The following is a 63,384-nucleotide window of genomic DNA, read 5'->3' as shown; positions in this document are numbered from 1 at the left end:
CTGGCAGGTACTTCCGGTACTATGTTAAATAGGAGTGGTGAGAGTGGGCATCCTTGTCTTGTTCCTGTCCTTAAGAGGAAAGCTTTCAGCTTTTCCCCATTCAGGATGATATTGGTGGTAGTTTTGTCAAATGTGGTTTTCATCTTTTTGAGACACTTTCCTTCTATATTTAATTTGCTGAGTCTTTATCATGAAGGGATGTTGAATTTTGTCAAATGCTTTTCCTGCATCTATTGAGATAATCATATGGTTTTCGTCTCTGATTTTGATGTGATGTGATGTATGACATTAATTGACTTATGTGTGTTGAACCATCCTTGCATCCCTGGGACAAATCCCTCTTGACCAGGGTGTATAATTTTTTTGATGTGTTGCTGTAATCTGATTGCTAATATTTTATTGACGATTTTTGCATCTATGTTCATCAAAGATATTGGCTTATAATTTTCTTTTTTGTTGTATCTTTGTCTGGCTTTGGTATCAGGGTGATACTGGCCTCATAAAATGTGTTTGAGAGAATGGCCTCTGTTTCATTTTCTTGGAGTAGTTTGAAGAGAAGTGGTATTAATTCCTCTTTAAAGGTTTGGTAGAATTCAGCAGTAAAGCCATCTGGTCTTGGCCCTATCTAGGCTTTGCCCTTTTTAACCCCTCTCCCCTTCAGGGGTCTGTTAAAGGCAGGGGCTCTCCCAGATACTCAAGCCTGGCCCCCAGACTCACCTGAGCACCCACCTCCTGTACTGCTCAGGCTGTAATGAGGTGGCTCCTTTCCTACCCCTGTCCCTGTGTCACCCCTCCTCTGGGACCCCTCCCTCCTGCCTGGAACCCCTCCTTATTCCTGGGACTCCACCATCCCTCTGGATTCCCCTTCTCTCATGGGACCGCCACCTTCCCCTCAAGCAGCTTACTTGAGGCCATAGCACTCCTGAAACATGATGTGTTTCGTGAAGCTGCAGCTCGCTTCCAGGTTAATCTTCTTTACTTCTCATGAGGACATCTGTCCCTTCTCTGTAGGGCAGGGCCAAGAGGAGGAGCCAGCTCAGAACACAGAAAAGACTCATGGCCACACTCTGCCAGCATCAGAGGCCAGTGCTTCTGGCTGCAAAGGGAGTTATTCCTGCAGAAAGCTCCTCCTGTTTGTTTCCACAGCTAGGGGGGGTCACCAGAGCCCAGCTGGCCTGTGATACCCATGGCACCACCTGTGCCCTGCAGTCCTGGTGAGGACACCACCCAGGACCACCCACAGCTGCTGGTCAGACTGAGAGCTCCTCCAGGTCCCAGACTCCTCCGCCTCTCCCCTGCCCCCAATCCCTGTTAAATAGACGTGGAGCAGGCCACCCCCAGCTCAGGCCTCTGGCTCCTCTCCTGGGGGCTGTGCTGTCTCCTTAGCCACTCTGGCCCTTCTTCCACTCTTGTCCTGTCAGAACGCTGGATCAGCCTCCCTGGGTCATTCCCAATGCCTGCCACGTCTGGTTTCTAACCAGGCTGCTGAGCGCCACTGGGGAGATGCCACTGGGCAGTGAGCAGTGACTGAGAGTCCCACAGGCTCCATCATCACCCACAGCTGCATCCCCAGCTCCAGCTTCTCTCTGGACCATTAGCCCCAGCCTCCTCTCTCCCCCTGCAGCAGCCACAGCATGGGCACGTGGCTCCATCTCACACCATCCTGCCCTGACTCAGCCTTTCCCATCTGCCCTCCACCCACAGTGTTGACCAAGTGAGCAGTAAGCAGAGTTCCCAGAGGGCACTGCAGAGGCCCTGGGACAGACTGAGGCCCCCTGAGGCACAGGGGTCCCAAGGGAGCTGCTGCCCGATCACACAACAGCTGGCTGTGCTCCCCCAATCCCTTCACCCCCACCCCAGGCCTGCTCTGTCCAGATGCATCCCTGAGCCTCCCATGCCACCTGGTCACCTGCAGCCCACCTGTCCCAGTCTCCTCCCTCTGTCCATCCTGTGACCACTGTGAGGACAGACTCCAGGCTGGGCTTCTCCCCACCAGGCCCCAGATCCCCTTCCAGCACCAGGCAAGGGGTCAGGTGGCTTTCAGCTGCATCCTCTCCATGCCCCTATGGCCGAGGCTTCCCCTGAGGTCCCCAGGCTGGGTCCCTGCCCCTCTTCTCGTTTCATGACCACACCCCTTGCTGACCCTTGTACTCTTTGTGGTGCTGCTTGGCTGGGCCCCCCAAGCCCTGGGAGGCCTGCTGGACAGCTGCCCACAGGCTGGGCCACATGCTTCCTTGCACTGTGGCCCCCACTATGTGAGTGTCCAGAACAGACTTCTTCTGGGGACAGGCCTGAGCTTCAGGCTGCCCTGTACCCTGTGCATACTTTGAGACCACACTGCTGACTGCCCAAGGGCGTGACCTAGCCCCAGCTCCATCCCCACCTGCTGTCCAGAGGTCCATTGATAGGCCACACAGCCCTGAATTGTCAACATGTGGATGCAATGTATTTGTGCATGTGAGTGTGTGTGTGTGAGTGTGTGTGTGTGCGTGAGCACATGTGTGCCTGTGTGTGCTGCTTCCCCAGCCAGGCCTGGCTGCTTCACTGAGGGGTACACACAGGTCCTAGTTACTGTCACCCCCAGCACACATGGCTGGTATCAGAGTGGCTGTGGCTGCTCCCCAATCTTTACTGTCCCCAACCTGGCAGTGCAGAAGGAAGGAGGGCAGAGGGCAGAGGGCAGAGGGTGCATGGCAGAGCACTGCCCTCACTAGGTGTGACTCAGCAGTGTGCAAAGTGCTAGGTCTGATGGGCAGATCAGGAGTCCACACGCCTTCTCCTGTCCTCCTCCCAGGAGCCCTGCAGGGGGTGCCACAACCTCCTGAGATGGAGGGTGGCAGGCTCCAAAGACAAACACCCCTGCCTGAAGTCACATAGTGGCCAGGTGACCAGGCCCCCTTTGACCAGGCCACACTGACCAGACCCCCACTAACCAGGTTCCTCCTGACCAGGCCCCAACTGACTAGGCCCTGAATGACCAGACTGCTACTAACTGGTTTCCTCCTGACCAGGCCCTCTGCTGACCAGGTACTGTGCTGAGCAGGTGTGGGGCTGGGGGCAGCCCAGGTGGGAGTCAGGTAGGCTCACTTCTCGGACATCAGAGTCTGTCCCTCAAGTGTCAGGTGGGGCCCCTCCATCTGTCCTCACCTCTGCAATCTGCTGTGGCCACTGGAAATGAAACTGGAAGGAAAAGAGTTAACTTGTCCCTTCAGCCCCTCCATTGTGGAATATACTATAAAGCAAATGTACTTCACAGGGCCTGGTTTTCCAAAGTCTTGCAGTTTCAAATATTGACCTTGTGGAGGACTGGAAATTTTCCTCAGGCTATGAAGTCTCTGGTGTAAGATAAAGATTTGTGGCACAGCAAGGTTGCTGGCTCAAGGACAGACTAGTTACTGATTGTTATGTAAAGATACTGAGAAATTGCTGTAAGAAGGAATGTTTGCTAAGATTAAGCTTTTGTTGACAGCCTTACTGGAATGTTATCTGGCTTGTTTCACTGAAAGGTACCAGTCTATATTGTTAAACTATAACCCCACCTATGTCTCTTCCTATAACTTCCTGCTCTGGAAAATAAATGCAGGAAGAGAACCCCAATTCGGGGTTAATTTCCTGAGGAAGGGTTGCCTCTTGCTGGAGTGTTCCCAGGGAAGTTAACCACTTCAGGGCTTCTCACTGCTCAGAAGAGATGGGCTTTGAGTAATCCTTTGTGTCTCCATCACCCAGGGGAAGCTGGGTGACAAATCCGTGGGGGGGGGGTGAAGCAACACAAAGCAACACTCCATCCCCTCAGAAGCCTTCCTCCAGCCCCAAGGACACCTCTATCCTGCCCTCTTCTGTTTTCACCCTTTAACCTTTAATGTCACATGGGTACAGGGGCCTCAGTGGCCTGGAGACCCTGTTGGCCACATGTCCAGCGTGTCACTAACTGGGCTCCTCCTGACCAGGTCCCATGGAGCAGGCCCTGCTCACCATGTCCTCTGCTAACCAGCTGCAAGGACACGCCATCAGCTGCCCTATCCCAACAGGACCCTCTAAAGGCCGTGAACCCCCCATGGCTCCCACCTAGCCATGCAGAAACAACCTTAATGTCCATCCAGAGATGAACGGGTAAAGAAAATGTGGTCGAGCCATACAAGGGAGTATGATTCAGCCTTAAAGAGAAGGAAATCCTGCCATTTGCAACAACATGGGTGAACCTTGAGGACACTGTGAGAAGCAAGAAAAAGCAGTCACAAAGAGACAGATCCTGTGTGATTCCATTGATGTGAAGTACCCAAAATAGTCAAACTCATAAGAGCAGAAAGTAGAAGGTGGGTTGCCAGGGGCTGGGGAGGGGGTGGGCGTGGCTGTTCAGCAGGAATAAAGTGTCAGTCATGGACGATGAGTGGGTCCTGGAGGTCTGCTGCTCACCGTCATGTCTATGGTCAGCAGAGCTGGACTGTGCACTCACAGTCTGCTAACAAGTGCGCACGTCTGTGTACAGTGTGTGCCTGTTGTTGAGTGTGTTCTACCATCTGGATGCACCGCAGTTTTTCTCCACTTGCCTGTAGAAGCCTATCTAGGTTGCTGCTGGGTCTGGACGACTGGTGGGGGCTCCCACGCACGCATCTGTGCACGGGTGTCTGTGTGGACACCCCTTTTGCTTCTCTAGGGTGAGCTCCAGGAGGGCCACCAGGCAAGGTGAGCGCATCTAACATCCTGAGAACACTCGGTCCATTGCTGCTGCAGCCTCATTTCTCAGCTCCACTCATCTTTAAAGAAGGAGGTTGTTACGAATTAAAATGATGAGTAGAAATGTTGTGAAACTGGTACTGTCCTTTGTTCAGAGAAGCAAAACAGGTGATGATGGAAAATCACCAACAATTCCCCAGTGTGAAACATTCAATGTTTACATTTTACATCCTATTTACAAATAGGATGGCTTGTTCCACTTACGTTACTCCTAGCGGAATTCAGTTTTGTTATACACTTAAAAAAAAACTAGGCTTTCATAGACCCTCAGTTAGGATCTGATGGCTCTTAGAAGAGCCACAACTTGATGGCCACATTATAGAAGGTACATTTTTTCCCCTCTAAGTCCATCTTTCTTGTAAGTGAATAATGAAGCATAGTCAAGACTGTGATGAACGACCCCCTGATCTTAAACACTGGAAGCTATTTATGACCGTGATGGAGACTAAAGACAAAAGTGTGTGGAAGGATTTCTAAAGCGGTAGACCTTTGAGAATAAAAAGATGGGGAATCTGTTGGTTACACAGGGAGAGAAGAGATGAATCCTTTCGTCCTCTGCTCATCATACAGGATGCTTCGTGCTCTACCGGCTCCCAGATCCCAGGAGAAAAGTTCTGGTAGTGGATCGAACGAAACTGGTCATGTACCAGATGATTCTGTTAACTTCTTAAATAGCCTAGGAAACATCATCAGACCTTAAATTAAGAGCTGCCTACACCTGCAGTGAAAATTTTAGAACACAGCAAAAAGGTTGTTTATTCTACATCACATTTCAGAAGTGTATTTTCTCCAATTACAGTGTATTTCACTTCCTTTTTTCATGAGGTTTTCTTTTGAATACTTCCCCCTCTTTTGGTAGCAGTGATAGGCATGTCCTGGAACAGGCTGGTTTTCTGTTTTGTTTGCTTTTTATTGGTTAAAGAACTGAAGAGCTTGACTGTGGTTCTGGGTAGGCGACTCCACTGCCCAATGTCCCTTTCTTGTGTGTCCCACAGTTGGATATTCCACAATTACCAACTGCGTGTTCTGCGAACACTTCAGCATTCAGCATTAAGCTGTTCTCTGTTTGTCGATGACATGCACTGTCGGCACTGTCTGGTAAAATAGATCTTGAGCTGTTCCTACTGGATTAAAACAAAACTGTGTGCTGTAGGGAAAAGCCACTGATAAACCAGCTTACATTCTTCATATTCAGTATTCTTATTCCCTTCATTGAGAGCCTTTAGAATCACGTGATAAGCTTGATCTAAATAAAATTCAAATCTTATTCCAAGGTTTTTGGGATTTAAGAGCAATACTTACCAGTGTTCTAAGCCTGTGAAGAGAATGTACATTGTGTCGACAGTGTATTTGTTGTTACTGAGTAGTGCTCTGTTATCGGGAGGTACTGTGGTTTTTTCTCCGTTCACCTGTGGGAGCACATCTAGGTTGTCTCCAGTTTTGGCTATTACGGCTGGGGCTTCTGTATGCATTTGTGCATGGATGTCAGTGTGAACTTCAGGAGAAGCTGTCAATCTGCCCCCAGTGTGGCTGTGCCACGTTGCTTTTCTGGGGTGTGTCAGAGCTCCTGCTGCTCCACGTGCTCGTCAGCACTTGGAATTGTCGGTCATTTTTATTTTAGACGTTGTGATAGGTGTGTGGTGGGAGATCATCGTGTTTCAATTTGCAGCAGGAACATTTCCACATTGCTGATGGGGGTGCAAATTGGTCCAGCCCCTTGGGGAGGTTCTTTGGCACCATCTCTTAAAGCCAAGCAGTCATATGCTCTATGAGCCAGCAGTCCTACCCCTGGATGTATTCTTAGAGATAAACCATTCATGCTTAGCAGAAGACATGTACAAGAATGTTCACAGGGGCATTATCCATAAATAGCAAAAAAAAAACCCCAAAAGGTTACAACCCAGACGTCTGTCATCAGTAGAGTGAGTAACTGTGTGGCAGCTGCAGCACAAAGACTACACAGCAATGAAAAGAAACCAGCAGACTGACACAGCTCCCCACAGCCCCATGGGTGACCCTTGCACGCCTGTAGCATGAAGGAAGCCAGACTTGTGAGCACTCACTGCTTGAGCCTATCAATGTGAATTCCAGGGACAGCAAAGACTTATCACTGTAGGAGAAGACAGAGGAGTGGCTACCTGCCGGGACTTGGTGGTGATAGCGGGATACTGATGTGGACAGGATCAAGGGAACCAGCTGCAGGGGACTAAAAATGTTCCACATCTTGATTTGGTTACTCAGGTGCAGAAAAATGTAAAAAGTCATGCCGCTGTATACTTAAAATGTATGTAATTCACAATCCAGTTGGCTCTCTGTATCCACAGGTTTTGTATCTGCAGATTCAACCAACCACAGATCAAAAATATTTGGGGGAAAAAAAAGATTGAAAAATAACAATACAACAATAAAAAATAAAACAAATAAAGAATTTAGTATAACAACTATTTACACAGCATTTACATTGTATTAGATATTATAAGTAACCTAGAGATGATTTAAAGTGTACAGGAGAATGTGTGTAGGTTCTGTGCAAATATTATGCCATTTTTACACAAGGGACATGAGCATCTGTGAGTTTCGATATCCTTAGGGGTCCTGGAACCAATCTCCTTGGATACATATATATACACACACATATACGTATGTCATGTCTTTTTATGAAGAAAGGATAAAAGCCACACAGCTCATCCACATGCACCAGCAGAGGAAGGGACTGGTGGAGTCGAGAACCCAGAAGGGAGCTGCCGGCATGGACACGGCCAGCCACAGCAGATCCTGGGGTTAGGGACAGGTGTGCTGGGCAGGAGGGCCTGCGAGTGGTGACCTGCTGGCTGCAGAGGCTGATGGTGGGACAGAGTCCCTGAGCAGACAGACGAAAGGGGAGCCAGAGAGCCCAGGCCCGGGCAGTGACCCACACTGACGGCTCACTGGCCATGGCCAGACCTTCCTCTGCATCCTTCTCACACGGTGACTCGAAGATCCTCACGCCGGTCCAAGAATGGCTCTGAGGCTTGCCCCTATTCCCGCTTCACCCGGGGGGAGACGGCAGCACCAGGGCTCTGTCATTTTCTCCAGGTCACAGCAAGTGCAGGCCCAACACCCTTCCTGCCCGGCACCAGGGCCCTGGGCTTCCGTACGGAGCTGAGTTCTGCCTCCTGCAGACTCATGTCCCGCCTTCTGCATCTTGTTGTGGTAGAGTTCTAACCATCCTGGGTCTCTGTGCTCCAGGCCCTCAGCACTAAGGACAGCAAATTTGAAGGAAAGAGAGGATTTCTCCGGGCAGGTCCCCAGTGATGAGAGTGGGCGTCCAGCTGGATGGCCCTTACAAGAGGTTCACGGACATGGCATTAGGAACTGGGTCCCTGACATGCCGAAGCAAGGATGGGATAGTGAACTCCTGCACTGAGGCCCCCATGTGCATGTCCCTACTGCCAGGCAACGCCACGTGCCTCCGAGGAATCCTGGGCTCCAGAGATCTGGCCCCGGAGTCTGGAGTGGGTGTGAGGGCATCTGCACGCAGGCCACCCCTTGCACTATCCATGCCAGGCTGGCACTATGGTTTCAACCCAGGTGCTGAGACCTGCTGCCCACATGGTGGGCTGCAGCCTCCTCTGTCCTCACCTTGTCCTGGCAGAGGACCTGGGCCCTCCTTCCACCCTCTGCACATGCAGTCACCCTCCCGTTTCCCCCCATGTACCTCGTACCACCTCCCCTGTGTGGGGCTGCGGGCAGCGATGCCCAGTAGTTCCAGCTCTCTCCCACTCCCCGGCTCCTTTGCCATCCCAGGCCAAGTCCTCAAGGAGTCTGTTGTCTGGGGTCTCCTGTTGTCCTGAGGGGGACGGATCCCAGGAAGGTCACACGCTCCAAAACAACTGTGATGGCAGATGTAGAAGAAACAGAAATGTGAACATAAAAACTGAAGGAGAATTTTCTGGGGCTGATTCAGGCAGGGACTCATGTCCCTGCACAGGTGAGGCCTCTGAGGTCACAGCTGTGACAACACAGTGCGATTGTTGTGTGTGACTGTGGCCCCAGGCCACCAGGCAAAGATGACCTTACACCCAGCATCGTCGTTGAGGAAGGCAGAAAGGTCTGTCCTTTCCTTTAGAGATGTTAGTGTGTCTCAAGAAGTGTGTTCTACAAAGTCTTGGTTAACTGGGTGACTGTTATGCGGAACGATCTGTTTCCTAATGAAGGGGACGCAGGTTGTGAGTGGGTTGCATTAGAAGTGGTTTCATTCAGTTCTTTGTGTCAGTAGCTCTGGTTTGGCCTAGATGTTTTCACTGTTTAACTAAAGTCTTTCTGAATCTTTTTTTTTTTATAGGAAGTGAAAATGTCCCTGAGCAAGACCAACAATTGCTGAATAAGCACAGACCCCTTGAGGACCGATCCTGCAGGGGCCACATCTCTGCCCAGGAAGACGAGGTGGCTGGGAGGCAGGTGGTTTTATGTTTTCTCTTCCCGCTCCTGTTTACTTCTTCCTCCAGCTGTTACAAAAAAATTCTTCCTAGGTGAGAATTGAACCAAATTAGTTCCATGACCTCGTTCCATTCTGGAAGCATCTGGAATTCAGTAATTTCTGTGGGCGTGAGCTAATATGCCGGCTGCAGAGTCCCAGAGTCGGGGCTCCTGGGCACAACACTTAGGAGAGGCCTGGGTTTCTGTAACACATGTGGACACAGACCAGCGAGTCCACAGTTAAACACGCCTGTGTCTGTTAAGGACAAGGCTCGATGTGGCGCTGCCTATGGCCACTGGTAGATGGAAATATGTTGGAACTTTCTTCCAAATATATATTTGAAATTCACAAGCATTTGCATTTCTCCCCAGTGACACGAGCTGGGTACTCCTGGAAGGGAGGAATCCCTAATGGAGGCTTACAGCCTGGACTGGGCAGAGTCTGGACCCGAGAGCAGGACTGTGCGGAGACCCAGACTTTATCCACATGCTCCTTCCTCGCCCCTCCTCCCAGCACCGAGCAGGCAGGAGTTTATTGCTGATCACCTCTATAGCAGACAGGTGTGGCCTCCAGCGTTAGAAGGAGATAAGGTGACGGCAGAGAAGGGGCCGTGACCAACCTCAGTCTAGCGCAAAGGGGCATCTATGCCAAAATGACCAATATTCGGTCTGAATGGTAGGCTCCGTAGTAGAAGCCAAAAAAAGGTGACAGCTGTTTGGGGTAGAAAATGCCAGTAACTGGGATGACTTACTGTGCTAACAATACTGGAGCTCTACAAGTTTGAAAATCCCAAGTATCTTTTCTGGTTATTATCTTCAGAAATAATGTCTGGCTCATAGTAGGTTTGTGACAATATTTTGAATAAATGAATGAATGGATGGAAAATCAAACCCAAAACAGGAAGCTTTTTTCCAGGAGAACAATAGCTTGTGGTTCTAGGTGTCTCAGTTGACACACCCAACCAGGTGTGGGTACACTTTTTCTAAAAAGGGCCAGATTGTAAATATTTTAGGCTTTGTGGGCCATGATGTCTCTGTTGTAATCACTCAACCTTGCCATTGTAGTAAGAAAGCAACCATAGACAATATGTACACAAATGGGCGTGTTCCAATAAAACTTTATTCAGTAAAACAGACGGTGGGCCAGATTGGCCCTCGAGTGGCCACTTGCTGATGCCTGCACTGGACAGACTCACTGCTCCTACAGGACAGAGACTGTACGTCTACATATCCTCTTAGGACCCGGAACTGGACGTTTTAATTAAGTACATATGTATTAAAACCGCCTCTCCCTTTTACTATGATATTTTAAGAATATTTTTAATGTTGTAAAATTATTGTGTACTGTGTCAGGGTAAATTCAAAGGCTGAAAATACCAATGTTGCCGCAGACAGATATATGTGCAATACTTTTCTTTCTGGAACTTAGATTTGAGGCCAGGGTCCATGAGAACTGCTCTAGTGAACAGCCACCAGGGGACACCCAGTGCACACAGGAAAGTCAACTGCTTTGCAGAAAGAAACCAAGAGTGGAATCTAGAGTCTCAAGGGGCCCACCCTTCCTGGGTGTGTTGTGTGCACCCTTGGGGCCCAGGAACTGGGTTTTGGGGGGAAAAGACTGAGCGAGACTCAGACTCTGCCCTTCCGAAGGTTTTACTTTTTGACAAGTGCGTGAACTGCTCATGCAAATTAATACTTAATTTTAAATACGTAGGTGTGATGTGGCCAGGACTAGACCAAGATGCATGGCACCCCGGAGGGACAAGCTGATGTCCCTTCACCCCGGATTACTTAAATAATTGACCAACATTTGTTTAGGGGAGGGGCTGAGTGCTATGAGGGGGAAGACCCATGAGCACAGCCTCACCCGGATTCCCCCAGAGCTCAGCTCTGGCCCCCAGCTGCACACCCACCCCATCAAACCCTCCAGGTAGAGGTGGCATTGTCCTCCCAGGACAGCCTCCAGTCAACTGCTGTTGTTCCAACACCTGCCTCGGCTCAAATGGACACATATCCCTACAGCGGAGCGTGCAATGCTCGCAGTGAAGCAGCAGTGAAAACAAACCCCAGCTGCACGTGTCAGCAAGGGGGACCGTCACAGGATGAATGAGATAAGCAGGTCACAGGGGAACTCACAGGTGATCATTCCATCTGCACAGAGTCAAAATCAGGCAAATCCAAACCGTGTCTCCTTTAGGGATACGTCCAGGTGTGGTAGGACGTGAAAGAGAGCAAGAGAAAGATGAACGCAAGCCTTAGTGCCGGTCACCTCCGGCAGCGAGGGAGATGCAACGGGGGTAAAAAGAGACAGGGGACACTGGAGGCCTTATGTTGGGTGGTGGGTTATTAACTTATTTATTGAAACAATAGGTCATCCTTAAAATGTATGTACACCTTACATCTATCTTGTCATATGATACGTCTTATAAAATAGTATAAAGTAAAAACAATAACAATCCCTTCCCCGTCTGCATCTCGGGGTGAGCGCTCTGTGGGAAGGGAGAGAACTGAGATCTGGGGAACTTCTACATCTTGCCACTGGGGTTTGCCATGTGGTTGTCCAGAAGCTGTCGGGGGAATGACCTGCAAATGCTTGTCCCAGCCCAGAGAACTGCACCTTGTGTGTCCATGAGGCTTTGTGGTTGAATCTGTGGGGACAGAGATGTTGGGTCAGAGCACACTGGCTGCAGCGGAAGACCCTCCCAGGACACTGGATCCCCTGCGATGCCCGTGCACCACTGGTTCAGATGCCCCCAAGAGCCCCTGCATTTCCCAGAGCTGCTCCCTGTCGGGTGGGATCCCACCGGAGATGCCCCCATTGGGTGGCCACTGCCCCTGTCCTTCTCTGACCACTAACCAGCTCTCTGAGCCCGGAGCGCCTGCGGGAGTGTCAGTAGATGCTCCACGACAGCCTCGCCCACTGTCTTCCCTGACATGCCAGGCCCTTCTCAGGAAAGTCTGGCCTTTTACACTCCAGATATGGGATCTGTCCCAGTTCACCCAGCACTGAGGGGTGTTCCGGGACATGCTTCCTCCGATGTTAAAACTGGGGGAAACAGGTAAACCAAGACTGGTTGGTTATTTCACTCAGACTTTGGTACTCAAATAAGGGCTTGGTGTAGTTACGAGTGATTTTGTCCCATAAGAGCACTCCAAGCCGTACCTCATGTGCCTTTTGTAAATGCTTTGTTTATTTTGGAGCACAATAGGGAAGAAATCTGATTTCATTCTCCGCGGCCCCCAACGGTCCCTCCTGCACCTTCTGCACAATCAGGGCTCCGGGGGGCCTGCAAGTGTTTTACTGAGTGCCTCTCAGCTCCTCTCTACTCTTGCTGAGGGCAAATTAAAAGAGTAAACTAAGACTTGAGGGCCATTAATACTCCCCAAAAGGCCAGCAGTGAGAATGAAAGAAAATGCCTTTTAAACTGGGGGACCAACAATCACACTCGATCTCTGTGACCACAGATGGATGTTCTGTGTTGGTTTATCCCGAAGCAGTCATCAGAATCATCTGGAGGCTTCTTCAAATAGATTGCTGGACTCCACCCCCAGTGTTTCCGATGTGGCAGATCTGGGGTAAGGAGCAGGGCTGCATTTCTAACATGTGATGCTAATTCTGCTGGGCTGGGGACCACACTTTGAGAATTGTCATAGTTATCAGGGTCTTAAGTGTAGCAGAGGGGCTATCAAACTTCTTCTATAAGGGGTCACATAGTCAATATTTTAGGCTTTGGATGCCACATGCTCTCAACGACTCAGCACTGCCATGGCAGCACAACAGCAGCCATAGTCAGTAGGTAGGGGAGTGAGCCTGGGCTGTGTTCCAGGAAAACTTTATTGACAAAAACAGTCAGTGGGCCAGATTTAGCTTCTCGGCTGTAGTTTGCCAACCTCTTGCTTAGACCATTACTGTATGACTTTCTATAATCACCTCAGCTTCCCTGTGTTTTCCATCTCCGTATTGGTGGGCAGGTGACTTTGAGCCAGGTGACGACAAGTCATGGAGTCTGGGAAGGGCCATTTATTTAGATGACAGAGGCCACGCAGCAGTGTGTATCAGTCAGATTTTGCTACATAACAACTATCCCAAGGCTCAGTGTCTTATGATCACCATCTTATTATTACTGGCCAGTCCACTAGTCAGCTGAGGGTTTATTCTGGACTGAGCTGGCTTGGCTGGTCTCTGCTCTCTCCTGTGCCACCAGTAGTGCCTGGTGAAGGTGGCCTCACTCATGTCCAGCAGGTGGTTGACTGTTGGCTGGGCAGCTCAGTTCTCCTCCATGCAGCCTCTGCATCTCCAAGAAGCCAGCTCAGGCTCTCACACAGTGGTCTTAGTATAGCAAGAAAGGAGCAGCAGTTCCTCCTGTGACCACGCTCACAGTTCACAGTGTCACCTGCATCACATTTTCTTTTCTTTCTTTTTAGGAAATGTTTTTGTTTTTTATTTCTATTTACTTGTTTCTTCTTATTATTTTACATTCTAAGACGTTGTGGAGCAGTTGGGGGGAGAGGTAGAGGTGAAAGGTGAGGGAGATATGGTGGGAGGAAGAGAAGGGGGGCATGATAGAGGACCATGGCACCCCCTTATTTTGACAAGGGAGCCCAGGGGGCTTCCAGTGGCAGCTTGGTAGTTGTTGCTGGGCTGGATGTGAACGTCAGGTATGTGACTAAGGCCCTCAATCTCCCACTGCCCCATCTTGGGACACCACTTCCGGTGGTGGCTCAGTGGTCATTGCTGGGCTGGATGTGGATATCAGGGGTCATGGCTGAGGCTGTCGGCCCCCCCCCCACCCCAGCTCAGGAGCCTGGGGCACTTCCAGCAGCGGCTCAGTGGTTGTTGCTGGCCTGGATGCCAACTTGATGGGGACTTGGCTGAGGCTCTTTGTGCCCCCGACCCTGGCTTGGGAGCTTGGGGTGTTTCTGGTGGTGGCTTGGTTGTTGCTGGGCTGGATGCAGATGTCAGGGGGCATGGTGGAGGCCGTTGGTCCTCCCCCTCATCTCAGCTCAGGAGCCCAGGGGGCTTCTGGTCCTTCTAGGTTTTATAGGTGTTCTTTGGTGGTGTTAGACCTTTACTGGTTAATATCAAACTTTGGTCTGTGGGTATTTTGTTTCTTCCTTCAGTTCTGTGTTGGATTGTTTGCTGTTCCCACCACTTAAACTCTGCACTGGAACTGATTTGTTATCCTTTGCTTACTTCTAAAATGGGGAAACTTCCTGTGGGAATCAGCACTTGAGCCCTGGAGTTGAGCAAAATTGCTGCTTTGCTGCTGATTCCCTGGGGAAGGGTTTTTGTGCAGCTCAGGTTTTAATTGTTGACCTTGTATGTACTTCTAGGTCTTGTGAGGTTCAATGCACTTGGGTTGTGTGGAGATTCTGTCTGGACCTGAGTTTTTTCAGCAAACTGCACCCCACCTGCAGTTCTATATTCCTGATCAGTCTCCACTGAGTTGTCCTCTGCTGATTGGGGGGCAGATCAGCTGTCCCCGCTATGCCCCACTGTTCCCCTAGTGGCCTGTCTCCCCCCCCACCTGTACTCCAAACACTTCCCATGGGATGGGCTGTGCACTGGTCCCTTGTGATGACTCACTGGCCTCTGACTGGCTCCTTTCTTCAGTTGTCTGTAGCCCCTCACTTCTGTGTGGGTCTTCATACAAAGGGCACAGCTGTGGCTCTTGCCAGCTCTTGCTCCGTGTGCTCACCTGGGCCAGTATTGAAGTGGCCGGGGCTTGAAATGGTCGGAGCAATCCCTTCTCTGTCTCATCATGTCTTCTCCTGCCTTCATGAACTCCGTAGGTCTCTCCTCCTCTTCCCCTGAGGTCTAGCCACATCACATTTTCTTGGTCAAAGAAATCACAAGGCTAGCCCAGATTTAGGAGAGGAAAAAAAACTCCACCTTGTAATGGGAGATGTTCCAGAGAACTGATGGCTGTTTGCAGTTTACCACTTCGACTGAAAGGTAGGACAGGAAGTAGGCTGCTTGGCCTTGGAGCTCAGCCCCAGCTCTCACTAACTGGCGGCCTCACGTCATCTCCCTGTACCTGTTACCTCACTGACAAAATGAGGCTGATGGTCCCAACCTCGAAGCATTGCTGGAGCCCCGAATGTGTTAACTTAGAACAGCATCTGGCACAAGAAGGTCCTCTCCACGTCTCTGCTGTCACTGCTGTCTGAATGCACCCACACAGATGGAACAGCCTGGGGACACTCAAGACCCTTTGGAGTGTGCCTTTCATGTGCTTCTCCAAGGCCTGCGCCACCCAGCTCTATTCCAGGCTTTTGCTTACCTGCTCCCTGTCTGGAACCTGTTCAAGTCTTCCAAGGTCAACTCAAAATGTTGCCACCTTACACAGCCCTCATCACATGGAATTAAAGTGATTTTTTGTCTTTCTCTGGTGAGCTGGGAGCTCCTTGAGAGCAGAGACAGTGCCTTGCTCAGAGCCTGCAGTAGAGCCTTTGGGGACATCCAGGCACAGCCCCTTCAGATCAGTAGGACCACACTTCTCCCTGTTTCCTATCAGACATGATGAAAGCCAGCCAGCACAATTCCTCAATACAGGAAGGACTTTTAATAGGAAGTATGTAAACACTACATATGCCTCAGAGCTGTACGAGGTCTCTCTTCTGGGACATTGCCGCGTGGATCTTGGTATAATTTGCCTAAGAAAAACAAGCAGAAGACACATTCTGCCAGTCCTATCTGTTTCCCATGAGAAGAACAAATCCCATCCTGAGGGAGTCTGGGATGTTCAGATTCTGTTGAGAGAGAAAAGGGGGAAAGGGGCTCACCAAGGGTGTCTCTGTGCACTTGGAGAGACCCAGGAACTTGCTGAGCTAATATAATGAGTTAGTGTTCAATGCACATTTGTGGGAGTGAATTGTGTCCTGTTATAAAAGGATGCCAAGATTGTAGAAAGTTTGCGTAGGCAGCAGACAGATACATCATTTCTCCTCCTATAGGGACCATTTTGAGATAGATTTCTTCCTAACAAACGGATTAGGTGAAGACATGGTTGTCTGAACTCAGAGAGGTTTAAGAGATGCAGAGGTGCGGGGAGAGAAATGATTACACACGTATCCATCTGTTTGTCATCCTTCCACCCATCCAGCCACCCATCTATCCACCCATTCATCCATCCACCCTGGGGCTCACACAGCTCTACAAAAACTTCAGCTTGCTGACTCATTTTCAACTTCTAAGCCCCTCCAACCTTCCCCTCTCACACACACACACACACACACACACACACACACACACACACACACACTCTCCCTCTCTCTCTCTCTCTCTGTCTCACCCATCCCAACCCCTCCCCTTTGGGAAATTCAGATTACCCGGAATATCACAGAGATAGCTCCCTGATGGTCTAATTATGATCACCCCTTAGATATGTATGGCACGTTATACTTTACAAAACATGAGCCTTGACATGAATCCCCCTCTCTGCGGCCACCTGACTCAAGCAGGCACAGGACCCACTGGGCACACCAGTCACAGGTGGGCAGAGTGCCTCCTCTCGCAGCCATGGGGGGCGGGGAGAGGCCGGCCTCATGTGCCTGATGGTGCAGCAGAGTGAGATGGTGTGAGGGGATGACCTGGAGATGATAACAGTGTCAGATCTGCTGTGATGGTTTCCCCAGTGTGGACATTACTTCAAGGACCTGGAAAATCTGGTTCTACCTGTTTCAACCCTTGGAATTGTCCTCCCACCTGGCTTTGACAGCTCCTTTCCTCCTCACCAGTGGCCGTCAACCCCCTTCCCCCAGGAACTCACGGACAGAGTTTGGAGACATTTTGGTTGTCACAACTGGGAGGAGGATTCTATTGTCATCTAGAGGGTAGAAGCCAGGATGCTGATAAACATCCCACAATGCACAGGATGGATTCTTTCCCCACAGCAAAGAACCATCCATCCCCAAATGTCAGTAGTGCTGAGGGTGAGCGGTCTGCTCTCCACATTTGCTCAAACGAGCTGACAGCCTCACCTGACTCACTTTGGATGGGAAGTGTCTGGCACACTCTCCCCATCTGCGTGACGACGTTATTTTGCAATATTATGCTACAGTCATAGCTCGATGCCCCAGGCAAGACAAATGACATCACAAAGTGGTTGCAGATGACCCAGATAAGTCCTGCTCAGCCACGTTCGACTGCAGACCTACTGCGTGAGAGGCGCTGAAGGAATTACAGCACTGATTCCACCGGTGGACCTGGCTGCAAGGGACTCACCGTGGGGAGGGGGCACAGGTGGAGAATTTCAAGGGAGAAGATGTAAGAACCAAAGACAAGGATGAAGAACAGTGGGGACAGAGGTGAAGGTGACTTCAATGAGGAGGGGACCATGCCGACTAGGCCATATCATGCTGGTTCTGAGCAGACTCCACAGCTAAGCTGCAGCCTGGGCTGGTAAGGCCTTAGGCTTGGGACCGCGCGGGGTGAGAACTCAGCTTTTCATCTTTGGGGTCCAATTAGGAAACTCCCCAGCACCGACTTCCAAGGTGCTGCTATGACATGATCTGCCAGGGGCACTGTTGGCAGGGGCCTGCAGCTGTGCATGGTACTGGGAAATGCAGCTGTCGAAGTGATGCTCGCGCTGTGAGAGATTACACAACTTAGAATAAGTGACCCAGGGCACCTTGTCAGTCAGACACGCACGTAGCCATGTGCAGCGTTTTCATCCCACGCCGCATATCAAAGAAACCACACGCTGTCCAGCTGGGGCAGGAGGTGTGTGAGTGCGGTGTGCAGCCTGCCAAGCATCGACGACCCACTCTTGACTCCAACCATCAGGCTGATCCACCCAGTGTAGATGGTGATCATTAATACTGAGGGGAAGGAGAAGACTGTCCAACTCGGCACGCCACACGGAGGACAGAATGAGGAGGGAGCTGAGCGCTCCCTCAACGATGGCTGAGCGCCGCGCCGTGTTGTTTCCTCTCCAACCTCAGCAACTACAAGCCAGGCCTGGCCACCCTTCCCCGTTCTCTCATTGAATAACTGGTGTTGGTGCTAAAGAACAGAGGATCTCAAACTCGAATGTCTGGAGGGGCCGTGCAGACGACACAACCAAATAATGTGGCAGAAGCTGACTGGAGAACTCATGGCCTGTCTGGTGGAGGCTGCCATGCGACGGTGACGTCCTTTGCTGCCAGAGATCTCTTCCTTCCTCCTTTCTTTCCTTCCTCCCTCCCTTCCTTCCTAATGAGAAATCTTCACTCATTCAAGCCAAATAAAATACGTCTATAGGTCAGATTCTACCCAAAGGCAACCAAGTTTTCACCTCTATTCTTGAGGAATAGCTCTGGATTCTTCTTTGTCTCCTGAAGGCTTTTAATCAACTCGCATTACTTTGTTCCACATTGATCCAATCTGATCCAGGAAGTTCATTTCTTGATACAGCATCCATTTTGGTATGGGAATTTGTTATGGACTGAATGTTTGCATCCCCCCCAAACTCATAGGTTGGAGCCCTACCCCTCAATGTGATGGTATTTGAAGATGGATCTCTGGGAGGTGACTAGGTTTAGATGAGGTCATGAGGGTGGGGCTCTCATAATGGGATTAGTGTCCTTACAAGAAGAGAGAGGGAGACCAGAACTCTCTTTCTCTCCCCACCGAGTGAGGACGCAGCAAGAAGGCAGCTGTCTGCAAGCCAGGAAGAGAGCCCTCCCCAGAACCCAACCACACTGGCACTTGATCTTGGACTTCAAGCCTCCAGTACTGTGAGATGTAAATTCCTGTTGTTTAAGTCCCCCAGACCGTGGTATGTTGTGGCAGCCTCAGCTGACTAAGACAGAATTGTTTCTCAATTTTTTTAAATGGTGGATCAATCTCTGCTGGAAGAAAACACAAAGGCCTGGAAATAAGAGTAAGTTTGACGGGGTAAAGGTGGGCAGCAAATGAGAGGCTTCCAAGGAGCTGGTCGTGTTGTCATGTTGGTGGCAGTGGTCCATGAGTGTCATTTTATCAATATCTATAAACTAGATGTCTGCACTAATTATAAAAAAGTAGTTGGGGTGGATGATTATTTGTTCGTTCAGTGTTACTTTGTTTGCAGAACTGTCCCACTCAATGGGATGCCACGCTTCTCACCATAGGGAGGACCCCGTGACCCAAACTAGACTAATCAGAGCCTCCAAAATGGGAAGGTTGGGGGGAGACACAAAAGCACAGGAAAGGATTGGAACAGGGCCCTTTGATCATAAAGCCCTGAAGAGATGAACCCTGAAGTCCTCGAAGATGGCTGCTTCTGTCCTCACCAGTGTGGGGCCATGTGCTGCTTCCTCCAGTTCTGAGCTACCTGCATCCCTCCTTCACCCATGCAGCAACAGATGCTTTCCATGGCTTGCACCCAAAGAAGCCCAAGTGGCACCCCACTGGCACCCAAAGTAGAGTGCCCCCAGAGATCCTTACAGGGGTCTCAGTTTATTTTCAGGCTGCAGTGGGGTAAAAGGAAGAGAGACTTCCATTCATACTCAGGAGTGTTACCTATGGGCCAGCAGCTAGTCTTGTGCTGCCGTGTGATCCCTGAGGCTGTGAACTCACTGAAGGATTCCAGGGACAGCTGGCTGCTGCCTTGGACTACAGGGACAGGAGTGCTCAGACAACGGGGGGATGGTGGCATCTGTCAGCTTTGACACTTAGAGGAAAGGAGCATTAGGCTTACATCTTACAATGTTTGCCTGAATACATGGACTGAAACTCAGGGCCTTTCTGTAATTGCTACTCACTGAACCTGCACTAGGAGCCGAGGTGGGCAAGGCCAGGTGGAGGAGTTAGCCCTCCGATGCTGACCGTGGTCATGGCCATTGCAAGACGAGCTGGCAGACGTGGTCGTCACAGCTTCATGGTGGGTCTGCCACTCCGAGATCCTTGGCTGTGGTTGATCAAGAGTCACTCCTTTGAGGCTGGACCTCATTTGTACAATAAAGAATCATTCTTGTCTGGTAAAGAGAAACTGGCTCAGCCAATTTGAGACCAGAGTTTTTGGATGAATGGGAACCTGGGTCTAAGTGGGAAAAGGCCTTGGAGTGACACCGCATGTGTATTCTGTGGTTCTTCCTCTAGCTTTCCCCAAAAGGACTTGTGGCCATTCATCGGGGTAACTGGTGCTGGGGAAAGGGAAATGCCAAAATCTTTTCAGGAGGTATTTATTGGACTGCTGGTTCTTTAGGACCCAGCGAGCCCCTGGAGTCCATTTGTCAGAGCTGGGGGCTAATGAGAGAGAAGCGACAGCTATGTGAGTCTGACCTGCATCAAGAGGTTGATTCATGTCCCCGGTTGCTAAGTGTATTCCATGTAGACTAGAGTCTGACAGCTTTAAAAGGCTGCAGTGCTGGCAGCTGCTCTCTGTGCTTCTGAATGCTTCCTGAGGACAAGAAGAAGAAAGACACAAGGAAATCTGCCAAGGAAGACAAACGCCCGCTGAGCAATCTCAGAGCAAGGTCAAAAGGAAGACGTGGTCCAAAGGTAAAGTCCACAACTAGCTCAACAACCTAGTCTTGTCTGACAAGGCCACACGTGACAACCTCTGTAAGGCAGCTCCCAACTAGGAGCCCAGAACCCCGGCTGTGGTCTGGGAGAGACTGAAGATCTGTGGTTCCCTGGCCAGGAGCCTCCGAGCAAGGGACTCACCAAACTGGCTTCACAGCACAGAGCTCAAGTAATTTATAGCAGGAGCAGCAAGGGTGGAGATGGCCCAGCTGCTGGTAAGATGCATGGACAGAGCCAACCTGCTGTACATTTTGAAAAGTAAAACTTTCTTAAATCAAATGAAAAAACAGTAGTCTAATAAAATGAGCTCTTCTTCCAGGACGCAGTGTAAACCACACTTCCCTTACTTACCTGGACTAGGTGAGGTCCCCTCTAATAACCATTTATAACATACATTTCCTGGATAGCATTAATTACAACTGACAAGCCATTAAATGCTTTATAACTTTAAAAAAAATTCTGTTACAATATCTGGCTCCCCAGGTAGACCAGCAGACCCTTGAGGGAAGAAACTTGTCCAAGTGTTTCTCACTGTCTCCCTGACCTAGGGCGGTGCCTGATCCTAAGAGGCACTTGATATTATTTGCTGAACGAATACTAACTACTCTCAATAAAGAATTAAATGTCTCTGACCTAATCCACCTTGAGCTGACTCTACAAGACCATTTTCAGAGGAGAATCATACAGCTTCAGTTCCCAATGATTTTCTGGGCAGTAGAGCCCACCAAATTCTAACGGCCAGGAACAAGGGAGCCAAATTGCTATAAACTGGCCAGGACTGTCTTGGTTGCAAGTGACAGAAACCCAAATCAGACCCATTCGGGCATAAAATGATTTTGAAGGCTCACTGGACTGAATAGCTCAGGGCAGGCTGACATTTGTGCTCAAATGACATTGCAAAAAATCCATTCCTAATATCTTGTGTGTCCTGCCTGAAGCTGGTTTCCTCCCCCGGGAAGCTCAGGTCACGTGATGGCCAAGCAGCACAGTGGCCACTCCAGGCTCATCTCAAGTTCTTCCAACTCTTGAATCCAACAGAAGAAAGTATCCTTCCCACCAGCTCTTGCCAGGTGTATTAGTCCATTTCTGTTGCTTATAAGAGAAATACCTAAAACTGGATCATTTATAAGAAAACAAAATTTATTGCTTACAGTTTCAGAGGCTGGGAAGTCCAATGTCCAGGGTACACACCTGGTGAGAACCTTCTTTGGTGGTGACTTCAGTGATGCAGGGTGTCACATTGTGAGAAGGCAGATGAAGCGAGAGAGAGAGATTCTCACATGCTGTCCTTTTAAAACCAAAAGAACCACATCCATAACCACCATTCAACCATCAATACATTAATCCATTTCCCAGGGCCTGGTCCTCACAATCTAAACACCTCTTCAAGGCCCTACCTCTCAATTATTGTAATAGGATTTCCCACCCTCAGCAGTAACAATGGGTATTAAGCTTAAATGAGTTTGGGAGGACATCAGTCCACAGCACCAGTGTTCCCAAAAGGGATCTAAGCTGTGCCACATACCCACCTCTTGACCAATGGTCAGGAGTAGTGGTAACAAACTACCACAAACTTAGTGACTTAAAACAATGTAACTTTATTCTCTTACAGTTTTGGAGTTCAGAAGTCTGAAATGGATTTTGCTGGGCCAAAGTTAAAGTACTGGCAGGATTGCACTCCCTCTTGGGGTTTCAGGGGCGAATCCATTTCACTTTTTCCCCTGTTTCTAGAGGCCTCTTGCACTTCGTGGCTTGTGGCCCCTTCCTCCATTTACAAAGACAGCGCCGTAACATCTTCCAATCTCTCTTCCACTCTGAAGCTTCTGCCTTCCTCTTATGAGGACACATGTGATTACATTGGAGCCACCTGGATAGTTCAGAGGACTCTCCTCACCTCAGGATCCATTACTTAATCACATCTGCAAAGTCCCTTTTGCCATGTAGGGCCACATATTCACAGGTTCTGAGTATTAGAATATGACATAAGGACAGGGGCCATTATTCAGCATAGTAGCCAATGTGTGGAATAATCTCATTGGCTGACATGGGTCATGTGACCATCTCTGAAGCCAGAGACCTTAGAGACGATCTCATCCAAAACCCAACAACGGAGCAGGATTACGATGGAAAGAGAGAAACAAAGGCTCTAGGAGGCTGGTGGGTCAACTTACAAAATCCCCAAGTAGGTTAAATGGCCTCCACCTCTGCTAATCATGTCACAATGGCATCGTGCAGAAGCACTGACATGGAAGGACACCAGCGGGGCTCCACCCTTGACCTCTCTGTACCTGTTTGTCATCAGTTCCTTCACTGGTATTGGTTATACACCCATCATAGTACTTGAAATCTGGAGGCAATTTAGTCTTTCCCTTCCTTTCACACGTCGGTGATGAGAGCAAACATTTTCTTTCATTAATAGCTGAATATTCTCTTCCAATTTCCTTTATGTTTTCCTTAGATTTTCATGCTGTACATTGATACTGAATGTTTACATTCACAAGTAAGTCCCAGATCCACAAGGATTTGGAGTCAAGTAGAAAAGCGCCCCTTGGTTGGACATGCCATGCTGGGTTCAGCAGCCCTGCTTTCCATTACAGCAACAGGGCAAGCTCAGAGACTCAGCCCACTGGAGGAAAATGCCCTCCCTGCTCTGAACCAGTTTTTATTCCACTCAAGACACCCCAGATGAGAATGTTCTGGCTCAGAAAGAGCAGTGCAATTATTCATGGCCTAATTTCCCTCCTTCTGCTAAAGAAGTGGAAATGGGAGCCAATATCAGATGATTTAAAACAAAACAAAGAAAAAACCACATTTTTCTTACTGGACCTAATTTTCCTAAACTCCAATGCTATTGTACTAAAGAAAAAATGAAAACATCTTGACCAACCCCAGAAGAAATTTATTTGCATGTCCCAAATGCACCAAACTTGGTAGAAAGAGCATGTCATCTGTATTCCTGCTCCCAGAGCTGCCATTTGCTGATTACTTGAGGAAAACCCCTTGCATGCCAAGATGATCTATCATTAGCACCACCCTCACCATCACCACCTGTGGAGCATACTAACATTTATAAAGCAACTGTATTTCACAGGGCCTAGTTTCCAAAGCCCTGTTGTTTCAGGTTTAACCTAACCTTTTAAAATTACATATAGAAATGTTAACCTTGCAAAAGACAGGAAACTTTCCCCAGGCTAAAGTCTCTGATATGGATATAGAATTGTAACACAGCAAAGTTGTTAACCTACTGATTGATATGTTAAGAAAGTTGCTTTATTGTTATGTAAAAATATTGAGGAAACTGCTGTAGGAAAACACAGTATTTGTTAAGAACAAGCTTTTGTTGATGGGTTGACTTAACCTTTTGCAAATTGCATTATGGAATGTCACTTTGTTATTTCACTGATGTTACCAGCTTCTATTGTTAAACTATACTTAGCCATAACTCCACCTATGTTCCTTTTCTGTAACTTTCTGGTTTGGAGAATAAATACTGGGAGAGAACCCCAGTTCAGGGTTAATTTCCCAAAGGAAGAATGCCTCTCTCTTGAGGGTTCTGGGAAGTTAATCCCTTTGGGGTGCCTCACTGCTCAGAAGACATGGGCTTTGAGTAATCCTTTATGCATCTCTGTCACCCCGTGAGAGACAAAACAACCACCACCATCATCACCACGACCATCATCACCATCATCACCATCACCATCATCACCACCATCATCACCATCATCATCACCATCACCACCACCATCATCACCATCACCACCATCGCCATCATCACCATCATCACCATCACCACCACCACCATCACCACCACCACCACCATCATCACCATCATCACCATCGCCATCGCCATAACCACCATCACCACCACCACCACCCTCGTCACCATCATCACCATCACCATCACCATCACCATCATCACCATCACCACCACCACCACCACCACCATCATCACCATCATCACCACCATCACCATCATCACCACCATCATCACCATGACCATCATCACCATCATCATCACCATCATCACCATCATCATCACCACCACCATCATCACCATCATCACCATCATCATCACCACCACCATCATCACCATCATCACCATCACCATGACTATCATCACCATCACCACCATCACCATCATCACCATCACCATCACCATCACCACCACCACCAGCATCGCCATCATCACCACCATCACCACCACCATCATCACCATCATCACCACCATCATCACTATGACCATCATCACCACCACCATCATCACCATCATCACCACCATCATCATCATCATCACCATCACCATCATCACCATCATCACCATCACCATGACTATCATCACCATCACCACCACCACCACCATCACCATCACCATCACCATCACCATCACCACCACCACCACCACCACCACCACCACCACCGCCATCATCACCATCATCACCACCATCACCACCACCATCATCACCATCATCACCATCACCATCATCACCACCATCATCACCATGACCATCATCACCATCATCACCACCACCATCATCACCATCATCATCACCACCACCATCATCATCATCATCACCATCACCATCATCACCATCATCACCATCACCATGACTATCATCACCATCACCACCATCACCATCATCACCACCACCACCATCATCACCATCAGCACCACCACCACCACCATCACTGTCATCACCATCACCACCATCACCATCATCACCATCACCATCATCACCATTGTCACCATCACCACCATTACCATCACCATCATCACCATTGTCACCATCACCACCATCACCATCATCACCATCACTACCATCACCGTCATCACCGTCATCACCACCATCACCATCATCACCCTCATCATCATCCTCATGATCTTCCTCCTCCTCTTCCTCCTCCTCATCATCATACATACTATGCCGCTCTCACCTCAGTGAGAAACAGTTCAGGAAATGCATACTATGGCTTCCTGTGCTGTACCATGCCCCATAAATCTAAGACTTTATTCCAGCATACCCTGGCCCCTCGTGCCCTGTGATGTAGAAAAGTGAGGATGCAGCCCAGGCCCTTCCTTCACGAGCAACAACACAGCTGAAGATCATGATCAGCACATAAACAGGACACCTACAAAAATTGCACCCCAGGAGGTTACAAAGTTCCCCAAATGAGAGGCCAAGATTCAAAAACCCTCGAACAAACATCAGCTGAGCTTCCCATGATGGAGCCAGGGTGCTGAGAGGGAGACACAGACCCTGCTCTGGAGAAGCTTGTGGCCTGTCAAGAAGAGAGAGGCCTATGGAAGTGACAGTAGCTCAGTGTGAAAAGGGCCTTGAAGTGGCAGTGGTCAATTGACCTAAGTTTCTGAATAGCAAGTTGTCAAAGTGTTTAAGGAGCCTTCAAAAATTTTCGTTCTTCCAACTAGTCATTCTAGGGAGGTAAATGAAAAGGAGCTAACCCAAAATGCAGGACAAAGATGAATAAGGACATTCGTCACAGGTTACTTACAATAACCTGAAAGATGGGACCTACGTGGTGTACAGTAGGGGATGATTAAAGGATTCATAGTAGGAGGAGGTGGCAGAACACGATGCGATAATATAAAATGTTTCCGTGTAATGCTTAACCATGTGTTAAGGAATGTTTGTAACGTTCGATAAAGAAGTCTGACACGGATGCGTATGCAGCGCATCATACGTGAGAGTGATCTGTGTGCACCATGAATATACGAAGAGGCTGCACTTTGGCTCCCCCTAAAATTGTACTGTGCACAGCTGTTCGCAGAGGCACTAAATAATGACCCTGTGTCGTATGTGACAAGAGGGTGGACCCCAAATACTGACGAAGGCTATCTGTGAATAGTAGGGTTTGGGAAGGTTTTGTATTTCCTCACCGTTTTCTCCATTTTCTGCAGTGAACATGTAGTTTTTCTCTATCCCCCAAAAAGAAAATCACATTTAAAATGAGGAAAACATTTGTCATGGTAAGGATTTCTCCATTTCAAATGTGATTTCCTTTTAATTTAATTAAAATGCAATATTCAAGAGAGAAAATGGATTCATTCATTTTTAAGGGTAATTGATTTTTTAAAAATCTATACGTAAAATAGGTTGAAAATAGAAACACCAAAATGTCGCAGGAGCAACTGTGGGCAGTAGGACTATGAGTGGTTATGATTTTCTTCCTCATATTTCCTTATGTTTTCCAACTTGTACAAATACGGAAAAAGTCCTCTAGAAGCAGACCAGAGGGAGAGAGTAGTTTTGACCGAGGCAGGGGGCCAGAGAAGCCCTCAGAAGAGGTGGCATCAGAGCTGGGCATGAGGGGGGCCAGCGTGACCACCCACGTGCAGACCACGGGGACACCAGCTCCCCCTGGGGTCTCCTGCTGGCACCTGCCCAAAGCCCGTCACTCAGAGCATGGGAAGGGGCTACTTCAGACAAGCCCCATGAAGCAAGTCCCAGAGCTTGCCCGAGACAGGCAGAGGCCACAGCCTCGGCCCGGGAGCCCGCCCATGGCCTCCCTTCTCCAGAGCAGCCACGTGCTCCATTCTGGCCACTGCCCACAGCACCGAGGAAGTGGCGGCCACCCCGGGCCTGGCCCTGCGCTCTGGAGAGGAGCCACCCACCCTGCCCTGCACCTGCGAGCTTCAGGAGCTTGGAGCCCAAGGGTAACGCCTGGCATGGTGACTGCCCGAGGACGTGTTCCATGCAGGTGGCACAGCTAACCGTGTGGTCTCTCCCCACAGCCTCTCCCGGGTCCCACACAGCATGATGGATGGTGTGCCCCTCATCTGTGACTACGGCTCAGGCTTCAGCAAGGTGGGGTTTGCAGGAATGGAAGCCCCCCGAGGCGTGTTCCCAACTGTTCTCGGGAAGCTTCGGCATGATGTGAGTGACGTGGGGGTGTCCCCCTGGTTGCTGCCCAGCCCAGAGGTGGTCGCCGACCTGGGCAGCCCATGCCCTCTCTCACAGGTGTGGCCAAGGCCAGTCCTCAGGGTAAGGTTGGCCAATGTGATCATACGTCAGAATCACAGGGGCGCTTGGCCTGGTGACACTCAGACAGCCAGGCCCACCCAGAGTTCTCGCTTCAGCAGGTCTTGGGGGTGGGGTGGGCAAGGACTTGCATTTCTAAGCACATCTCAGGCACAGGCAGGCCAGTCTCAGTCACTTGGTAAAGGGGGCTGCGTGAAAAATAACGTTGCTGCCGTGTGCTTACCTCTGCTCGTCCCACTTTCACGAGTGGGGAGGCTACCGGCAAGTGGTTCTCCACTGTACGGATGAACAGGAGTCCACCACTACCCAGTGTCACCTGACGCTCAGCCTCTATGGCAGGAAGGTGGGGGGTGTGGGGACTGGGACATGTGCCCTGCCCAAGAGGCAGGCTCCACTCTGAAAGTGGACCCAAAGTTGCCAGAGCTTCCTGTTTTTCAAGAGATTTCAAAATTCAGATTTTCTTTTTGTGGTAAAATATACACATAACGTAAATTTGCCATTCAGCGATTTTTAAGCACATGGCTCAGTGGCATTCAGCACATTCACACTGCTGGGCGGCCGTCACCACTCTCCATCCCAGAACATCCTCGTCTTCCCAAACTGAGACTCTGTCCCCATTAAGCACTGGCTCCCCGTCCCCTTCCCTGGCCCCTGGCACCCACCACTCTACTTTATTTTTCTCTGAGTTTGACTACTCTAGCTACCCAATATAAGTGGGATCGTACAACACTCGTCCTTTTGTGACTGGTTTATTTCACTGAGCGTAACGTCCTCAAGGTTCATCCATGTTGTAGCATGTGCCAGTACGTCAGTCCTCTTTAAGGCTGAATGATACTCCGCCATGTGGCAAGGCCTCATTTTGTTCACACTTTCGTCTGTCTGTGGACACTTGGGTTGTTCCTACCTCTCGGGTGTTGTGAATAATGCTGCTACAAACCTGGGTGTGCAAATCTCTCTTTGAGACTCTGCTTTAATTCTTTTGGGTGTGCACCCAGAGGTGGGATGGCTGGATGGTATGGTAATTCTATGTTTAAGAAATTCATATTTCTGTGTCAAGATGTTAAGTATTAACTCACTTTTCCACAAGCCCTGTGCAGACCACACAACACACATCTGCAGGCTACGTGTCTGGCTCCTCCTCTGTGTGTTACCCTGGGGGACAGTGGGTAGGGGCTCGATCCAGGTCTACCACTGAGACCTTTGTAGGAGCCCCGCGCCCCCCGCCACTTCCTGAGGCTCCTGATGTCCCACGAGTGCTTCCAGCAGAAGCAGCCAGGAGGCCCTTTGCTCCCATGCACATAATAACCATCATTGGATGAGGTGACATGATACACCACCACGGAGGTTCTGTGCTGCCCCTTCTCCCTGAAGGGCAACCAGCAGCTCCCAGAGGTGACCTGTGCCCACACAGTGAGCAAGTGGTAGAGGCTGGATCTGCAGGGGGGTGGGCCGAGTTCAAAGCCCATGCCCTGGATCATGGAGTTCCTCTTCACAAAGTTCCATCACCTGTGGTGGGGAGCAGCATAGTGACACAGAGGATCCCAAATGCCACAGGATCACGTGGTCATCACTTCTGGGCTTTGCAGCGCTTGGAGCAAATTATTGGCAATGTGTCTCATTATCCAGGTTAAGTTGTCCTCTGTACCTGTGGCTTCCATGCCTGCGACAGAAGGTGAAAATCCCTGTTTCCCTCTCCAAATGGGTCAACTGCACAGGTGTCTCTGGGAGCCAGCCCAAAGTAGGCTTTGTTCCTCGCTGTCCAGTGGCAGGATTATAGCTGGGACAGCCCTAGCAAACTGCAGGCGCTTGTCCCCCAGCTAGTTGGTCAGCTGTTTCCTGGAAATTGTATAGCTCCATGGTTAGGAGCTGGGGCTACAGGCCAGGGAGACAGAGGTTCAGATACCAGCCCTGCCGCCTAGCACGCACATGACTTTGGGGGAATCTCCCCTTTACAGCTCAGGGGTCTCTTTTGCACAGTGAGATTAATGAAAGTACGTATCTCCTAGATGGCTGGAAGGTTAAATGAGATGGTGAATGTGTGCTTAGCATGATTCTTGGCCACAGGGAGTGTTTAGCAACAGTGAAGCTGCCGGAGATGATGATGACAATGACGAATGTATTAGTTTCCTGTGGCTGCTGTGACAAGGATCACAAACTGAGTGGTTCATAACAGCGGAAATATGTTCTTTCCCAGTTCTGGAGGCCAGAAGTCTAGGATCAAGGTGCTGGCAGGGCCACACTCCCTCTGAAGGCTCTGGGGAGGGTCCTTTCTGCCCCTTCCAGCTCCTGGGGGCTCCAGTCCTTCCTTGGCCTGTGGCCACATCACTCTGATTTCTGTCTCTGTCACGTGGCCTCCTTGCTTTTCCCTTCCCTGTCTCAAATCTCCCTCTGCCTCTCTTATAAGGACATGTCATTATGTCATTGGGTTTAGGGCCCACTTGGTAATCCAAGATGACCTCGTCTTGAGATTCTTAACTTGATCTATCTGCAAAGACCCTTGTTCCAGACAAGGCCACACTCTGAGATTCCAGGTGGACGCAGATTTTGGGGGCCATCACTCAACCCACAATGACAGTGAGGAATTCCATCTCAGCGCTCAGTCCCTCCTGCAGGGCTTGTCCTTCCCTGGAGCATGAACTGTCATAGAGGGTGTTGAGGGAGCATTTGCACCTAGGACCAGGCTCTCTCCTCACCTCGAGTCCACCCAGCTGGTCTGGAGGCAGGACCTGCACAGGGTACAGCCGGCCCAGAGCTGTTCTCCAAAAGGATGTCCATGCTTCCATTAGGAGCAGAGACTAAGGCAGGGACTGAGGCATGCTCAGAGGTGGAGACGAAGCACTCCAAGTCATCTAGGGCATGGGCCACCTGTGCCGCTGTAAGAACCCAGGTGTCCTCTGGGGTGGGCAGTGAGCAGCAGCTGCAGTGGAACAGTGGAACGGGCTTTCCGGAGTATCCTGCTGTATTGAGTCCACACTGTGGGGGTGTCAGCCATTGGGACCCACGGCTTCAAGGCCCCACCTGAGGCCACTGTGTAGGTGAGGAAGGAAGCCGAGCTACGGAGAAGGCAGGACCCTGTCAGCAGGGACAGCTCATGAAGCTGGTGCTCAAATGTGGGCCTCTGATGTCACCCCAGTGCCTTCTCCTCGAGGTCAGGGGTCTGCAAACTCTGTAAAAGAGCAGTGTGTGCTCATCTTCAGTTCTGCGGGCCACACGGTCTCTGTCGCCACCACTCAACACTGCTGCTGCAGCAGGAAAGCAGCCAGAGACATGGCAAGAATCGTCCAGCTTCTCCAGAGAAAAGAACCAGAGGATGTGTGTCCACAGACAGAGATTTATTTTTAAGGACTGGCTCGTGCGATTGTGGAGGCTGCAAGCCCCAAATCTGCAGAGCAGGCCGGCAGGCTGGAGGCCCAGTGGGGAGCGGAGGCTGCAGCTCGAGTCTGAAGGCCGTGGGGGCTGACCCACCTCCTCCTGGGGGCCTCGGTCTTGGCTCTTTCTATCTTTGATGGGTTGGACGAGGCGCCCCCATGATGGAGGGTCTGCTGCACTCAGAGTCTGCCCATGTAAATGTTAATCACAGCTGAAAATAAAAGCCTTCATGGCAACATCTAGACAGGTGTTTGACCAAGTAACCAGGCACCATGGCCAGGCCAGGCTGACCCATGACATCGGCCATCGCGGTATGTAAACAAGCCAGCATGGCTGTATTCCAGTAAAACTTTATTTCTGAAACATTCAAGTTTGAATTCATTTAACTTTAAGGTGTAACAAACTATGATTCATTTGATTATTTCCCAACCAATTAAAAAATGTAAAAACTATTCTTAGCTCGTGAGCCACACAAAATCAGGTGACAGGCCAGATTTGGCTCCTGGGCTGCAGTTTGCCGACCCCTGCTGTGCAAAGCTAGGATTCACAGAGCCCTGAACCAGCTCCTTATCTTTGAAAAGTCCCACTGAAAAGGACGTGGCCTACGGACCCTACAGATCTCTTATTCTCTTGCTTTGTGTGAGTCGGCTAGGGCCGCCATAACAAAGGACTGCAGACCGGGCGGCTTAAACAGACGTTTATTCTCTCGCATTCTGGAGTCTGGAAGTCAGAAATCAGGGTGTCAGCAGGGTTGGTGTCTCCTGAGGACTCTCTCCTTGGCTTGTAGATGGTGTCTTCTCCCTGCGTCCTCACATGGTCATCTCTGTGTGTGCCTGTGTCCTGATCTCTTCTCATAAGGACACTGGTCCTATTGGATTAGGGCCCACCCTAATGACATCATTTTAACTTAATTACCTCTTTAAAGACCTTACCTCCACATACATTTAGAGGTACTGGGGGCTAGGGCTTCCACCTATGACTCTGGGGACACTCTTCAGTCAGTGACGTGCTCCAAGCACTGATAAAAGGCCTGCTCCCTTTAGGAGAGACGTGCTGTTTGTGTCGTCCTGTTGGGACACCTGCACATGCCAGGGCCCTGCCTTTGGAAGCCAGCCACTCCCCCACGCTGGGGCTCCTCTTTGTCTCCCCTTGCCCCTGGTCACCTAGAGCCAGATGGGCCCACCCTGTGGGTGCTCCCCAAACCTGGAGGAGGGCTGAGCGCTGGGGTGGCAGGCGCGGGGATGGGTCCCAGCACACGTGGAGAGCCAGTTTGCTGTGCTCCCAGTTTCTGTTGAAATCGAGCCATCGAGCTTCCCAGAAGAGCCACCCAGAACTTCGGAAATAAAGGCTTGCTGCCAGTGGTGGCTGCTGCAGTCCCGGGCAGGCTCCAGAGCCCAGGAGCAGCAGGAATGCCAGAGATAAGGAAAGACGCAGAGAGCCCGGCGTGGTCTCCTCGAGGAGCCCAGCTGAGTGGGGGACGAGGGTCTTTGCTCAGGGGTGTGTTGATCCCCTCCAAGCCCCCAGCCTCACAGCACGTGGACAGGCCACGCCGTCAGAAGGGAGGCGATTGTTCTCTGTCGTCCCCCCTCTCCCCCTGACCGTGTCTCCCAGAAGCAGGAGCGCAGCCCAGGGCCCGAGGTGCCACCCTCAGCCCTCTCTGTGCCCCGGCGGCTCAACGCCGAGGCGCTTTGTCCTCCTGTTACCGTCTTCCTGAAAGCGAAGTCTCTTTCCCTGATTCCTACCAACCCAGAGAGGGCAGGACGCGTTGACTCCCCACCACCCCCAGCCACTGCTCATGGTCGTATCCAGTACTGTGGAGAGGGGGACTGAAGATGCCTTGCGGCAGGGGCAGCAGGGGCTTCTCTGCCCCGTGTTGTCACTGTGCTGGAGTGTTAGCGTCCCACGGCTGCCGTGAGAAAGAACTGCAATCGGGGGCTTAAAACAACACGCATTGACTCTCTCAGAGTTCAGGAGGCCAAGAATCTGGAATCATGGCGTGGCAGGGCCACGCTCCCTCTGGAGGCTCCCAGGGAGGGTCCTTCCTGCCCCTTCCAGCGCTGGTGGCATTGGTGCTGCTTGGCTGGTGGGCGCATCACTCCAGTCTCTGCCTCTGCCGTCACATGGCCGTCCTCTCTTTTCCCTCTCTGTCGCACATCTCCCTCTGCCTTTCTCTTAGGAGGACACTGCCATTAGGTTTAGGGCCCATCTTAAATCCAGAATGGTGTCATCTCAAGATCTTTAACTGAATCTGCAAAGACCCTTTTTCCAGGGAAGTTCACATTCACAGGTCCAGTCAGTTTCTGTTTCTAAAGGGTCTGCACACTGGGGGTGCCCTGCACACACGCACACCTCTCTCCAGATCCAAGCTCCACAGCCCTTCCGCACATGCAGGGCCCTTCTGCTCTCGCCAAGTTGGGGTGTCACAGGCCTGGGGACACTGGGCTCCCTTGGACTCCCCCACCCATGCTCCATCTAGCACTTGCATCCAACAGCCGGGACAGCAGTGAGAGCCCTCGTGAGTGGACTGGTGGGAACAGAGAGGCAGGAGCAGGGCCCTGCCCAGTCCCTGTCCATTCCCAGCAGAGCAGCCACTCCGACCTGCAGGCGTCAGGCAGCAGGACACCACGCTGAGCCCTGTCAATCTCGTTATTTCAAACAGTGACTTCAATCCAGTCACTGCACCCTCACAACCGTCCTTGTCCCCACCTGCATGCACTGGGATTTGAGTCAGATGAAAAATGGCAGCGGCGGTGGCAGCATGGACAATACTCGCATCATCATGTCCTTCAATTTATGTGATGCATTCCCATCAGCGGTCTCATCTGACTTGATCCCCCAGCGGTGCTGCGGCGAGACATGAGGAAGACTGTCGTGCTTCCCTTTTGTCAGAGGAGGAGATGGAGGCTCAGGAAAGGCCAGCAATGAGCCTGAGGTCTCCCAGCTAGTGGCTCCAACCCAGCTCCACCCTCTCCTGCTGAAAAGACAAACTCCTAAGATATAAAAGCTCGGTGCAAGCAAGCTGCGGCAGCCTTGAGAATGGGCCTTGCTCTGAAACCTGCTGCTCTATCGCACCCATACACCACGGGACCATGGCAGCATTTCATCATCGCACCACTGCAGCATTGCACCATCGTAGCATGGACACATGGCACCACTACATCACCGCACCACAGCGTCACTGCCCCACGGTGCCACTATGTCACGGCATCACGGCACCACTACCTCAGTGTACTATGACAACATCACATCTTTACACCACAGCACCATTGCATTGTTGCACCTCAGCACCGTTGCACCATGGCACCACTACACTGCTGCAGCGGGGCACCACTTCACCACTTACCCCTGCACTGTGGCATACTGCCTCTTTGCATATGGCACTATGGCCCTAGGCCATGTTTCCTACAGGCTTCTCCCAGCCAACTACCGAGTGTGGCAGGGACACCAAGGCAGACCCATTCCTGGGAGACCTGGTATGCCCCTGGCGAGCAAGGCAGCTAAAGAACTCCCCGCAGCCTCGCCAAGTCTTCCCTACTCTGCACAGTGGTCTAGGACACCCACCCAGCCTGTTTGCCTCTCTCCTGCACCCAGACTCAGACGTGGGCAACAGCCCAAGATCTCTCCTCGCCTGTCTGCCTCTTTCCTCATGTTCCCTCTGCCGGGCATATTCCTTAATAAAATCCTCACAGCATTAATCCCATCTTGGTGTGTGTTTCTCGGTGGACTCTGATTAACTCACGGGACAACTGGTAAATCCCTCTGATTGAAATGAATCATTTAATCTGCCATGAAGGTAGCTGGGCTCATCCTCCTAGACAACAGGAATTGGATGACACTGCAGACTTGTCCTGGTCAACCCTCCCCACTCCTGTCCTTCCTCAGTGGTCCCTCGTCCTTGCCTCGGTTTCTCATCCACAAAGTGGCAAGATGAGTGTCTTAGCAGTGATGGCTCAGGAGCATCTCACCTTGTGGGCCATTTCGAAAGAGCTCACAGGGTCCAAGGAGGGCAGGGGACAGATGCCGGCACAGTGTCTTGGGCCACCCCCGACAGCCTGCCACGGCCTCGCAGAGGCTGATCATTTCGCACAATGCACGAAGGCCCAGTGCAGTGGGGTCCAGCCCCCAGCCGCTCCTGCGGCCGACCTGTGCTGGCCTGTGCTTTTCAGAATGTGCTGGTGGGAATGGAGGAGGAGGACTGGTTCATTGGAGACGAGGCTCAGAGCAGACGGGGGAAGCTCATCCTGCAACACCCTGTCTCTCGGGCAGCCATCAGCAGCTGGGACAGCATGGAGAAGGTAAGCCGCGGCTCTCGCCAGCGAGGGGCCTGGTCATGGCTGCGGCTCCTGCCTGGGGGGGCCCTGGTCACAGCCACTGGGGAGGGGCCTGGTCACAGCCACTGGGGAGGGGCCTGGTCACAGCCACTGGGGAGGGGCCTGGTCACAGCTGCAGCTTCTGTTGGGAGGGACCTGGTCACAGCCACTGGGGAGGGGCCTGGTCACAGCCACTGGGGAGGGGCCTGGTCACGGCTGTGTCTACCACCAGAGAGGGACCTGGTTACAGCCACTGGGGAGGGGCCTGGTCACAGCCACTGGGGAGGGGCCTGGTCACGGCTGTGTCTACCACCAGAGAGGGACCTGGTCACAGCCACTGGGGAGGGGCCTGGTCACGGCTGCGGCTCCTGCTTGGGGGGGCCCTGGTCACAGCCACTGGGGAGGGGCCTGGTCACGGCTGTGTCTACCACCAGAGAGGGCCCTGGTCACAGCCACTGGGGAGGGGCCTGGTCACAGCCACTGGGGAGGGGCCTGGTCACGGCTGTGGCTACCACCAGAGAGGGCCCTGGTCACAGCCACTGGGGAGGGGCCTGGTCACAGCCACTGGGGAGGGGCCTGGTCACGGCTGTGGCTACCACCAGAGAGGGCCCTGGTCACAGCCACTGGGGAGGGACCTGGTCACAGCCACTGGGGAGGGGCCTGGTCACGGCTGTGTCTACCACCAGAGAGGGACCTGGTCACAGCCACTGGGGAGGGGCCTGGTCACGGCTGCGGCTCCTGCTTGGGGGGGCCCTGGTCACAGCCACTGGGGAGGGGCCTGGTCACGGCTGTGTCTACCACCAGAGAGGGCCCTGGTCACAGCCACTGGGGAGGGGCCTGGTCACAGCCACTGGGGAGGGGCCTGGTCACGGCTGTGGCTACCACCAGAGAGGGCCCTGGTCACAGCCACTGGGGAGGGGCCTGGTCACAGCCACTGGGGAGGGGCCTGGTCACGGCTGTGTCTACCACCAGAGAGGGCCCTGGTCACAGCCACTGGGGAGGGGCCTGGTCACAGCCACTGGGGAGGGGCCTAGTTACGGCTGTGGCTACCACCAGAGAGGGCCCTGGTCACAGCCACTGGGGACGGGCCTGGTCACAGCCACTGGGGAGGGACCTGGTCACGGCTGTGTCTACCACCAGAGAGGGCCCTGGTCACAGCCACTGGGGAGGGGCCTGGTCACGGCTGTGTCTACCACCAGAGAGGGTCCTGGTCACAGCCACTGGGGAGGGACCTGGTCACAGCCACTGGGGAGGGGCCTGGCCACAGCTGTGTCTACCACCAGAGAGGGACCTGGTCACAGCCACTGGGGAGGGACCTGGTCACAGCCACTGGGGAGGGACCTGGTCACAGCTGCGGCTTCTGTTGGGAGGGGCCTGGTTACAGCTGTGGCTTCTGTTGGGAAGGGCCTGGTTACAGCTGTGGCTTCTGTTGGGGGGACCTGGTCACAGCTGCGGCTTCTGTTGGGAAGGGCCTGGTTACAGCTGTGGCTTCTGTTGGGGGGACCTGGTCATAGGACCTCCCTACTGAGGCCAGTGGTGCTCCTGCTGCCTGGTCACCTCGGGAGGGACCTACTGCCAGGCATGAAGGGCTCTCTCGGCATCTGCCAGCTCCCCGTCCCTCTACACATCACATCACTGTACCAGCCACTAGGTTCTGAGAGTCGGGAGACCCAAGTGTTGATCCTGCCTTCCCTGCTTACTACCGATGTCATTTGGGACAGGTCAGGTGGCCTCTCTGGGCTTTGGTTTCCTTGTCTGTGAGACGGCAGGGTACACTTGTTCTTACCACATGCACCACCGTGAGGGATAAAGGGGACGATGGATGAAAAGTCCTTAGTGCCCAGCGGTAGGAAGTAATGAATATGGCGAATTTGACCTTCTCTCCTAGTAACTGAGGGCTTGGACCAGGGCCCCAGGGGTGTCTGAACAGGCTGAACGCCGCCTTGGAAGACGTATTAGTTATTGTATGAGTGTCCTGGGACTGTTGTGACACAGTACCACAGACTGTGTACTTGAACAGCTTGAACAGCAGGCATGTACTGTCTCGCAGACCTGGAGGCTGGAGGTCCAAGATCTGGGGGTCAGGAGGGTGGGTTCCTCCTGGGACCGTGGGTGAGAATCACTTCCAGGTCTTTCCCCTCTCTGCCGGGGGCTGGATGTAAGTTGTTGCCGTTCCTTGACTTGCGGATGCATCGCCCCGATCTCTGTCTTCATCCCCATGTGGCGGTCTCCCTGTGTGCGAGTCTGTGTCCAAATCTCCCCTTTTCGTAAAGACACCAGTCATTGGAGTTGGGTCCCACCCTACTCCCATGTGACCTCATCTTAACTAATTACATTTGCAACAACGCTATTTCCACATAAGGTCACGTTCTGATCTAGATGGGGGCTAGGACTTCAACAAGTAGATTTTGGGGGACGCCATTCAACCCGTGCAATGATCTAAGGCCACATAGCAAATCAGCCCCAACTTAGAGGCTGAAAATGACAGTGGTTGCCCGTTACCTGGTGCAGATCCCGTGGGTCAGGAACTTGGGGGTGGCTGCTTCACTATGTGGTTCTGGCTCAGGGTCTCTCGCAGTTGCTGCCAGGAGCTGGTTGGGGCTGTATCATCTGCAGGCATGACTGAGACTGGCAGGACCGTTTCCCAGGTGGCACCTCCTGTGGCCGGCAGGTGGTTCCTCTCCACATGACTCTCTCCGCAGATATTTGCCCAAATGTCCTCACAGTGTGCTGTCTGCTTCCCCCAAAGCAAACCATCTAAGAGGCCGAGGTGGTGGCTGCAATACTCTGTGACATGGCCTCAGAAGTCACACACTGTCTCTTTTGCCACATTCTGCTGGTTACATGAGCCACTGCCAATTCCATGTGGAACAGGTCTATACACATGAACTCAAAGAGGGGAAGGTCTTGGGGGCTCCGTTGGAGGTTGGCTGTAGGAACACCATTCACAGATACTTTTCACATCTGCACGGCGAAGTGTCGCCCTGGCTCTGGCTGCAGCTGTCAGAGGGTGGCAGGGATGGCCCCTCAGCGTACAGGGCCCTCCTCAGCTGGGCTGGTGCTGCCCCCTCAGCCCCACCGTCTCTGGGTCCAGAGTCGTCCAGCACTGCCTGGTTGAGCCCTCCAGGTCTGGGTTCCTGTGTGTCTTCAGCCCGTTCTTCCTGGTTCCAGCTCCTGGGTCTGGCTCCTGGGTCCGAGCCCTCAGCGGAGGGCCAGCGTCATTGCAGTGATGCTCCTCTCTGCCCCGCCTGCCACCCCGTCCCTCTGCTTCCCCATCCTGCCTGCTGGTGGCTTCTCCCACACTCACATCTGGCTGTGTCCCCACCTGCCTCCCAGGTGGCATGCTGTCTCCTGCTCCCCCGAGGCCCGCCCCCCTGCACCACACCCCGGAAGCTCATCCCACCTCCCCCCTTCAGTTCTTCGTGGAGACTTCCCTCCCAGGGGCAGGTGGGAACCTTGTATGTAACAATTAACTGTGGTTTATTAGCCACCTACTGTGTGCCAAGCCCTCCACTAGGTGTGAGGGGCTGAACCGGATCCACCCAAATTAATATGCTGAAGCTCTAACCCCCCGCACCTCAGAGTGAGACCACATTTGGAGACAGGGTTTGTAAAGAGATAATTAAGTTAAAATGAGGTCAGTAGGGTGGCCCCTAATCCCATAGGACTAGTGTCCTTATAAGAAGAGACGATCAAGACACAGACATGCACAGAGGGACGACCATGTGAGGACACAGGGAGAAGATGCCATCTACAAGCCAAAGAGAGTGGTTAAAGCCACCTGGTTTGGGGTGCTTTGTCACAGCAGCCACCAGAAACGAAAACCCTGGGTTTTTACCAATGTGGTATGGTTTAATCCTGCCGTTCCCTCTGAGGTCAGGAAGTGCTTCCACCGTGACAGTGAGGAGAAAGGCTCATGAAGGTCAGGCCACCTGTCGAAGCCGCACCTGGCACAGGCAGAGTGGCCATCAGGGCCGGCTGCACACTGGGCCCTTTCCCCATGCAGCACCCACCCTGCCTGGGTCACAGGCCCACCTGTGGTCTCGGTCTGTCCCCCTGTCTGACCATGAGCTCCTCTAGACAAGCACCCATCCATGTGGCCCCCACCAGCTAACTCCAGGCCTGGTGCACACAGGAAGGGACATCTGGTCCACAGTCCTGCTCTTTCTGCCCACTGAGGCCTTGGCTCAGGACACGTCACTGGGGGTGGGCAGTGGCACGTGCTGTTCAAAGCACTGCTTTGTCAGACAAACACACACATCAATCAATAACATGACACAATGTAACAGCATAGCATAGCACAGCATAACACAACACAACATACATAACTTACACAACACAGCACAACATATATAACATACACAACACAACACAACATACATGACACACAATAACATACATAACACAGCACAACACAACTCGCTGCCGGGCCGTGTGTCCGGGTTGCACACCGTCTGCAGAAGGCGGGCTGCGGCTCCAGGATGCAGCTTCCCCCGCTGCCCTCTCTCCCCCCAGATCTGGCATCACTCCTTCTACCAGGTGCTCCGTGTCGCCCCAGAACAGCACCCCATGATGGTGACAGAGCCACCTTTGAACGCAACATCCAGCAAAGAGAAAGCAACACAGGTACTGGCCAGGTGGGGGCAAGGGGGGCCAGGGGCAATCTCAGGGCCTCAGCTTCTCTCTGCTCAGCAAGATGAAGACACAGGGCAAGACCTGTGATGTTCATCACAAGCATGATGTCCTCATGGGGGGCTCACTGAGGGCAAAGGCACTGGGCGGGCATTTCCTGTGTATTATCTCCTTTAGACCCCGCAGCCATCCCCTGGAGCAGCATGCCTCTTTTCCCCTTTACACAGCTGAGGCCACCAGAGCAGCAGGGAGCTTCAGCAATGTGGCTCTGGTCACACGGCAGCCCCTGGGAGACCATCCCGACCCTGGTGGTCTGCCTCCACACTCTGTCCTCAGCCCCAGTTCTATGGTCTGTCCTACTTGGAGGTCTAGTTCTCGTGTAAAGGCTCATGGGTCCCTTCTCTGAGCGTCGCCCTCATCCTGCCTGCCAAGAACCAGCTGGGGGTTTGTGGGGGTTGGATCACCCTGGATTGACCTGGAGGGTGGGGCCCTCATGGGCCCAGACTGGCAAAGCAAGGAGAGCCCCAGTGCAGCCTGCAGTGTCCTCCCTAGGCCTGGAGCGGGAGGCAGGTGGAGAGGGAGCTGCAGGGCCCCTGCGGGCTACTGGCGTTCCCATCACATCATTATGCTTCTAATGAGGACATCGGTGAGCTCATGAAGCCAGCAGCAACATTCAGCCACCTGGCCCAGAGTCCCTGGAGCCCAGCGGTGTCTCCTGCAGTGTGTAGTGACCCAGAAGGCAGGCCTGGGGTTGAGGTGCCACCTGCACATGGCCAAGGCCCACACTGCAGCCCAGAAACAGCAGCACCATCCATCACGGTGCAGGTGGGAGCTGCGTCTCCTGGAAAACCAAGCCCTAAGTGGGCCAGCAGACCCTCCTGTGCACGTGGACAGTTGGAGCTTAGAAGTGGGCCACAGCTGGGCTCCCCGAGCATGCGGCACAGCAGGCACCTGCTCTGAGAATGCCATGTGCCCACGAGGGCCGCAGGGAGTTGGAAGAGAAGAGAGGGCACAGCTGTCTCACTCCAGGGGACACACTGCTCCCCAACTCTGCCAGTCAGGATTCTCCAGAGAAGTGGCCCAGTCAGTGTGCGTAGACAGAGAGAGATTTTCTGTAAGGAACTGGTTCACGTGGCTTTGGAGGCTGCCAAGTCCCAGGCTCTGTGGTCAGCAAGCTGGAGACCTTGGAGGGCATGGGTCTGGTCTGAAGGTTGACAGGCTCTGGGTCCCTCAGGAGCCAACATCTCAGACAAGTCCGAAGGCAGGAAAACTGACGTCCTAGCTCTATGGGCAGGAGGGGTGCCCCATAAGCAGTCTTTTTGCCTTATTCAGGTCTCACTGGATTGGATGTGGCCCACCCACATTAGAGAGGGCAACCTGTTCTACTCAGTCCACTGATTTAAATGCCAGTCTCATCCATAACCACCGGATAGTGTTTGACCAAGTGTCTGGGCACCCCATGGCCCATCAAATTGACACATGAAATTAACCATCGCATAGACGATGGGGTTAGCACACAGCTTCCCCACCTCCCCACACCCTCTGCCTGCCTTCTGCTTGGCTCTCCCCAAATTCACCCCCTAATCAGGGGGTATCAGGGTTCCAGCAGGGAACCAAAGGTACACTCACCTGAGGTCATTTTGATAAGAGCTTAATACAAAGATTATACACAAAGATTTAGAAAAAGCATCAAGAAAAGGTGCAGGGTACTGGGGCTTAACCAGGGGACATGCTACCACCCCTAAACCTTAAAAAGCAATGGGTGGTTACCTGCTCCCACAGGGAGGGCTCCCACCCAGAAGCTGTGGCCTTCAGAAGAGGGACTCAGGAGGGAGTGGGGACGCCAGCACCCCACCTCCTGGATCTCCTGCTGGTGCCTCCTTGGGCAGAACCCAATGGGCCACCCAGCAAAAGGGGGCCCAGGACACAGCCCAGGGCAGAGCACAGCAAGAAAGGGGGAGGGCTCTGCAGGTAGAAGGAGACAGCCGACCCCACTGCCCAGACAGGAGGAAATGTCATCTTGCTGCAGGAAAAGGGACTCCCTTGCCCCTGTGGGCTCTGCCCTGACCTCTCCATGTGGCTCCCCACCCCAGTTGGCTCCTTCCCTGCCAAAGGCCCTCTGTCCACTGCCCAGCCTCCAGGGCTCCTCCAGGGGGTGGGAACAGACCACAAAGTGCAGGGATGACCTCCTGGAGTGAGTCCACGTCTTCACACGTGCTCGGGTGTGATGCTCTGGAACAGAAGCCACTGCTGGGAGCATCCCAGAGACAGGGAAGGGCTGGCCTGGTGTGAAGACCCCTGAGCTCCGGCCCTGGCTAGGCCAGCACATGTGATCTTGGGGAGATCACTGTTTTTTGCGATGCTTTGGTTTCCTCATCAGAAGGATGATGAAGGTGTGTCCCTGGAGTCATGGTGAGGTCAAAATGAATTAATGCCCATGAAGCACATGCAGCAGGGCCTGGCACCCGTCGAGCACTCAGCAAATCCTGCCACTCACGGCTCCCTGGCCTCAGTTTTGTCATCTGTAAAATGGGAGTTTGACTGCAGGAACCCCGAGACCCTTCTGAACTCCAACTCTGTGGCCCTATGGGGAGGGTCTCTGGCTCCATCACGAAAGCTGCCCTCCCACCTGGAGTTCGTGCCCTTTCTCCTCCACCGGGATCCAAATTCCAGGAGCTACGATAGCGGCCCAGACTCAAGGGTGCTGCCAGACGCTGGCAGCCAGGCCCCCTCATTGTCCCCAGCAGTGGTCTGTGCTTCCGGGGCTGGCCTCCCACCTGCCACCCTTGCACGCCTGCCACCTGTAGCTACACATCTGTGTGGTTCCGGTTGGGGAGCTTGTGAATGCAGCTGCCATGAGTAAGCACGAACGGGGGGGTCACCACGGCAGGGAAGACCAGGCGTGTGTCACCATTCACTGCTTCTGCCCTGATATATAGTCGGCACCCAGTAAACACTCCTGAACAAGCCACGTCTGCACACAGGGTCTGGCCTGTAGTTAACACACAGGCACCGTTGGCTGTAGTTGTTTCCATTTTGAAATGAGTGAATCGTCACAAGTCAAAATGTTGGAACTTCTGTCTCCCCATGACCCGAGAGCGAAAGCCAGGATTCACTCAGTGGCGGGAGCGACGGCTTCTCGGCAGTGTGTGGGAACCAGCCTGGTTCACGTCGGGAGAGAACACAGGCTTGCGAGACCATGTCATGCCCTGATCAATCAGAGGCTCGCTGCAGTCCTCGGACGTAGCCGGGAAATGAACACGCCCACTTTACACACCAGCAAACTACACGTGGCCCAGAACCCGGGAGGGCAGAGCGGGTCACAGAGCGGGACGCAGCGTGTCAGGCTTTCTTATGGGGGTCAGATCTCTCCTGGGGAGCCTAAGGCCTCCCACAGCGGGGCTTCCTGTTGTGTCTGGGGAATTAATGAGAAACCCCCCACTCTGACCTCGGGCCTGGCTGCCAGCGATGGTGAATGTTTCTTCCTAGATCCTGTTTGAGACCTTCAATGTACCTGCCCTGTATTTAGCCAACCAAGGAGTCCTTTCTCTCTATGCCTCCGGCCAGACCTCTGGTGAGTGGCCCTGGGCAAGTCCCGCCTTGCCAGCCCACGCCCTCCCGTCCCTCTGGCTGTGAACATTCGTGTACAAGTCTTCGCGTGGATATATGCTTTTATTTCTGTTGGGTAAATACTGGGAGTGAGAAGTCTGAGCCACACGATAGTGTACGTTTAACTTTATCAAAAAACTTGCCAAACTTGTTTCCAAAGCGGCTACAGCATTCGCTTCCCCCAGCCGTGTGTGCAGTGACACACACACCAGTAGTGGCATGTCATTATGGTTTCGATTCATGTTCCCATAGTGACCAATGATGCTGAACACGTGTTCATGGGTTGCTTTGCCATCCACGTGTCTACTTCAGCGAGGTGCTTCAAACGCTTCGCCTGTTTTCATGGAGCTGTTCGTCTTTGTGTTTGGGGATTCTTTTTATGCCCTGCACACACCCTTTCAGCCCATCCATGTATGATCTGCTGATATTTGCTCTCTGCTGATGGCTTTTCTCACAGCATCTTTTGAAGAGCAGAAGGTTCTAATTTCCATGAAGTCCAATTAATCACCTTTTTTGTGTGGATCATGCTTTTCATATCATATCTAAGAAATATATGTCCAACCCAAAGGTTTTCTGCTATGTTTTCTACTAGAAGTTTTATACGTTGTAGCTTTACACTCAGTTCTATGATCAATTTTTAATAAACTCTTGTATATGGCATCAGGTGTGTTCATGAAGTGTGTGCATGTGTCTGTGTGTGTGGAGATGTCCTGTTATTCCCACACTATTTACTGAAAAGACTACCCTTCCTCCACTGAATTACCTTTGCACATTTTTGGAAAATCACTTGTCTGTATATGTGTAGGTCTATTTCTGTGGTTTCTGTTTGTTCCATATGTTTATTCGTCTGACTCTTATGCCTTCACAAGAAGTTTTGAAATAAGGTAATGTGAGTGCTACCACTTTGGTCTCCTATTTTTGAAAATGTTGTGGCTAATCTAGGCTATTTGCATTTCCTCATGAATTTTAGAGTCAATTTGTCAATTTCTAAAAAAAAAGGCATTTTGGGTTTTGTTTGGAATTGCATTAAATGTAGAGATCAATTTGGAAAGAACTAACATCTTAAAAATATTTAGGCTTCCAACCAATGAGTGATGTATCTGTTAGGTCTTGTTAATTTCTCTTGGTAACATTTTGTATTTTACAGTGTACAGAACATGCATATCTCTTGTCAGATTTATCTCTGTTTCATACATTTTGATTTTATTGTTAATGCTATTTTTATTTCAATTTCTGGTTGTTCATTGCTAGTATGTAGAAATATAGTTGATTTTTATCCATTGATGTGTATCCCAACATTCTAAACTTACTTATCAGTGCTAGTACCTTTTTTATAGATTCCATAGGATTTATTACTTAGAAATCACATTGTCTACAAATAAAGTTTTACTCCATTATTTCCAAACTGAATGCTTTTTATTGTTTTATCTTGTCTGGCTGCTGTGGCTAGACTTCCCAGTGCTGTATTAAATAGAAGTGGTGGAGCAGAAATCCTTGTCTGGTTCCTGATCTTAGAGGGCAATCATTCAGTCTCACAGCATGAAGTGCGATGTTAGCTGCAGGTTTTTCATACATGTCCTTTATCAGTTTGAGGAAGTTCTACTGTATTCTCAGTATGTTGAGAGGTTTTTTTTAAAAATAAAAAATGAATGTTGGATTTTGTCCAATGCATTTTCTGCATCTACTGATATGATTATATGGATTTTCTCTTTTACATTGATCGACTGTTGAATGTTAAAACAACCTTGCATTCCTCAGACAAAACCCATTTGGTCCTAATGTATTATCCTTTTTAGATATGGTTGGATTCAATTTGCTAAAATTTGGTTTTGGAGTTCTGTGTCTATGTTCGTGAGTGATAATGGCCTGTCGTTTTCTTTCTGTGCTTCATTACCTGATGTCCGATACCTTGAAAATATACGTGTACTTTGTCCTCTTTTTTAGTTGTTTTAGGTGTGAAGGGAGAAATCACTACCTGTTCTCAAAAAATAAATAAATAAAGTTAAAATCACAGAGTTCTTTTCTCTTCTGCCTCTTTGGCAACTACTGCTAATACCTGCATGATGGGTTTAATGACAAAAACTGCAGGTTTCTTCCTCAGACAGTCGTCCCTTTACTCCATCCTAGCACACTCCCCTTCAGAAGAAGAAAACTTGCACCTGAGACCCCTTGCCTTCTCCTCCAATTATTTCCCTCTCTACCTTCTCTTCCTGTAGACTAAACAATTTGTAAGGGATGCTCTGCACCCTCCATTTTGATACCAGCATGCTCTCTTATCTAGGAATGACTATTGAATCTGGAGATGGAATGACATACTTTGTGCCAATCATTGACGGCTGTCCTTTGCATCAATCGACATTCCAGTTGGACATAGCAGGCCAAGACCTAACCTTGTACCTCCTGCAACTGTTGACAGACAGTGGGCACTTTTTGGTGAGCACAGGTAGGAAATTGCTATTCATGGCCAGGTATATTAATCCCTGGGGTGTAATATTTTTCTTGGCTTGCTTAACCTACAGCCCTCAATTTGTAAAGCTAAAACTATCTGATGACCAGCCAAGTTCTAAATGTCCTATATTTAGGGACATTTAGTGGATTGATGATGATGACCATGGTAAGGGTGATCATGATGGTGATGATAGTGATGATAATGATGGTGGAGATGGTGGTGATGGTGATAGTGCTGGTGGTGATAGGGATAGTGATGATTGTGATGATGGTGATGGTAATGGTGACGATGGTGATGGTGGTGATGATGGTGGTGGTGATGGTGATGATGGTGATAGTGATTGTGATGATGGTGGTAATGGTGATGATGGTGGTGATGATGATGGTGGTGATGATGGTGATGATGGTGATGATGGTGATGGTGGTGATGGTGGTGGTGATGATGATGGTGATGATGGTGATGGTGATGGTGGTGGTGATGGTGTGATGGTGATGATGATGGTGGTGATAGTGATGATAATGATGGTGGAGATGGTGGTGATGGTGATAGTGCTGGTGGTGATAGGGATAGTGATGATTGTGATGATGGTGATGGTAATGGTGACGATGGTGATGGTGGTGATGATGGTGGTGGTGATGGTGATGATGGTGATAGTGATTGTGATGATGGTGGTAATGGTGATGATGGTGGTGATGATGATGGTGGTGATGATGGTGATGATGGTGATGATGGTGATGGTGGTGATGGTGGTGGTGATGATGATGGTGATGATGGTGATGGTGATGGTGGTGGTGATGGTGTGATGGTGATGATGATGGTGGTGATAGTGATGGTGATGATGATGATGGTGGTGATAATGGTAATGGTGATGATTGTGATGATGGTGGTGATGATGATGATGATTGTGATGATGGTGATGATGGCGGTGATGGTGGTGATGGTGATGATGATGATAATGGTGATGATGATGGTGGTGATGGTGATGATGATGGTGGTGATGGTGGTGATGATGGTGATGGTAATGGTGACGATGGTGATGGTGATGATGGTGGTGTTGATGGTGGTGGTGATGATGGTGATGATGGTGATGGTGGTGACGATGGTGACGATGGTGATGATGGTGGTGATGATGGTGATGATGGTGGTGATGGTGATGGTGATGATGATGGTGGTGATGATGATGATGATGATTGTGATGATGGTGGTGGTGATGATGATGGTGATGATGGTGATGATGGTGGTGGTGATGATGGTGATGATGGTAGTGATGATGGTGATGATGGTGATGATGGTGATGATGGTGGTGATGATGGTGATGATGGTGGTAATGATGGTGATGGTGGTGATGGTGATGATGGTGATGATGGTGATGGTGGTGATGGTGATGATGATGATAGTGGTGGTGATGGTGATGATGGTGATGGTGGTGATGGTGATGATGATGGTGGTGATAATGGTAATGGTGATGATTGTGATGATGGTGGTGGTGATGGTGGTGGTGATGGTGATGGTGATGATGATTGTGACGATGGTGATGATGGTGATGATGGTGGTGGTGATGATGATGATGATTGTGATGATGGTGATGATGGTGATGATGGTGGTGATAATGGTAATGGTGATGATTGTGATGATGATGGTGGTGATGATGGTGGTGGTGATGGTGTCATGGTGATGATGATGGTGATGGTGGTGATGGTGATGATGATGATGGTGGTGATAATGGTAATGGTGATGATTGTGATGATGATGATGGTGATGGTGGTGATGATGATGATGGTGATGATGGTGGTGATGGTGGTGATGGTGATGGTGATGATGGTGGTGGTGATGGTGATGGTGGTGATGGTGTGATGGTGATGATGATGGTGGTGATAATGGTAATGGTGATGATTGTGATGATGATGGTGGTGATGATTGTGATGATGATGATGGTGATGGTGATGATGGTGGTGATAATGGTAATGGTGATGGTGGTGATGATGATGATGATGATGGTGATGATGGTGATGATGGTGATGATGGTGGTGGTGATGGTGATGGTGGTGATGATGGTGGTGGTGATGGTGGTGATGGTGTGATGGTGATGATGATGGTGGTGATAATGGTAATGGTGATGATTGTGATGATGATGGTGGTGATGATTGTGATGATGATGATGGTGATGGTGATGGTGATGATGATGATGGTGATGATGGTGGTGGTGATGATGATGGTGGTGATGATGATGATGATGATTGTGATGATGGTGATGATGGTGGTGGTGATGATGGTGGTGGTGATGGTGGTGATGATGGTGATGATGGTGGTGATGATGGTGGTGGTGATGGTGGTGATGATGGTGATGGTGGTAATGATGGTGATGATGGTGATGATTGTAGAGGATTCATAAAGCAAATGTACTTCACAGGGGCTGGTTTTCCAAAGCCTTGCAGTTTTAAATATTGACCTTGCAAAGGACAGGGATTTTTCCTCAGGCTATTGAGTCTCTGTTGCAAGATAAGAATTGTGTGGGTTCAAAGACAGACAAGTTACTAATTGATATGTAAAGTTACTAAAAAGCTGCCAGAGGGAGAAGGAATGTTTGCTAGATCAAGCTTTTGCTAGTGGATCACTTAATTGTCTAACAGAATGTCATCTGACTTGTTTGTACTCAATGTTACCAGCTTCTATTGTAAAACTTGTTAAACTCTACTTAGCAAAACCTTATGTCTCTTATTGTAACTTCTTGGTCTGGAGAATAAATGCAGGAAGAGAACCCCAATTCGTGGTTAATTTCCCAAATGGAAGGATGCCTCATGCTTGAGGGTCCTGGAATATTAACCCCTTTCTGGGGCTTCTCACTGCTCAACAAAGATGGGCTTTGAGTAATCTTTGGTGGCTCCGTCACCCAGGGTAAAAGAGGTGACAAATCCGTGGGAGGCAAAGCAACAGATGATGATGGTGATGATGGTGATGATGGTGGTGGTGGTGGTGGTGATGGTGGTGATGGTGATAATGATGATTGTGATGATGGTGATAATGGTGGTGGTCATGGTGATGATGACGTGCTAAGCTTTACAGAAAACTTACCTTGATAAAGGGACTAAGCCAAGTAAACATTTTATATACATTCTCTCATTGCTTTTCACTACAACACTGGGACGGGGGGAATTATTTCCATTACAAGAAGAAGAGGCTTCGAAAGGTTAGAAGATTTGGCCAACATCCCATAAGTAATAGGTGTAGCAGCTGGGATTTGAACTCAAGGACTCCAGACAAGGCAATGCCTGTCCCACTTGAAACCAGTTCCTGGACTAAATTCCCAGCCTGTATAACCTGCATGACACCCATTCCCTGCAAGCCTACAATACTGCACTGGCCTTTCTGGTCTTCCAGGCAAGGGGTCTGTGTCAAAAGCCAGGAAAAGCATGGAACCCTAAAGAATAACAGCAATTAGAGGGAAAGTGAGAAGGATAGGTCAAGGCTGTCATAACATGTCAGTGACACCTCACACTTAGCAAGATCTTTATGTGCATTCTTTCGTCTTGTCCTCACAACAATCCTGTGAATGATTATTAATCTCATTCTTGCAGATAAGTAAAGGGAAGGATAAGATTATAAAATCGCCTAAATACAGGCATTTGGCAAATGGCAGAAGTGAGATTTAACACCAGATTTGTCCACCAAAGCCCAAATTAGATGAAGGAAAAAATACCAGGAGAGGGCAGCATTCCAGAAGCCAAGGAAAGAGAAGAGAGTGTCTAACAGCATCAATGGTTGAGGAAAAGAAGTCAGGAAAGAACTAAGGAGTGTTTGCAGGGGTTTGGGGTGTGGAGGATGTAACAGAACTAGGCCAGAGCAGTTTAGATGGATCGAGTGAGGGCAGAAGTCAGATGTCAGCAGGCTGAGGAGCAAGTGGGGTTTCCAGGGGAGCAATGCAGGGAATTTCCTCTGATTCAAACTTAAAATGGTGCTAGGTAAAATATAAAGTCATAACACCAAAGACACAACTGGGTTTAAAACCTGTTGTCAGCCCCCCAGAAAGGAGAGAAGTATAACCTTCCAGATATTTCTAGGTGAGGGGGCTTCATCTGGCTGTGGGGAACTCTCCAGAGGAGGTGGCAGCTGTGAGCTGTGAGTAGCCAACACTCACAGCAGCTGGGGGATGGGGGCCCCAGCAGCACCTCCTGGAGCAGTAGATAATAAAGTTGAGTTTGATTTTTCAGCCCCCCCAAAACGCACACCATATATAGTAGGGTCTCAACTGATAAAATGCTGAAAAATGTAACGTTTTGCATCTTAGTTCAGGACATCTCTATTCTATTCTTCTCTACCACAATTGCAGGCCCACAACACACAGCACACATCAAAAGAAACTGGAGTGTGAGATGAAAATAGAAATAGCTGTCTTATCCTCACCACAAGGAGCTTTGGTGTACTCACCCTCTTTTATACCCCTTTCTATTTGGAATTTTTCCTTTGTCCTACAGCTGACCAAGAGTACATCAGGGACATGAAAGAGAAATGTTGCTATGTGGCTTTGGACTTTGATAAGGAAAAGATGAAAACCAACTCGCCTTCCTCCCAACAGAAATATCAGCTGCCTGATGGCCAGGAGATCAAACTTGGGCAGGAAAGTTTCTTCTGTCCTGAGGCACTCTTCCAGACAAACCTCATAGGTGAGTTTGTGGGAAGGGGACAGAAATTAGCCCAGACACAAGCAATCGAGCACACTGTAAGAAAGAGGGAGTTAGGGCAGCCAGGAGGATATTCTAGTTTGAGTATCAAATAAGTGCCCATTTCTTAAGTTCCTCAGATATCAGCTATCACTTACTAAGCACCTACTGTATCCCTGTCTCTTTGCTGACCATTGTAGGTGAGATATAGCCTTTAATCCTCCCCCAAGTCTCGTATTATCTCATTTTACAGAGAAAGAAACTCACCAAAGAGTATTAAATCATTTGTCAAATGTGATTAAGTACTACACTAGACTGTAAGTCTTCTCTTTTATAAAGTATTATTTATACTCCACTTACAAAATACTTTAAAATGTGAAAATTATGACAATTAAAGCAGAAAAGTAAAAACAATAGGTTTGGAAGGAGCTATTTAAAAAAGGCTGATCTAGAGATTTTAAATGAGCATTGAGTTGACTAAACCCTCTAGCAAGCATATCAGAATAGGAAAAATGATGGATTATAAAATCCCCACTTATTGGGAAAATGAGTCCACCAGATAAGTCACAGAAAGCCAAATATTCTCTGGACAGTGATGTCACCAAGATGGTGGAATAGATGATCCCCAGCATCACTCCCCCTCTCCCACAAGAATAAAACTAGCAACAATTTAAAAGCAAAATAACCATCCTGGATTCATGAAAACCCAGAGCGGAGAAAAGCAGAGGGACCTCCTGATAATATAAACTTTAAGACAAGAACAGTAAAAAAAGACATGGGAATTATGTAATGATAAAGTAATCAATTCAGTAAATGGATATAACAATTGTAAATATATATGCACCCAACACTGGAGCACCTAGATATATAAAGCAAATATTATTAAATTCAAAGAGAGAGATAGACTCCAATACAATAATAGATGAGGATTTTAACACCCCACATTCAGAAATGGTCAGATAATTCAGACAGAAAAATAAGCCCAGAAACATTAGCATTAAACTCTACTATAGGTCAAATGGACTTAACAGACATTCACAGAACATTCCATCCAACAGTTGCAAAACACACATTCTTCTCAGAAGCACATGAAACATTCTTCAGGATACACCACACGTTAGGTTGCAAAACAAGCCTTAACAAATTTTAACAAACTGAAATTATATCAACTATCTTTTCTGAACACAAAAAAAGAAAACTAGAAATCAATAATGAAGAAACATTGGAAACAGTACAAATACATGGAAATTAAACAACATGCTCCTGAACAACAAATGGGTCAACAAAGAAATTTTAAAATTTCTGGAGACAAATGAAGGTGGAAACACAACATACCAACACCTATGGGATATAGCAAAAGCAGTTCTGAGTTCATAGCAATAAACACCTACATCAAAAAAGTAGAGAGTTTTCAAACAAACATCCTCACTTTATACCTCAAGAAACTGGAAACTCAACAGACTAAATGTGATACATCACATCAACAGGATGAAGGACAAAAGTCATACGATCATCTCAATTGAAGCAGAAAAAGCATTTGATAAAATCTAGCAACTGTTCCTGATGAAAACACTCAACAACATAGATATAGAAGGAATGTACCTCCACAAAATAAAGGTCACGTACAAAAGCCCCACAACTAATATAATGAATGGACAAAAGTTTAAAGCTTTCCCTCTAAGATCTGGAAGTAGCAAGTATGCTCACTTTTACCACTTTTATTCAATATAGTACTGGAAGTTCTAGCCACAGCAATCAGGCAAGAAAAAGAAAGAAAGGGCATCCAAATTAAAAAGGAGGAAGTCAGATTATCCCTATTTGCAGATGATATCCTCATATATAGAGAAACTCCTGAAGACTCCACCCTAAAACTGTTACAACCAATAAATTAATTCAGTAAAGTTGCATATAAAATCAATATACAAAAATCAGTAGTGTTTCTATACATCAATACTGAACTATCTGAAAAAGAAATCAAGAAAGTAATCCCTTTTTCAATAGCCACCAAAAAGATAGCCTTGGAATAAATTTGAGCAAGGAGGTGAAAGATCTCTACAATGAAATCTACAAAGCATTGATGAACGAAACTGAAGAAGACATGAATGAATAGAAAAATATCTTGTGTTCATGGGTTGGGACAATTAATATTATTAAAATGTCCACACTACCCAAAGTGATTTACAAATTCAACACAATCTCTATCAAAATACCAATGACATTCTTCACAGAAATAGAAAAAAAAAAAAGCTAAAATTTGTACAGAACCACAAAATACCCTGAATAGCCAATGCAATTTAGAACAAAAGGAACAAACTGGAGACATCACACTTTCTGACTTCAAAATATACTACGAAGGAATAGTAACCAAGACAGCATGGAACTGCTGTAAAAACAGACACATAGACTAATGGAACAGAATAGAAAGCCCAGAAGTAAATCCAGACTTTTAAAACTAACTGATTTTCAACAAATTTTCCAAGAATATACATTGGAGACAGGACGGTCTTTTTAAAAAATGGTGCTGGGAAAACTGGATACCCCCATGCAGAAGATTAAAACTAGATCCCTATCTCACACCATACACAAAGTCAACTCAAAATGGATTAAAGACTTAAATTTAAAACCTGAATCTATGAAACTACGAGAAGAAAACATAGGGGAAATGCTTCATGAAATTGGACTGGGGGGGAAGCTGTTTTGAACAGGACTTCAAAAGCACAGGCAACAAAAGCAGAAATAGACAGACGGAATTACGTCAAACTAAAAAGCTGCTGTGCATCAAGGGAAACCATCAACAAAGTGAAGAGACAGCCTAGAGAATGGAAGGAAGTGTTAGCAAGCCATGCCTCTAACAAGGGGCTCATATCCAGAATACATAAGGAACATAAACAAATCAACAGCAAAAAAAAAAAAAAAAAAAGATTTAAAAATGGGCCAAAGACCTGGACAGGCTTTTTTCAAAATACATACAAATGCCCAACAGGTATATGAAAAAGTGCTTAACATCAGTAACCATCAAGGAAATGCAAATCAAAGTCACAATAAAATGTCACCTCACTCCAGATAGAATGGCTATTAGCCAAAAAGACAAAATAATAACAAATGTTGGTGAAGATGTAGAGAAAGGGGAATTCTCACACACTCTTGATGAGACTGTAAGTTAGTACAGCCATTATGGAAAACAGTATGGAGATTCCTCGAAAAATTAAAAATAGAACTACCTTATGATCCAGCAATCCCACTACTGGGTATATATCCCAAGGAAATGAAACCAATACATCAAAAAGACACCTGCACTCCCATGTTCATCACAGCACTGTTCACAATAGCCAAGAGATAGAATCAATCTAAATGTCCATCAATGGATAATGGATTTAAAAATATGGTATGTATGCACAATGGAATACTATTCAGCTTGAAAGAAGGATATTCTGCCCCCTGCAGCAACGTGGATGAACCTGGAGACTATTATGTTAAGTGAAGTAAGCCAAGCACAGAAAGGCAAAAACTGCATGATCTCACGAATAGGTGGAAACTAAAAAAGTTGCTCTCATAGATGTAGAGAGTAGAATGGTGGTTTCCAGAGGTGGGGGGGCAGGAGATGGGGGACAGGCAGAGGTTGGTCAACAGGTGCACAGTGACAGTGAGACAGACGGGAAGAATAGGCTCTGGTGCTCTAGGCTGACATAGCCAATAATATTGTATCATGTATTTCAAAATAGCTAGAAAAGAGGATCTTGAATATTATCACCACAAAGAAATGATACATGTTTAGGTGATGAATATGCTAACTACCCTGAGTGGATTATTATACAATATATGCATGTGTTAAAACAATACACTGTACTCCATAAACATGTACCATTAAAAAAATAATAATAAAACAAATTCTCTGGAATCAAATTCTTAAAGTAATTTGTTGCACTTGTAAGGGACTTAAACTTGGGAATCAAACCTGGGAAACTAACCATTTCCTCAGGATTAGTGCTAGTAAGTTCATGTTTTTTATAATCTTGTATAAATCAGCACGGTTTACCTCTGTTTTCCCTGGTAGACTGTGCTGGCAATGTGGTCTTAAAAACATGGCACATGCTCCCAAAATATCAAGTGGCTACAGTAATTGAAGTCCTTCACCCACCATGTCAAAGATCACTTGTGATGTGTGGTGCTAACGTTTGCCCGCTACTCTCGGAACTGTCTCGGGGAGGTCCCCACTGCCCAGGCCTTTAGCTAGAAGTGAGGAGCCAGGGGTGCAGCTGGCCGTGCCTCCAGCCCCCCGAGTTCTCTCTTTGTCCGCCCACCTGGCAGGGAGAAGCACCCTCGGCGTCCACATGACCGCCTTCCAGAGCATTAGCTCCTGCAATCCTGCCCTCTGGAATGTCCTCTTTGGCCACATCCTATTGTCTGGTGGGACCGGCTCCTGCTCCGGCTTGCGGTTCCGGATGCAGAGGGAAATATCTGGCCTGGTGTCCCCTACAATTAACGTGAAGGTGAGGCTCTCCCTGTCCTTCCTCTAGGAGCTTCCCAAGTTCATTTCACAGATGTTTCTAGAATGCCTTGGACACGCCAGGCTTGGTTCACGGCACTTGGGGAAGCATCAGTAAACAAAAGTGACAAAAGTCCTCAGAGCTCACATTCGGGTGGGGAAGAAGTGAAAAACAGGACAGATAAGCGTGGCGTGGAAGCTGAGGATCTGTGAGACGGGCCGTGAGCCATGGCGGGAGGAAGGCGGCCAGGGACGCAGCCAGGAGTGACTGTGGGCGGGTTCTAGGGTTTACATACAGTCCGTGGTCAGAGCGAGTCTTTGCAGGAGGGTGACACCTGGGTAAACACTTGAAGGAAGTGAGAGGGGCCATGTGGACATCTGGGGAAGAGCATTCAGGCAGCGGGAACAGCCCACACAGCGGCCCAGAGGCTTGTTCCTGGAGGAAGGGCAAGGAAGGGCTGGCTGGGCTGAGCGAGCCAGGGCCAGGCGTGAGCCAGGTCAGAGGAGTGTGCAAGCCTGGAAACCCCCGCAAGGTCTGAGCAGAGGAGGGACACGATCCAGGTAGGCTCTGGAGGATGGCTTGAGCTTTTGGGTTGTGAACCACAGGGACAGAGGACAAGGCTGGCCTGACTGGCTGGGGGGCTGGAGGGACAAGGTCACACTCATTCCAGTTGCACTCAAAGCAGCCCATCTACACAGTCTCTTGGCTCAATACAAGCATACTTCGCCCCTTGGGGGACCTTGCTCCGAGTGCCGTCCTCCAGCACGAGCTGCTTCTTGGGCGCTTCTGGCCTCATGGCCTCCGCTGCTGCTCGGGCTCTCGGAACAGTCTTCGTATGGTGTCCCTTGGCTAGCTAACTCTGAGCCTTCCCGTATCCCCAGCGTGCCCTCACGCTGGCTGCAATGCCACTGGCCCCCCGCGGGGCACTCCGCGATGTGGCCTTCCACCGTGGGCTCACACGAGGCCCTCACCAGAGCGGCCCCATCCCTCGAGCCTCCTGGCCAGTGTTCACAGCTGCCCTTGTATCTTCCACGGGGGCGGGGGTCTCCTGGATGCCAGGGCGGGCAGGGGAGGACGCGGCTATCTCAGAACTCTCTCCCCCTCTCGACCTGCCTCACTGCCTTTCCTCTCTTGGCTTTTGCTGCCCAGCTTTGGAACAGGACACTCTGCAAGGCGACCTCCCCCAGGGTCCAGAGGCAAGAAGGACGGACTTAATTCCTCTTGCCCTCGGCTCCTCAAGCTTCTCTGGAGGATTCTATCACCCACCACCCTCACCCCACCTGGGATTTTCAGGTCAGGTGCAGGCAGGGCCTCCCAGAGAGAACTTGCAGGCCTGTGTCCCCAGTGTATCTTCTGCTGCTGCTGGGACTGTCCTGCCTGTCTGATGCTGTTCCCTGCGTTTGTCCCTTGCTCGCTCTTTAGTGCCCACTCGATTTGTAGACCAGGGTGATCAATGCAAGTGAAGCTGCAATGACGCTCTTTGTCCCGGGCGGTGCTATCCTTCCTCCAGAGCTACAGGGAAGAATCAGGAATTCTGTGGAAAGACAAACGCATCAGCTAGTAAGACACAAAAATATCATCCCAGTGCCTCGTCACTTGCAGAGCCTTCGGCCCCCCCCCATGTAGGCCATGCAAATTCACCTGATACTGGGGAGCCATCACCCACGTGCTCCTTCCCTAAGACTGCAGCCCTCTTGATAACATATAAAACCTCGCACGTGGTTACAGTAGAAAACTAAGCCCCTCCTGCCCCTGCACTTCCAAAGTCTTCAGTCTTCTTCATGTCATCTATGACATCGTAAAAACATTGGAAAATATTGGAAAACTTACCCGACCCATCTTCTCACTTCCTAAGTCCGCAACCCTCATTTCATCATCTTATGCAATATCACGAACATTTACATAATAAACTACGGCCCCTGCGACCTCTCACCCCTAAGTCCTCAGCTCCCATCACATACAGTTTCTGCTGCCTCCCCCCTCGGCTCTCCAGAGCACTTTCAAGGCTCTTGTTTGAGATGAACTTTTACTTAATCAGAAAGAAAGGCTAGGGCTGAGGCAGGAATGGGAAACAAACTAAAATTTAATATTAAGTTTCTTGACTATATTTGCAAGGGGGATCTCTTGGGCCATCTTTGTCCCGCCAGCATGTGGCTGGGCTGAGTTTTGGACCAAGCTCTTTCATCCTCTGAGTCTTCAAGGTACCTCCAGCACCACCACCCCCGAAGTTTCTTCATAGGAAGCCTGGAAGTAACACTGTTTCCTGTACATGTGTTATAATTTAGCTCTTCTCTAATTTCTCTCTTGTCTAAACCATCCCTGGAAGGGGTAGGGAGGTAGACTTACCTATGGTATGTCTGTTCCTGTTGCTTATAACAAAATACCTGGAACTGGGTCATTTATAAGACAATGAAATTTACTGCTTACGGTTTTGGAGGCTGGGAAACCCACAGTGCAGGGAACACATCTGGTGACGGTCTTCTTGGTAGTGGCCTTACAGCAATGTGGGGGTCTCACATGGCAGAAAATGGCAGAGCAGGGAGAGACTAACCTCTCATGCACTCTCTTTTTAAAGCCCTCAGAACCACGCCCCTGACCACCATTTTTAATCCATTCACTACCGCACGGTCCTACAATCCAATCACCTCTCCAAGGCCCCACCTTTCAATTACCATCATAGGATTTCCCACCCTCAACAGTTACAGTGGGTGTTAAGCTTCTAATATATGGATTTGGGGGGACACAATTCAATCAGTCCACAGCACCTGTAATCATCCATGAAGGTCAATAAATTGTTCACCTAAAGAAAAGAAGCATTCTCACCCACCGCGAGAGAACAGCCGGTTGTTTCTCCCAACAACCTAAACCATGCCATAACAAATGTTCCTGAGCTGAAATTTTGGCCACAATTTTCCCTTATTTCTTTGGAATAGTTTTGTCCCCTTAGAATCCATTTCTAGATGTGAATTACTGGAGCCAGAAATGTACACACAATTCCAGTCTTTTTGAATGGACAGCCAAGTTGCCCACGGAAACGTCTGGCATCCCACCCCATCCCTGTGGGGTAAGATGGCTTCAGCCCACGCCACTCCAGCACAGGGGCCATCATTTTTAAAACCCTTTTACAAACTTGATGGATGAAAAAAAGCTTGTTCTTTTCTCTTTCTCTTTCTTTTTTGAAGCATATTTTTATAATTGCTCATTCCAACCCTTTGGCGATTTTTCTGTTGGTAGTTTGCTTTCTTCTTCTCCTTTTTTTTTTTTTTTGTGACTGGTAAGGGGATCATAACCCTTGGCTTGGTGTCACCCGCACCACGCTCAGCCAGTGAGCGCACCGGCCATCCCTATATAGGATGCAAACCCGCGGCCCCGGTGCTCCCAGCGCCGCACTCTCCCGAGTGAGCCACAGGGTCGGCCCAGTTTGCTTTCTTCTTAATGCACATGTCATCACAGTTTGGTTTGGTCTTGTGTGTTCATTTAGCTAAGACCCAGACAGGGTGGGTGATGCACCCAGGGTGACAGCCTGTGGGTGCAAGAAAAGATCAGATGCTGCTCTGCTCTCTGCCTGAAAGACTGACCCCGAACGTGCTTTTTTCCTCTTTCTTTCTCAAAATTAGAGTGATGAATCTCCTCTTAGCCAGTACCAGCAAGTGGTTCCAAGCCCAGCACACTCATTGGTGCGACAGAGCCAGAGGGCATCAGGCAGCTAGGTCTGAGAACTCACCTTCTCTTACTCTTGGATCTCAGGGTTTCCAGGTCCCTGCTCAGAGCTTTTCCCTGCAGACCACAGCAGCAATGCGTTGTCTTCCCGTGTCTCAGAATAATAAACATGCTTTATTATTACATTCCTAAGTGCCTGAAGAGAATTTAGTGGGCACGTGAGAATGACAACTGTCTGACCTTGACAAGTGACCTTGAGCTTTCTAGCCTCAGCAGCCCTGCTTGACAGACACCCGGGTATGAAGGGCTTGACCTCCTCGCAGCCCAGAGGTGGCCTGACCTTGTGTGGGGTCCCAGCTCTCTCTCCTGGCACAGAAACCAAAGGAAGTGTACACTCTATAGATGTCAGTGTGAATTTCAGGAAGAGCAAAGCAAGAGCCGGAGAAAGGCCGAGAGCTCTGCACCACAATGTGGGAAGGATTTCTCTAGGGTGTTTGATTAATTGATTGACTTTGCTTATCTGTGTTTTCTAATCTTCTGCAAGTACATATGCCTTATGCATAGTCTTTACATAAATATAAAATGTGTTCTGTGTTTTAAAATGCCAGGAACGTGGATCCTCCGTGCTCGTGTTCATTTATCTGATAGTTTAAAGCTACAGGAAGCAGTTGTGAGCCACTCAGTATCTTCCACGGTTAATCAGAAGTTGTCTTTACCAGGAGGCGATGACGGCCAGTGAAGTTCTTCCAGGGGTGGACAGTCCGGGTGCCCAGTTTAGAGCAGTATTTTGACTTTGGTTTCCTCTCTTTTCTCCCCCTTTCTCTTTCTCCTCTCTCCTCTGTCCCCTCACCCCATCCAGGTATCCACCTGCCCATATTCCACGTATGGTGCTTGGGTAGGTGGCTCCATTTTGTGCTCTCTCTCCACGTTCAAGGACATGTGGGTCACCAGCAGTGAGTATAAGGATATTGGCTCCTCCATCATCAGGAGAAGAAGCTTCTGATTGGGGACTTTTGGGACCCATCACCTGTGCCACCCACCCCAACTCCAGGCTCAGCCTCAGCTTGGCTCAGTCGATCACAGCTCAGGACTAGCTCGAACGCAAGGGCCCTTCCTCCCCCAGACTTCAATAGAAAAGGCCAATAAGGGACAGACTCTGCCTCTTTGTCTGAGTCCGCCTCTTTGGCTGGTGGCATCTAGGACATTCACGAGACAGAGTCACAGGACACTCACAGCATGAATGCAGAGGAGGGACGGGAGGGGATTTCTGGTTTTCTCTGAGCATCAGTCAGGACAGCTAAGCTACGCTGCAGTAAGGTACATCTCCTCATCTCAGTGCCTTAAAACAAAATCTGTTATGTCTCTCACACTGCGCGTCCATCAAGGGCCAGCAGGGGCTCTCTCCTGCACACTCTAACTCAGAATCCACCGACAGAGCAAACAGCCTCTGGAACATTGGCGTTCATTATGGATGAGTGTAGGAGTGCCCTGATGGGTCTTACATTAGCAACTAAATGCACTATCCCAGAAGAGGCACACAGCACTTCTCACGATTAATTGTCCAAAACAAGACACACGGCCCCACCCATTTACAAGAGTCCAGGAAGTGCCGTCCTGCCACAGGCCTGGCATCCCCACGCAGGACAACAGTGAGGACGTTCTGGGTGGAGTGCAGGTGCAGTGGGCGTGTGTGGTACCCAGAGCCCATGCTGGGCAAGGGCACAGTGTCCTTGAACAAATTTAACCCTCATGACATTGCTGTGAGATTGACCTGATGAAAGCTGGTTTCATGGTGCAGGAACTGAAGCTGAGAGATGGAGGTCCGTTAGGTAGTAACGGGGAGTTTAAATCCGTAAATAACATCTAGAAAGTGCACCGGGGGCGAGAGCAGAGAGAGCAAAGGAGAGAAAGTGGCCCAAACCGAGGCAAAGAGAGGAGAAATTCTCCAAACTGAGGGGCCCCAGGGGCCACCCAGAGCAGTGGAAGCTTCCCACATGCATGCACTGTCTAATGAAATTTCAGATATTGAAATAGACAATAAATTCTAGAGGCTTGGAGAAAAAAAAAAAAACAATAAAAACAGGTTCACTATAAAGTAGGGCTTCCAGAAAAAATCCAGGACACCCAGTTGAATTTGAATTTCAGAAATACAACAAATACATTTTTAGTATAAGCATGTCCCAAATATTGCATGTATTCTCACTTGCTAAATCTGGCAACCCTACTATAGAGCAAAGAGTTTGTATCGGAATTCTCAACCACAAAATTGTGGTAGAAGACAAGAGCACGCAACAGGAGGGTGAGAGGAAGGATTACGTTGAGCCTAAAATCCCACACTTAGTCCAGTGGGGTGAAACGTTAGAAAAAAAATAATTTGGGGACAGGCAAAGGTTACGGAAATTTACTACCCACATGCTTTCTCTCTCTGAAAAAAATCAAAGTTTATCTACAACATAAATAAACAAACAAACCAAAGAAAAAAACAGAGGTGAGTAAAGAAGACAGACCAAACTTAGAGTTAAATCTAAATACTTATTCATATGCAATTTTAAAAAATTGATAACAATACAGAACAATAATCTCAGATGATCTCAAAATGGGGGGTGGGGTTCAGGAGGAGGGACTGAAAGAGAAAGTGAAATTGTGGGAATTACGGGCATTGATTAGCTATTGATAGGAAGGAATAAGCTGACTTGTGTGTGTTCATAACGTGAGAACAGCAGGGTGCCGGGCTGTACACACCCAGGCGGCAACTTCAGGCTTCTGTCTATTGTCCTCAGCACACAATGTCATCCCGCGCAATCTTCCCACTTCCACCTGGCCCAGGTGATTCAGGTGGGGAAAGGCACCGTTCTAGCAGCCACCTCAGAGTTTAAAGGAACATTCCTATCCGTGGAGTGTCATTGCAGATGGCCAATATCTGGGATTTTGTTGTGGTTTTTTGTTGTCGAATGTTTCTAAACTTTTGTGTTCTTAAAACAAGTACTATTATTTCAATAAGCTGGAAATTTTAACAGAAGTTGTCTTTCCATCAGCTTTCACGGGTACAGTGAGGTCGATTAGCATTTCCACCTCACCGACCTGTAGACTGAAAACCACAGACACGTGCTACACCGTGGATGAACCCTGAGGACATCATGTTGAGTGAAATAAGCGAGTCACCGGTCACATAAGGACAAACACTGTGTGATTCAACTCACATGAGGTCCCCAGAGTCATCAGATTCACAGAGACAGAAAGTAGAGTGGGGGGTGCCGAGTGCTAGAAGAGGGGCTGGGGAGCTGGTGTTTAATGGGGACAGAGCTTCAGTTTGGGAAGGTGAGAATCTTCTGGGATGCGTGGCGGTGACGGCGGCAAAGCAGTGTGAATATGCTGAATGCCACTGAGCTGTGCAATGAAAAATGGCTCAGATGGTAAATTTTATGTGTATTTTATCACAATTATAAAAAAATGCCCTCAGTGGCCTCTCATCCGGGAATGAAACGTCAGCCTCCCCTGCATCTTTGCTGCCTGACCTGTCCCTGCAGCTCTGTGTGTCACCTCCACCTGTCCCGTCACTCAGCGCACACTGGCCTGCATGCTGCTGTGAGAGCACAGGCTTGCTCCTTCCCACCTCAGGGCCTTTGCACATGCTGACCCCACTTCCCAGGACACAGTAGCCCTGACAGCTCCTCATGTGACTTCTTCCTCACTGCATTCAGGTCTTTGCTGAGAAATCTCTTTCCCTTACCATAGAATCCTGCCCACACCACTCTGTATCCGCATCCTGCTCTGTTTGGTTGCCGTAGCTCTTATTGCCCCTAACATAGCTGCTGTTTGTCCCTGGGAATTAGCCCCACTGGAATGTCAGCTCTGCAAGGACAGGGACTTGGAGGATGGGGACTTGGTAAATCCAGCACATGGATTTACCACCAATGTTTAACATGTGAACAGATGAATGAATGAATGTGAGAAACACCCCCACCCGTCCAAGGCCAAAGGATAGACACAGAGACATGAGGTACAGTGAAGCAAGACTTTAGTTACGGCCTTGCAAGGTTCGGGTGTGTGGCGGGCAGGCACACGGGAAAGAGCTGTAACAAGCAATTTATTTCCTAGTGCACGAGTCCCTGCCCCCACCTCCTCACTGGCTGAGAGTACTATGGGGTGCACAATCTTCCCGGATGATGTCTAAAAGTACCCCCAATTTACTACCCCCTTAGGAAATTTCTTTGTCTGAGGGCTCAGGGCAAGCCCGTGAGAAAGGCCCACCCAAAACCCTGTGAAAGGAGAAACATTAAGAAATGAGAACAACAAAGTGCTATTAACTCGTTACCATCTCAAGGGCAACTTCATCTATTCAGCGACCCCCCAGGAATGGGCTGGACCAGTCAGACGACATTTGGGCTGGGCCTGAGTTATTTCTGCAAGTGAATCACTTAGATTATTTTCTTACGTGAATGAATGAAAGAAATGAACAAGGAAATACAGAAAGCTTCATAGAAAATGGGCAATGGATATGAATCGGCATTCCACAGAAGAGAAAAGTCCAA

General features: G+C 49.6%; 1 protein-coding gene and 1 pseudogene across 1 annotated transcript; both read left to right on the top strand.

Annotated features, from left to right (window-relative positions):
• The first annotated feature begins 20,551 nt into the window (after window positions 1-20,551).
• LOC134376713 (small ribosomal subunit protein eS25-like) lies at window positions 20,552-27,357 on the top strand (annotated as a pseudogene).
• Window positions 27,358-27,456: 99 nt separating this feature from the next.
• On the top strand, window positions 27,457-59,855 carry LOC134374848 (uncharacterized). The gene is made up of 8 exons (XM_063092894.1): window positions 27,457-27,573; window positions 35,214-35,342; window positions 39,873-39,983; window positions 43,479-43,563; window positions 45,880-46,041; window positions 50,520-50,708; window positions 55,014-55,195; window positions 59,712-59,855. Exons 1-8 carry the CDS (start codon window positions 27,457-27,459, stop codon window positions 59,853-59,855), a joined length of 1,119 nt encoding a protein of 372 aa, XP_062948964.1.
• Window positions 59,856-63,384: the final 3,529 nt, after the last annotated feature.

Source organism: Cynocephalus volans, chromosome 4 (assembly GCF_027409185.1).
Source record: "Cynocephalus volans isolate mCynVol1 chromosome 4, mCynVol1.pri, whole genome shotgun sequence".
NCBI classification, from domain to species: Eukaryota; Metazoa; Chordata; class Mammalia; order Dermoptera; family Cynocephalidae; genus Cynocephalus; species Cynocephalus volans.
This window is presented reverse-complemented; position numbering and strand designations above follow the sequence as displayed.

What these genes read in the sequence shown, in the direction of transcription:
- LOC134374848 (XM_063092894.1), top strand. Translation starts at nt 27,457, where the DNA reads ATGGATGGTGTGCCCCTCATCTGTGACTACGGCTCAGGCTTCAGCAAG. An exon ending in GCTGGGACAGCATGGAGAAG is followed by an intron (nt 35,343 to 39,872) that starts GTAAGCCGCGGC and finishes CTCTCCCCCCAG; the next exon opens with ATCTGGCATCACTCCTTCTA. An exon ending in GCAAAGAGAAAGCAACACAG is followed by an intron (nt 39,984 to 43,478) that starts GTACTGGCCAGG and finishes GTTTCTTCCTAG; the next exon opens with ATCCTGTTTGAGACCTTCAA.